Source organism: Pseudophryne corroboree, chromosome 6 (genome assembly GCF_028390025.1).
Source record: "Pseudophryne corroboree isolate aPseCor3 chromosome 6, aPseCor3.hap2, whole genome shotgun sequence".
NCBI classification, from domain to species: Eukaryota; Metazoa; Chordata; class Amphibia; order Anura; family Myobatrachidae; genus Pseudophryne; species Pseudophryne corroboree.
The window spans coordinates 50642726-50714814 of record NC_086449.1 but is presented as its reverse complement, the minus strand read 5'-3'; the positions used below and the strand labels follow the sequence as shown (position 1 = coordinate 50714814).

Genomic DNA, 72089 nt, shown 5'->3' with positions numbered 1-72089 from the left:
GATACCCTCCTCCGGGTCCCGTCAGTGCGCGGGGTCTTTGGAATCTTCCCTGACTGCGGGGTTGGTTCTGTCTGTCAAAGCGTCTGGAGTTCTGATAGTTATGAGTGGGTGCAGGTTTCTTTACATCAAAACACCCTGCAGCCTCTTTCTCATATAAATGTTTTTCTTTTTAAATCTATCGTACTATCAGAAATCCAGGAAGAGACGTTTTGCTTAACAGAAACTATGACAGAAGGTAGAAGGTTGTTAATGAAGGTGGAAATGAGTAAGCTTTCTGAGTTAAGCAAAGGTAAGCCAGCGTCATCTGTCCAGCAGTCCTTAAACCTTTTCCAAAACTCAGTAACAGACTCCGAAGGTTTCTGTTTACAAGCTACAGCGACAGGCAAAAAAGCACAGGCAAAGGAGCACGGGTTTTAAAGACTTCCTTCATATGTGTATAGCTGCGTCCTTTGCAAGCTTTGCGCAAATAAGATATACAGCCATCGAGGGTAATAGTGGGCTTGGGACAGTGTTTTACTATTATCTAAACTCTGGGTTACTGGTGCGTTAGGGATAGAGCTAGTGGACGCACCCTCCAGCAGTGGAGTTGGAGGCGATCCCATCTGGTGTGAAAGGGTTACTGCTGCCAAGAGATCTGTGTCCTCAAGCGCAGGATACATTGGAATGCAAGGGGGAGGCGAGAGGGATTTCAAAGATTTACAGTTTATCACTTCTTCGCTTCTGTGCTGTTGGGAACTGATATTTTTTTTTTTTTTTTAATCCTCCATATAGAAAGGGTAATTACTGCCTTCCCGTAGGAATGGGTCCTGTCCTGCTTTCTCTGTCCATCCCGCTAAATTATCCACCCATGGGTTAACTAAGTAATACTCTGAGGTAGAGTTGCGGGCGACATACATCTTGCATGTCTCACCAGGGAGGGGCGGGGGATATGTAGTTTTTTTTTTTTTTACTCTGACTAGAGCCCATTGTCAGACAGTAATATAAATCAACAGTACAACTTTAAAAGAAAATATCTAAAATTTACAACACTCTACTTACTATACATGCATCAGCTAACCAGTTAATTAGTCATTGACAATATCACAATATTATCTGTATAGTGAGAACATGAAATCTTTTGACGTGTACGATACTTACCATTCGTACAAGATGTCAGAAAAATACAGCGTTTTAAACAGGAAGCAGGAAAAGTGTTTGAGTAAAGATATCTGGCAGACGAGAACTTACCAGCCATCTGACCAAATATAAGAACTTATCTCACTACAAACATACAAGAATATATAGACGATCAAATCGAGGTATTCTCTACGTTACGTATAGACTCCCAGGTCTATTTTAAGTATCCCAGATACTAACGTCACGTTATGTATAGACTCCCAGGTCTATTTTAAGTATCCCAGATACTAACGTCTTTGGAGAATTGCGCTTGGACCCCTGGTCCCTTCTCAGACGTATCTTTAAGTCCCAGACATTAAAGATGTTTGGTCACGTGTTCCCAGAACACTGACACGGATTCAGCTTCAGTGTATGACCGCAATCCCGTATGGCAAAGACAGACAATAAATTCTCTATCTTACCATTCGAGGACGATCACTGAATCGCGGACGTAGCCCCCACTTGAAAGGATATGCCCCTATATTCTTTAACCCTCGATGTGATGGCCTCTCAGACGTCTGTGAGTGTAAACCTTTAGCCACAAGTTACATGCACAACACAAGCAGTAAAGATTCACACTGTTTATTGTTCGTTTAACATAAGTATATAAAAGAAAGGATTTAGGGCGTGTATATCCAAAGTCAATAACTAATTGGACAGAACACAAAAGGGGCTAACATAACATGATTGGCTAGGAACTGCCGCAGTGGAAGGATATGCATATATGGGCAAGTTTGTATTTCAAATAGGGAGGTTGTTCACACGGTATAAAAAAGATAAGAGACAAGGACAGTAGCAAGGAATGTGCTGGAACATTAAGTTCTATAACACAAGCAATTCTATGACATTGAAGCAGAGACGAGCTTTAACCCTTTCACACACACACCCAGAAAATGGCAGGTTTCCGCCCAGAATGCCGGCTTCCTGTCAGTGAAACAGCGTGTGCAATATGATCACGATGTGTACGCATTTTCTGTCACTATTATTACTCGGGGATCAGTACTAAATCCCGCCGGTCGGAATCCCGGCGGTCGAAATCCCGACGCCGGAATCCCAACCACACAATCCCGACAGGGGTGGCGAGCGGAACGCAGCCCCTTGCGGGCTCGCTTCGCTCGCCACGCTGCGGGCACACTTATATTCTCCCTCTATGGGTGTCGTGGACACCCACGGAGGGAGAATATGTCGGGATTGCGGCTGTCGGGATTGCGGCGTCGGTATTTCAACCGCCGGAATTCCGTCCGGCGGCATCTTGACCGCATCCCATTACTCGCACGTGCACAATGCAAACACTGCTCATGCGCAGCCGCTCCATAATAAGCCGTTGTGATTTGATCATTTTGCAATCCTTACTGAATAAGTTCCTTGGATGGAAGGTGGGCGAGCGGCAGATGGGGGATGGGGATGACCCTGCGGTGTAATACACAGTGCTCATTATATTTATACAGGTAGCATCATATACTAGCATATATATTGTGTATATTATATATACAGATGTAGCCATGCTCATCATTGTGTATCGCGGCAGCGATGTTGTGACAAGTGTGCACACTGCGTACGCATGTACACACCATGTTACCCTATGGAGCTAACACCCGCTGCAATCAGTATCACAGCGACGCGGTCACACTATGCAGCAATGCGTGCGCATGTGTGAATGCATCACGGTATAGATGAGCGTGGCTACATCTGTAGTATAGGTGTATATAGGGAGAGAAAGCTATATCTGTATCCTATCATGTGTATAACCTAGGACAGTATCCCTGCTGTATAATAACACTGCACATTATACATATACAGTATATATAGAGATAGATGTTATTGGTATATAGTCCCTAGCATATCATGTATATAACCTAGGGCAGAGTCCCTGCTGTATAATAACACTGCACATTATACATATACAGTCAGAGCCGGCCCTAACCAATATGATGCCCTAGGCAAGATTTTGGCTGGTGCCCCCTAGCACCACTGCTGGTTCTGCCTCTGACCTTGCACCTCTTTCCCAGCACCATCACCCCTCACCCAGAGCAGTCCTTGTACCCCCTATATTTTAAATAGGAACATCTCGCACATTTGACGCACAGCCCAAAAAGGGGCATCTTCTTGCTGGTAAGGGGCATGGCCACACAATAGTAACCCCAATTCCAATTACGCCACACAGTGCTGCAACTTTATTCACATTTTATCTTGCGATAGTGTCCATAATTGATATTACATCCCACAGTAGTATCACTTTACCTTATAAACGTTACTCCTCACAGGAGAGCCCCTTATTCACATTACATCACACTGAATTGCTCCTTATTCACATTACACCCCACCTTATTGCTCTTTATTCACATTAGATGACACAGTAGTGCCCTTTCTATATGCAACGCCACATAGTAGAGCACCTTATACACATAATGCCACACATTAGTAATATATTTATATACAATACCACACAGTAATGCCCCTTACACATATGAGACACATTAATGTCCTTATAAACATAATGCACCTTACACATTATGACAACCTTTATTAATGCCCTTTTACACATAATGTCCCTTACACATATGCCACACATTATTAATGCCCTTATACACATAATGACACACATAGTGCCCCCTACACATTTGCTGCACATTATTAGTGCCCCTATACACATAATGACACACATACAGTAGTACCCTGTTACACATATGCTGCACATTATTAATGCCTTTATACACATAATGACACACACAGTGGCCATTTACACACATGTTGAACATTATTAAAGCATTTTTACATGACACACATAATGCTCCTTACACATATTCTGAACACTACTGCTCAACCAACCTACTCACATGCACACAGCACTCACACTTCCACTAACTCTGTGACCTCTGCCTCTGCTTGGATACAGATGTGTCCTCACAATTCTTTCATCAATGCTAATGTCAGACACCTTTTTTATATGAAAATGCATCTTATTTGCATTGCTATGTGGCTAGGATGCACAAGCAGCTTCTGCTGATTAAACTGATATGCAGCATGCCTATATACTGTGTGAGACTGTGGCTGTATCTGTATATGAAATGCTGCATATCATTTTAATCAGCAGAAGCTGATGATGCCCCTAGGCATATCAAATGCCCTAGGCAATTGCCTAATTTGCCTATGCCTGGCACTGTATACAGTATATATAGAGATAGAGGTTATTGGTATATAGTCCATAGCATATCATGTGTATAACCTAGGAGAGTATCCCTGATGTATAATAACACTGCACATTATACATATACAGTATATATAGAGATAGATGTTATTGGTATATAGTCCCTAGTGTATCATGTATATAACCTAGGACACTATCCCTGCTGTATAATAACACTGCACATTATACATATACAGTATATAGAGAGAGAGATGTTATTGGTATATAGACCCCAGCTACCTCATATGTCACTCCTGCTAGCACACTCCTACAGTATGTCACTAGAGCCAGCTCCCCCATGAGTCACTCCTGCCAGCACTCTCCTGTGTCACTCCTGCCAGGACCCTCATGTGTTACTACAGCCCCTCTGAAAATACACCTCATGCCATTGCAGCAGCCCCTTATGTGTCCTCTATTTGCCAGTGGGTGTCTCGCCTCTGGTATCTGGCTCTCTCAGTTCTCAGTCTCCGTACTGCTGCTGCTGCCTGTCTGGCTGGAGTGCAGCAGTTTCCGGATCTGTTGTGGTCACATTACTTCAAGTGTCGGGAGCCACATTTGACTAAAGAAAGAGCCACATGAGGCTCAAGAGCCACAGGTTGGCCACCGCTGCCCTAGCGTATCATGTGTATAACCTAGGACAGAGTCCCTGCTGTATAATAACACTGCACATTATACATATACAGTATATATAGAGATAGATGTTATTGGTATATAGTCCCCAGCGTATCGTGTATATAACCTAGGACAGAGTCCCTGCTGTATAATAACACTGCACATTATACATATACAGTATATATAGAGAGAGATGTTATTGGTATATAGTCCCTAGTGTATCATGTGTATAACCTAGGACAGTATCCCTGCTGTAAAATAACACTGCACATTATACATATACAGTATATATAGAGAGAGATGTTATTGGTATATAGACCCTAGTGTATCATCTGTATAACCTAGTACAGTATCACTGCTGTATAATAACACTGCACATTATACATATACAGTATATAGAGAGAGAGATGTTATTGGTATATAGACCCTAGTGTATCATGTGTATAACCTAGTACAGTATCACTGCTGTATAATAACACTGCACATTATACATATACAGTATATATAGAGAGAGATGTTATTGGTATATAGTCCCTAGCGTATCGTGTATATAACCTAGGACAGAGTCCCTGCTGTATAATAACACTGCACAGAATACATATACAGTATATATAGAGATAGATGTTATTGGTATATAGTCCCTAGTGTATCATGTATATAACCTAGGGCAGCGTCCCTGCTGTATAATAACACTGCACATTATACATATACAGTATATATAGAGATAATGTTATTGGTATATAGTCCATAGCGTATCATGTGTATAACCTAGGACAGCGTCCCTGCTGTATAATAACACTGCACATTATACATATACAGTATATATAGAGAGTGATGTTATTGGTATATAGTCCCTAGCGTATCATGTGTATAACCTAGGACAGCGTCCCTGCTGTATAATAACACTGCACATTATACATATACAGTATATATAGAGATAGATGTTATTGGTATATAGTCCCTAGCATATCATGTGTATAACCTAGGACAGTATCCCTGCAGTATAATAACACTGCACATTATACATATACAGTATATATAGAGATAGATGTTATTGGTATATAGTCCCTAGCATATCATGTGTATAACCTAGGACAGTATCCCTGCTGTATAATAACACTGCACATTATACATATACAGTATATATAGAGATAATGTTATTGGTATATAGTCCGTAGCGTATCATGTGTATAACCTAGGGCAGAGTCCCTGCTGTATAATAACACTGCACATTATACATATACAGTATATATAGAGATAGATGTTATTGGTATATAGTCCCTAGCGTATTGTGTATATAACCTAGGACAGTATCCCTGCTGTATAATAACACTGCACATTATACATATACAGTATATATAGAGATAGATGTTATTGGTATATAGTCCCTAGCATATCATGTGTATAACCTAGGACAGTATCCCTGCTGTATAATAACACTGCACATTATACATATACAGTATATATAGAGATAATGTTATTGGTATATAGTCCATAGCGTATCATGTGTATAACCTAGGACAGCGTCCCTGCTGTATAATAACACTGCACATTATACATATACAGTATATATAGAGATAGATGTTATTGGTATATAGTCCCTAGCGTATTGTGTATATAACCTAGGACAGTATCCCTGCTGTATAATAACACTGCACATTATACATATACAGTATATATAGAGATAGATGTTATTGGTATATAGTCCCTAGCATATCATGTGTATAACCTAGGACAGTATCCCTGCTGTATAATAACACTGCACATTATACATATACAGTATATATAGAGATAATGTTATTGGTATATAGTCCATAGCGTATCATGTGTATAACCTAGGACAGCGTCCCTTCTGTATAATAACACTGCACATTATACATATACAGTATATATAGAGAGAGATGTTATTGGTATATAGTCCCTAGTGTATCATGTGTATAACCTAGGACAGCATCACTGCTGTATAATAACACTGCACAGAATACATATACAGTATATATAGAGATAGATGTTATTGGTATATAGTCCCTAGTGTATCATGTGTATAACCTAGGACAGCGTCACTGCTGTATAATAACACTGCACATTATACATATACAGTATATATAGAGATAATGTTATTGGTATATAGGGCCTAATTCAGATCTGCTTGCTAGTGTTTTTCGCTGCACAGTGATCGGGTAACTACTGCACATGCGTATGCACCGCAATGCGCAGGCGCGCCGTACGATTACAAAGTGGCTCGTTGTTGTGCACTGGTTCTAGCGAAGAATCCATTCGCACAGCTGTTCGCAAGGAGATTGACAGGAAGAGGGCGTTTATGGGTGGCAACAGATCATTTTCTGGGAGTGGTTGAAAAAATGCAGGCGTGTCAAAGCGTTTGCAGGGCGGGTGTCTGACGTCCATTCCGGGCTCGAATAGGCTGAAATGATCGCAGCGGCTGAGTAAGGTCAGAGATACTCAGAAACTGCACAAGCTGTTTTTGTACAGGGCGGCTGCACACGCGTTCGCACACTTGCAAAGCTAAAGTACACTTCCCTATAGGTGGCGTCTATCTGTTCACAGTGCTGCAAAAAATAGCTAGCGAGCGAACAGACCTGAATTCGGGCCATAATCCCTTGCGTATCGTGTATAACCTAGGACATCGTCCCTGCTGTATAATAACACTGCACATTATACATATACAGTATATATAGAGATTAGAGATGTGCACCCGAAATTTTTAGGGATTTGTGGTTTGGTTTTGGATTCGGTTCCGCGTCCGTGTTTTGGATTCGGACGCGTTTTCGCAAAACCTCCCTGAAAAGTTATTGTCTGATTCGGGTGTGTTTTGGATTCGGGTATTTTTTTAAAAAAAACAGCTTAAATCATTGAATTTGGGGGTCATTTTGATCCTATAGTATTATTAACCTCAATAACCATAATTTCCACTCATTTCCAGTCTATTCTGAACACCTCACAATATTATTTTTAGTCCTTAAATTTGCACCGAGGTCGCTGGATGACTAAGCTAAGCGACCCAAGTGGCCAGCACAAACACCTGGCCCATCTAGGAGTGGCACTGCAGTGTCAGACAGGATGGCACTTAAACAAATAGTCCCCAAACAGCACATGATGCAAAGAAAAGAGAGAAAGAGGTGCACTGTGGTCGCTGGATGGCTAAGCAACACAAATACCTCAATATCACAGGAATTATTCGTTCTAATCAATGGTATTATTGGTCTAAATCGCTGGAAGAAAATTACAAAATCACTGGAATTATTTGGCAAGATCACTGTGTAATTAATAATTATAAATCACTGATATTAATTGGTAAAATCTCGCTATCGCCTGCCTAGTGAAGTGGAATCTAGATGGTATTTTGTACTGGGGACACAATAACTTCATCAATTGTCTAAATCCCACTGCACTAATGGCAGAAAACAGGCGCACATCTAACAGCACACTGATTATACTGAGAACTGATTATACTGATCACTGATGATACTACGGAGAACTGACACTGAGCAGCGAGAACAGCACTGGACTATTGTACTGTAGTATACTGGTCACTACAATGCAGCACTGACTCTGAGCACAGATATTAAGCACTAGAAGTGACACAGAGCTGCAAGATACAGCAATGTCCTACTGTACTGTACTACTATATACTAGTGGTCACCACAATGCTGCACTGTACTACTATATACTGGTCACAACAATGCAGCAGATATTGAGCACTGATGTGAGTCTGACACGGAACTGCAAGATACAGCAATGGCCTACTGTACTGTACTACTATAATATACTGGTGGTCACCACAATGCAGCACACTGAGCACAGATATTACCAGGTGTATCTCGCACATCGCTCAGTACAGATTACAGGATGTATAATCACCAGGTGTATAAAACATGCCGCACAGTACAGTATACAGGGTGTATAATTAATTACCAGGTGTATCACACACATCGTACAGTATATAGGGTGTATAATCCCCAGGTGTATCTCGCACATCGCACAGTACAGTATATAGGGTGTATAATCTCCAGGTGCATCTCACACATCGCTCAGTACAGATTATAGGATGTATAAAATCACCAGGTGTATAACACATGTCGCACAGTACAGTATACATACTGGTCACAACAATACAGCAGATATTGAGCACTGATCAGGATACTATAAGTGACACAGAGCTTCAAGATACAGCAATGGCCTACTGTACTGTACTGTACTGTACTATATGTATACTGCTGGTCACCAAAATGCTGCATTATGCTGCTATATACTGCTCACAACAATGCAGCACAGATATGGATAGTATACTTGACACAGCTGCAAGATACAGCAATGGCCTACTGTACTGTACTAATGTATATGTATACTGTTGGTCACCAAAATGCTGCACTGTCCTACTATATACTGCTCACAATAATGCAGCACTGATATGGATAGTATACTTGACAAAGAGCTGCAAGATACAGCAATGGCCTACTGTACTGTACAACTATAATTATGTACTATTTGCAGCACACTGAGCACAGATATGGAGCTTTTTCAGGCAGAGAACATAGATATTTGCAGCACACTGAGCACAGATATTTGCAGCACACTGAGCACAGATATTTGCAGAACACAGAGCAGATACGGAGCTTTTCAGGGAGAGAACGCAGCCACGTCCTCTCCGTTCAATCTCCAATGCAGAGTGAAAATGGCGACGCGTGGCTCTTTACATAGAATAAGAATCTCGCGAGAATCCGACAGTGTGATGATGACGTTCGGGTTAACCGAGCAAGGCGGGAAGATCAGAGGCTGCCTCGGACACGTGTAAAATAGGTGAAGTTTGGGGGGGTTCGGATCTCAACGAATCGAACCCGCTCATCTCTAATAGGGATAGATGTTATTGGTATATAGCCCCCAGTGTATCATGTGTATAACCTAGGACATAGTCCCTGCTGTATAATAACACTGCAATTATACATATACAGTATATATAGATATAGATGTTATTGGTATGTAGTCCCTAGTGTATCATGTGTATAACCTAGGACAGTGTCACTGCTGTATAATAACACTGCACATTATACATATACAGTGTATGTGTGTATAGATATATATATAGATATATAGAATAACACTGCACATTATACATATACAGTGTATATTATTGGTATATAGTCCCTAGCGTATTATGTATATAACCTAGGACAGTGTCCCTGCTGTATAATAACACTGCACATTATACATATACAGTATATATAGAGATAGATGTTATTGGTATATAGTCCCTAGCGTATCATGTATATAACCTAGAGCAGAGTCCCTGCTGTATAATAACACTGTGCACATTATACATATACAGTATATATATAGATAGATGTTATTGGTATATAGTCCCTAGTGTATCATGTGTATAACCTAGGACAGCGTCCCTGCTGTATAATAACACTGCACATTATACATATACAGTATATATAGAGATAGATGTTATTGGTATATAGTCCCTAGTGTATCATGTGTATAACCTAGGACAGAGTCCCTGCTGTATAATAACACTGTGCATATTATACATATACAGTATATATAGAGAGAGATGTTATTGGTATATAGTCCCTAGTGTATCATGTGTATAACCTAGGACAGTATCCCTGCTGTATAATAACACTGCACATTATACATATACAGTATATAGAGATAGATGTTATTGGTATATAGTCCCTAGTGTATCATGTATATAACCTAGGACAGAGTCCCTGCTGTATAATAACACTGCACATTATACATATACAGTATATATATAGAGAGAGATGTTATTGGTATATAGTCCCTAGTGTATCATGTATATAACCTAGGGCAGAGTCCCTGCTGTATAATAACACTGCACATTATACATATACAGTATATAGAGATAGATGTTATTGGTATATAGTCCCTAGTGTATCATGTGTATAACCTAGTACAGCGTCCCTGCTGTATAATAACACTGTGCATATTATACATATACAATATATAGAGATAGATGTTATTGGTATATAGTCCCTAGTAGTGTATAATGTGTATAACCTGGGCAGTGGTCACCAACCTTAATTGGGGTGCGAACTACTTACAAAAAAATTAAACCTCCTGAAGAGCTAGTAATGTTTTTGAAAAAAATGCTATACTTGCATGGTTGCTGGGATTCTCTCAGTGTTGAGATCCGACTTGTGTGCAGTGATGTAGCTATAAATTTTGCTATCCCCTGCCAAAAACATTTCTGATGCCACCTCCCATTGCCATATGAAAATTTGTGGCCTCACAGTAAGGGACGTGGCATTGTAGGAAAAGACTACCTTATACCCCAGTTCTGCAACCTGCACCCCCAGACGTTGGCCACCACAAGAAAAAAAAAATCCTGATTCATGCCCATTACATTATTTGTAATTTCTCCTCCTCATAGTAATGCCCCTCACACATTATGCCACACACCGCAATGCCCCTCACACATTATGCCACACACCGCAATGTCCCTCACACATTACGCCACACACTGTACTCCCCTTAACACATTATGCCCCACAGTAAGGCTACAAATTACTTTTAATTTGCTCATTGTCTGGGGTCTCCTGCTCATTTCCAGGGGCTGAATGTTCATTGCCAGGGGTTTCATGCTCTGGGTGTCGTGTTCATTGCCAGGGGGGTGTAATGCTCTGGGTGTAATGGTCATTGCAGGGGTGTAATGCTTGTTGCCAGGGGTGTAATGCTCTGGGTGTCATGGAAGATGCAGATTTGTAGAAAGATGCATTCTCTCTGGTTGATGCCAGTGCTGAGTGCTCCCGGCACTTCTGGGTAGCTATAGCGCTGTGCTGCTTTTCAGACACTAGAGGTCAAGTATGACCTGTAGCGTCTGTCTCCTCCAAGGCAGTGGGGATGAGGGTTTTGCACACTTCTCCTCGTAGTAAGGTAGGGGCAGCAACCAGCAGGGTTCAAATTACCCAGATTGCAGCTGTCAGCTACCTGTCACTCGCGAGCGATGGGTTGCAACCGCTGACCTAGGACATCATACCTCCTGTATAATAACACTTCACATTATGTATATAGAGAGAGATGTTATATATAGTCCCTAGCATTTCAGGTGTATAACCTAGAGAGTCCTCGCTGTATAATAACACTGTTCACATTCTACATCTACAGTGTATATGTGTGTGTATGTATGCGTGTATATGTATGTGTGTATATATATATATATATATATATATATATTATATTATAGATAGATGTTATTGGTATATAGAGGCAGATGTATTAAGCTGGAGAAGGCATAAGGAAGTGATAAACCAGTGAAATGTGCAAGGTGATAAAGGCACCAGCCAATCAGATCCGAACTGTTCATTTACATATTGGAGCTGATTGGCTGGTGCCTTTATCACCTTGCACATTTCACTGGTTTATCACTTCCTTATGCCTTCTCCAGGTTAATACATCTGCCCCATAGTCCCTAATGTATTATCAGAGGCGGCCCAACCCTATTTTTTTTTTCTTTTTTAAGTGAGCAAACACAATTTTTGGCGCCCTTTGAAGAGTAAAATTCTCAAAGGGCTACAAAAAGGCGTGTGGTCTCACAAAAAAGGGGCAGGCCAGACAATTTTACTCCAGTCTACAGTGCAAGATATACATGAGCGTTGCCAGTGACGGATACACACATGCCCCCAGCAGTGCTATATATGCATATGCCCCCACAGTGCCAGATATGCATATGCCCCCACAGTGCCAGATACACATATGTCCCCAGTGCCAAATACTCATATGTCCCCAGCACCACATACACCTATGTCCCCAGTGCCATATACTCGTATGCCCCCAGTGCCAGATACAGATATGCCCCAAGCACCAGAAACACATTTTCCCCCAGCAGTGCTACTTACCGTGGCTCACCACCACCCACCGGGCTCCACCGCAGCTGAAAGGGTTCCGTCTTTGGCATCAGGGAAGGGTTCCCGCTACCTGGTGCTCTCCTCAGTGTGGCATCTTACTCAGCCGCGTACCCCGCATGTGCATGTGGCCGGTTCTGCGTATCATGTGTATAACCTAGGGCAGCGTCCCTGTTGTATAATAACACTGTGCACATTATACATATACAGTATATAGAGGTCAGACCTCCATGGGTCAGACTTTTTTTTTTTTTTTTTTTAAATGCCCATTCCACAGACCTCAATTGGATTGAGAGCTGGGGAAATCTGAGGCCAAGTTAACACCTTGAACTCCTCTGTCACGTTCCTCAAACCATTCCTGAACACTTTTGCAGTGCGGCAGGGTGCATTATCCTCCGTGAAGATGCCACTGCCATCAGAGAATACAATTACCATGAATGGGTGTACGTGGTCTGCAACAATGTCTAGGTAGTTGGTACCAGTCAAAGTAAAATCTGCATGAATGGCAGGACCCAAGGTTTGTCCGCAGAACATTGCCCAGAGCATCACACTGCCTCTGCCAGCTTTTCTTCTTCTTCCCATAGTGCATTCTGGTGCCATCTCTTCCCCAGGTTAATGAAGCACATGCACACAGCCATCCACATGATTTACAAGAAAATGTGATTCATCAAACCAGGACATCTTCCATTGCTGGTCGGTGGTGGCCAGAGATCAGCATGGGCACTCTGACCGGTGTGCGCTATGCAGCCCCACAGCCCCATACACATCAAGCTGTGATGCCCTGTGTATACTTACACTTTTCTATCATAGCCAGTATTACCTTATTTAACATTTTATTCCACAGGACCAGATGGGCTAGTCTTTGCTCTCCTTGCACATCAGTGAGCCTTATGCATCAATGACCAAAGGGCTGGATTAAGGGTGGGGTGACAGGGGCGGTCATCCTGGGGCCCTCACACATATACCCCTTTCATACTGCCAATGCTGGATCCCACCCAGGAATTGGAAATGGATCCTTCCCGTGTGGGATCTAGCATTGAACCCTAAGAGCTGGGTTACCGACCCCGCAAATTGCCAGGTTGGTTGCCATAGCGGCGGAGGTAGCCACGGGAGATGAGCTCATCTTCACACCAACTCTCCCTATTATAGTGAACAAATCCTGGGTCGCATCAACCCGTGAACCCGTTCACGCTGCCACTGGCCCGGTATTCAACCCAGGAAAACACTGCTTTATTCCTGGGTTGAATTTCCAGTTCAGGTAACCGGGGAATTCGACCATGGGCCTTTCACACCGCACACCAAGCCTGCAAGATGTCGGGTTGATACCGAGTTATATGTGAGGTGTGAAAGGGGTAATAGAGAGCCCCCACACACAGCCACTACTACTAAATAAGGACCGGAGAACAGCATCTAGCTGTCTCTGCTCATTTAGCTCTGTTTTTCAGAGACGGAGACAGTCTTGTCTCCATCTCTGCACCCAACATGAGCCACCTGCTCCGCTCACATGTCCACCTAGCCAAGCTCCTTCTGTGTGTCAGTAATATGCTCTCCACTCTGTTGGGCTCATCATCCATTGTTCTGTGTTGCAGCACCCTGGGGATGTGTGTTCCCGGTGAGACTTGTGCACACTCCTCCTCTCCTTCAGATGTGCGCGGGCTTCCGGTAACTCCATCACCAGAAGCAACGTGTCCACCACCCAATCCCCTGTGTGATGCATCCACTCCAAATACTACTTCTTTATCTATACCAGCAGAAACCAGTCCTCATTGTTTCCCAAGGCTGTGGTGGTTCTGTAATGCTGGTTATTGAGAACAGAGTAACACGGGCTTATGTCTGGAGACTGGACAGGCATGTTGGTCACCGTCCCACCACATACACAAATATATAAAAAATATGCATGCATCACAAGCTTGGTGGAAACAAATTGAGGCTTTCTCTCTCTCTATACTGTGTGTATATATACTGGGATGTGGTCAGGATGCCAACAGTCAGATTCCCAGTGCCGAAATCCTGACATATGGCCACAATGCCGATGACAGAACTCCGACATCGGATGAAATTTCAGTACCGGAATCCTGATCGTAAGGATGTGGGGCATTGTGAGTGTTATAGGCCCTACACACTGGCCGATTTTTGGAAAGATATGAACGATCTCGTTCATAAATGAACGAGAACTTGTTCATATCTTTCAGTGTGGAGGCTCCAGCGATGAACGATGCGCGTCCCCGCGCTCGTTCATCGCTGGTCTCCCGTCGGCTGTGCATGCAGGCCAATAGGGACGATCTCGTCCATATTTGCCTGCACTTCAATGCAACCGCGTGACGGGGGGAGTGAAGAAACTTCACTCCCCGCGTCACTGCCCCCCCGCCACTGGGTCGCTCGTCTGCCGTATCCGCCGCTGGCCAGCTCGGCGGCGGATCGGCTAGTGTATAGGGCCCCTTAGACCACGGGGGTGGGGGAGTTAGGATTAACATAATTCTGCAGGGAAGGGAGGGTCATGGTTAGGCTGCAAGTAGTAAGGTTAGGTTTAGGCAAGTCCGAAGACGATTAGGGTTAGGCTGGGGGGGAGAGAGAAGGTTAGGTTTAGGCACCCCCAGGAAGGTATATATGTATGTATGTATGTATGTATGTATCTCCTATATATTTGCCCAGATCTGTGACTCATTTCCTAATGCTGGGCATAGCTAGGAGCTCTCATTGGGTTAGCAGCAGGTCTATCACACCCAGGCCATAGCTGATTGGGCAAGAAATGCCCTCCCACACAGGTTACATCCAATGGGAGGCTCTGCCCTTTGGCTGCTGTGTGTTACCTGGACCTCACTCGGCTGCAGCAGGGCCGGATTATGATTTTGGGGGGCCCAGGGCACTTGAAACAGGGGATTCCTATCTCATTGCTGTGGCAGCTGTGGGTTTGGGGGCATGGCCTAATTATGGGATACGTGGCCACGCACCGTTATGCAAATTACGGGGATCTGTATTTTTTTATGAGATTTTGGCCCCTCAGCTAGTGGTAAATCCAGAAGGTGGAGTGATTAGTGTGATCGCTCCCCCCTACACACCCGCACAAGCAGAAGAAGTCTCCCTGCAACACCACAGAGCAGCCAGCACACAGCAGCGTCTGCTGACTGTAGCACAATGCTGCTGCAGTTTATGGCAGGACGTGGAGAGCTACAAAGCTGCTCCAGCCGGGGAGCCCCCTAAAACTGTGGGTCCCGGAGTACGTACCCCCATGGGCACCCCTCTTTATCTGGCTCTGGGCTGCAGAGAGACTCGCCGACGTGGGGAACTTGTGGTGCCTGGTCCGGGCACAGGAGCCTTCACTGCCTGCTGCAGGGAGCACCAACAAATGTAAGAAGCTTTGCTACTTCCGGGAGAAGAAGCATTACCTGCACCTCCCCCACTCACAGCACCTCCGGCACCCTCCCCAATTCGCAGCACCCCTGCAGCAACCCCTCCCCCACCCATGGTGGCTCCAGAACCCCTCCCCAACCTGTGGCACCCCCGCAACCGCCTCCCCCCACACATGATGGCTCCAGAGCCTCTCCCCCCACCTGCAGAAATCACAAGTCTCACAGGGGTGGGATTGGGGGTGTGGGAGGCTTCCTATTCAAGCAATAGGGAGGCCCAGGAAGAAGTACAGTAAACTCAGTCTCATAAATATAAGACTCTCTTGTAATTTGCAAAGTCACACTTGTATATTTGTGAAAAAAGTAGCACCTCCAGTTTTTTCTCATTTTGACTGTATATCTGTGCGCATGTCTGACTCTGTATACAAAGTATGACAGAACTTTTTTAATACATTTTTTTTAAAAACCTGTGGATGCTAATTTTTACACATACAATACAAGTGTGTCCTTTGTGGGAATTGGACTATAGATCATGGGCATGGAAACCACCAGCAACACCACTATGCTAAGAGAACCTTGGAGATAGGTGATTGACACCTGCAGTGACAGTGATGTTGCTCATTATAATTTTTCTGTGTTCATATTTTATACAGCACACCAGGGGAACTTTCAGTTGTATGGCATGTTGTCACTGGGCGCCTGCTGTTCTGGTGATTTCAAACTCCACCCTGCAGTAATTATGTATTCAAACAGAACTACTACATTTAATGTGCACTGTCCCGCTTGTCAGGGCTTGCTACAATGTTCAGTATTCTGTAGTGACATGTCCATCTGCTGCTATTCAGCACTGTACTGTAATTTTCATTAGTGGAACAATCACCACCCAGTGGTGAAACTGTGTATTGCATGCTGTGAATCCAATTGTGCCTTATCACGCCTTACTTCTCCAACCTGCGCTATTTGTATGGTGCTACTAGGACTCCTGTATGGGGCAGCAGCAGCAACGATGAGCATGGCTACATCCGTACATCTCTGCCAAATCATCATAGAGAGGCTAATAGGATGATAGTGGGCTCCTAGGCCCCACCAAGGGTGGGATGCTGAAGTATAGACATCCTAAGCCATAGTCACTTACCAGCCCATAAAAAAGAGCTATCCAGGTACTGCAGGGAGGCAAAGGTTCATCTGAAATAAGTAAAGCAGAATGGGGAGAAGGTTTATTTTAATGGCCACTATGTGAAAAGTCCATGAAATAAATGGTTTATTCCAGGATGGAATGGGATGTAATAAGCTTTTAGAAAGAGTAGAACAGTGTTTAATAACAAAAATGCCTAAATAGTGAAATTGGGAGGACTGCCAGGTAAATTGGAAACTAAGGGCAAGAAATTTCTTTGTAAACAGAGAGAGAAAAATAAATGTGAAACATTGGTTTTATCAGGGTTGATTTGAATCTAGAGTAGGAGCCAAATAGATGAAGTTCATTAAATATATTTCAGGAGATATGTCAGGGGATTAGAGATGGACATTAAAACCTCATTGGCATAAAGGGCAATTTTATGTTCCCGGGTGCAAGAACCCTGATATTCATGGTGTTCTAGCACAAATAGGCAACCAAGGGTTCCGTAATAAGGGCAAACATTAGAGGGGAAAGAGGGCAACCTTGACATTTGCCATAAGAGAGGGTTCGGACAAGGAGCCTTCAACTTGGACAAATGCTAAGGAATTGTGATAGTCAGCAGAGATGCAAGTCAGATATTCCCCACAAAGAGCAAAGGATCCCAGGACATAAATCTATGAACGTGACCATACATTTACAGCATCTCAGGCTATATTAGAGAAGGGAACTTAAATGATTTTGATGAATCGGGACCATCACTCCTGGGACAAAACCCATCTTATCGAGGTGAATAAATTGAGGCAAACAGGTAATCTGGTGGCATTCACCTTTGCAGATATCTGGAGGTCAACATTAAGGATAGAGATTGGTATGTAACTGCTGCATAAAGTCAGATTCTTACCTTGTATGAGTATGGTGGCCTACCCAAAATAAGCAGCATCCCTAAATGCATTAAAGAGATCAGCTAGCCTAGCAGCGAGGATTCTACTAAATGTCTTTTAGAGACTGGAAAACACATTGTGATCTGGATCCTTAGATGGTGACTTGCACAGAGTGACTGGTAGCCTGAACCATAAGGACTATCACAGCATTTTGCAACTCAATGCAATACCCTCTGGTCTACAACTAGTTGGTCATGGGTTCATCCTACAGCAAGATAATGCCCCAATATATGCCTCCAGGTTATTTCAGAACTAACTCATGGAAAAGAACATTGCAGTTGTAGGTTTGAAATCAGGTAAAAGCCAACACAGTCTCCAGACTTAAACCCCATTGAGCTGGTTTGTGATAAACAGGACAAAGGGTGAAAGAAAAGCAATCTGCAAGTGCAACACATTTGAGGGGAATTTTGCAACAGTGTTGGGAAGAACAAAACTTGATTTTAATTGTGGAGTGAATGTCATGAGCTGGTCCAGTGGTTATATATGCAAACGACTATTTTTTTTCTTTTTAAATAATGTTTTTATTAAGTTCCAGATACACAGGAACCAAGAATAAAAGTACTTACATAAATTGTACATAAGATAACAGAATTGAGTAAACAGCGGAAATGTACATAACACAATAGCACTGGAGCAGAGTGCTCAATTCGCCAACTGTGTACTCATAACCTTGGCATCAAACAAAAAAACAAAACAGAAAAACAAAAATGAAAGAACAGCAAATAATGCAAATAGTCGGATCAGAAGAAAAAGTACTATACAGTGACACAGAAGGGGAAACAAATAGAGGTAAAATACTACAATATATGTGTCCATGGGAACGGCATATCCAGGTATTGGTACATAGGGGTAGAAGAGAAATAACTGTTACAATTGGTTAGTATCAGATTGTGGGGACTTTAAAAGTGACGAATCTGTGGAGTCACTAATAGTCATAGCATGTCCCTGCCTTACCCGGAATTCCCTCCATTTCAACCGATTCCTATGAATTGAGGGAGGCGATATAGAGTACACCCCCTGCTGTTTCGAATAAGAAATGCTTGTGGGTATTATTAATGATAGTCTGGATGGTGGGTATTGACTGCGATTTCCACAATTGACCTATTGTTGCCTTAGTGGATAGTAAGATGTGACCAGCAGTTCAGTAGGGTATATGTTGAATAGTGAAATAAGGCAAACACTGGGTCCAATGGCACCTCCACACGCAGCACTTCCCACAAAAGAGAGAACACTTCCGTCCACAACGGTCCCAGGATCAAGCATTCCCAAAAAATGTGTAAGATAGTGCCCACATGTCCACAATTTCTCCAGCAGGGTTGGGATATCGAGGGCCAAATACTATGAAGCCGCTGTGGAGTGAAGAACGCCCTGTGGCATAATTTATAAAACATTTCGGAATGTTGGTAGAAATCTTGAAACACATTAAGGAAATAGTGTCCCACTCCTCCTCTCGGAGAACTATAGAGAGGTCTGTTTCCCATTTAATCTGCGAAGGTATATTACTCGTTTTAGTCAGAAGGACAATGTACTGATACCATCTAGACATCCCACCCCTATGTCCAGGGGAAGACAACCTAGAATATAAAGGAGCAGGGAGGGGAGAGGGACTTCCAAACTTACAAATACGGCACTGGCTCCATTCTTGTATTAGTAAGTACTTAAAGAAATCATGTTTCGGTATATCAAAATGGGATTGTAGGCGAGAGAAAGGTACTAAACCTGCTTCAGAGCAGAGATCCTTCAAATTCACAATTCCAGCATCTATCCAAGCGTCCAGCGTGAGATTGGGAATAGTACAGGCAATAGTTCTAACAGAAAGATCAGCTGCTGGCAGCAAAATAGTTGGGTCAGACGTTACCACTAAATGCCAGAGCTTTAAAGTACATCTAACCGCTTCTCCAGGGCCTTGCCATTTTAGAACGCCGTGGATAGGCAGCAGGAAGAGATCTATTATGTTAATCAATCTAAAAAAAAAATCATTCAATAAGTACCCAAGGTTTGGGGTGGTGCATAGCAAACCAGTCCCTAGCCTGGTCTAGAAGACAGGTGGAGTGGTATGCCTCCAAGCCAGGGTAGGCTACACCACCAAAATTCTTGGGTAAAGTCAAAACCTGCCTAGCTATGCAGGGTTTAGACCCCTTCCAAATAAAGTGAGACAATTTTTTATTAGCTATGACACTGAGAGGTTTGGGGAAGCTACGGGGGATAGCCCGAAACAAGTAGAGGAGTTTAGGTAGCAATACCATCTTAGTTGCAGAAATATGCCCTAGCCAAGAGATTTCATGGAGGGACCATTCTTTAATTAATTTTTCAAAGGTGCATAATTGCAATCATACAAATCCGTGTCTAGTGAAAGATGAATACCCAAATACTTAATGAATCTCACTTGCCAAGCATATCTGTATCTGTCCTTGAGTAAAGCCAGTGTATGCGGCGGGGTATGGAGCGGTAGAGCTTCCGTTGTGGAAGTATTTAATTTATAGTAAGATATTCTGGAATATATATCCAGTATAGTATGGAGGGCGGGAAGGGAGGAGTCAGGGAGGGTTAAACAGAGCAAGATGTCATCTGCGAAAAGGTTGATCTTGTGATTCAATCCTCTTATCTCGGGACCTGTAACTGTCGCATCAGTTCTAATGGTCTCGGCCAGGGGCTCAATAGCTAGAGCAAAAATGAGGGGTGACTAGGGGCAACCTTGTCTAGTGCCGTTCAATATATCAAACCTACCCGACAGACACCCATTAACAAACACCCTTGCAGAAGGAGTGGGGTACAAGGCAAAAATAGTCCAAAAACCTTCCAAAGATTCCAAATTTATGTAGAACAGATCTCTGATAACCCCAATGGAGTCTGTCGAATGCCTTTTCGGCATCCAACGAAAGGATCAATAGGGGCGTTTTATGAGCATTACAATACTCCATGACGTTGTAAACTTTCCGAGTGTTGTCTGGGGCCTGCCTGCCTGGGACAAAACCAACCTGATCAGCTATGAGGGAAGGTAATAAGGGACAGGGGCGATTAGCGATAAGCTTTGCAAAAAGCTTTGTCTGTGTTTAACAGAGCTATAGGATGGTAATTTTGGACAGATGTGGGAGGTAAACCTGGCTTAGGAAGAGCAACTATTTGTGCTTCAAGCATCTCCCTCGGGAACGTCCCAACATCGGATGCCTCGTTAAAGATGGTCAATAGCACTGGTGCCAAATCCGCTTTATAAGTTTTATAGAAATTGGATGGAAATCCATCGGGCCAGGTGCTTTATCTCGCAGGAGATCACCAATAGCTGCATCTAGTTCAGTTATAGTCCAAGGGGAGCTGAGTGACAGGCAGGCCGCGGAGTCCAGCATCGGGAGGGAAAGTTTATTCAAAAAGGACTGAATTTAAGCCTCCATGGGCTGAGGAGTAGCCGGATCCAACTATAAATTGTAAAGTTGGGAGTAATACTCTGCAAAGGTGTTTGCTATATCCTAAGGGTCACATACTCTGGAGCCTGTAGAGCAAGCATTCCCAACCGCGGTCCTCAAGACACACCAACAGTGCAGGTTTTAGTGATATCCAGACTTCAGCACAGATGATTAAATCAAAATAACTGAGGTACTAATTAAGTCACCTGTGTTCAAGCCTGGCCTTCACTAAAACCAGGACTGTTAGTGTACCTTGAGGACCGAGGTTGGGAAACACTGCCGTAGAGGAACAAATATAATGAATTCTGGCCTTAGCTCGCCTACCTTGTAATTTCCGGGCCAAAAGTCGACCCGCCTTATTTCCAAATACATAAAATCTTTGGTACAGTCATGCAAAATTGCGTTGCACGTCCCGAAGAGAGAAAACATTCACCTTCTCCCTAGCGGCAAGCAAAAGCTTAAAAACATTTCTATTTTGGGGAGTAGCCTTTTGCGTCATTTCAAGTTTGGCAGCTTCACTTTCAGCCAACAATCGTTCAGCATTTTGAGAATGTTTAAGCCGTGAAGCTGCCTGAATGGCTGACCCCCGTACTACCGCTTTAAAGGAGGACCAGTTATTAAAGATCGAGGTATCCTCCGGCTTGTTAGTATCTAGATATATCTGTATAGAATGTTGTATGGCAAGAAAGGCTTCTGGATGACTTAGTAAGAAATTCCCTAGCCTCCAGGGACCTGGAGATAATTTACGAGCTCCTAGGTCCCATACTACCAATAGTGAAGAGTGGTCGGACCAGGTCATCGGCAATATGATTATTTTCCTAATCGTCGATAACGACTCCTTACCAGTCAAGACAAGGTCAATTCTAGAGTACGAGGAGTGGACATGTGAGTAAAAAGAATAGTCCCTAACCGTAGGATGTTTAGTCCTCCACGCATCATAGAGATCATACTCTCCAAGTAAATGGCGAAATCCAGAGTTCTTTTCTGAGGTGATCCTAGTCCTAGTTAAAGTACTTCTAGTGGGGCGAGATCTACCCATATATAGGTCAACAACCAAGTTGAAATCTCCCAATATTATAATGGCCCCTTTAGCATGGTTCTGTATTAAGGAGCATAATTTCCTGCAAAACGGAAGTTGATCAGAATTTGGTGCATAGCGAGAGACCAAGGTGACCATAGTGTTTTCAAGTTGTCCTAATAATATGAGGTACCAACCTTCGGGGTCTACTATTTGGGATTCTAGGTTGAAAGAACAGCTTAGGGAAATTAGTATCGCAACGTCTGCCTTTTTTGTGGGTTGTTTCTGTATGAGCGGTCTTCTAAATCTGCCACTTTATCCCGCAAAGCTGGCACTTCTCCCTCAAGGGTATCATGAGAGTCGATAAGGTTATTATGAGATCCCACTACCTTACCCATCTTTTTTTCCAGGTGTCCGGTCCTCTTGCCTAAATCCTCAATAGAGCTTAGGCAAGACTGCAACAAAGTACTAAATTCAGATGCCACTTTGTCTTTAAACTGGTGTAACAAAAGCTTCACGTTGCCCACCGTTAAGGCTTCTCTGTCCTCCAGACTTGGCAAGGAGGGGAGGAGGGGGGGGGGTTATGAGGTGAGGATAAGGCTGTCAGGGGTGAGGAAAGCTTAGGCAAAGGGCCCGATTCGGTGGCAGGGACTCCAGTCCCCTGAGACGTGTTACGATAAGGAGAAGGCTTAAAAAAGGCCACTTGAGAAATTGATTTGGAGGCTTTATGCTTTTTTGGAGGCATAATGTAGTACCGTCAAAAGAAAAAATAACACTAGTAGAAAGGTGAGTTCAGTGGGGGCCTCAGAATGGCAGATAGCTTCTATGCCACGTGTGTAGATGTGTCGGCTAAAATGATTGCAGGGAGACACGGTGAGGGCACATTTTTAAAGGTGATTACATCCTGTCAGAGCAACAGCGGAGATGACTTCAAGGATTGAATGGCATCCACTTCTCAACAGAGAGGGCCCAATGGGTAAGGTGAAGAAACAGCAGTGAGGGCAGGGGATTCCAACCTCAAAACTATATAGGAGGAAGTTCACAGCGGAGTGAGCTATGGCACAGAGGACAGATGTATAGGAGGCCCAGGCAGGAGTGTGGAGATGGCATAAACAGGGCAGGCTGCCCTATAAATGCACTGGCACTATGCAGGATAGGGCAACTGTATGATGCTGGTGTAAATGTAAGATGTCTGCTACAGAATTCACCTGACAGTCCTGGGTGTAGAGAGAGGGTTGTATCATAGTCCTGTGATGTCAGGGGGACACGGGGCGAGAGACCACTGCAAAATGGGTGAGGCAGGTGTCTGCAGGCTATTCCGCGGGTTCCACTGTGGCCGCACTCCGCTCCTGGAGCTCACGGCCGGGTCTCCTCTAAACTCTAGCCCCTGGTCTCAGCACTGGATGGATGGAGGTCACATTCGCCGGGTGATGGAGGGAGCTGCCTGACCCGCTGGTGCTGCTCAATATGCTGCCACAGTTGTGGGTAGGTCCCAGGAGGGGTAGATGTGCTGTGCTTGTTGCAGGCTCTCTGAGCCCCAAGTATCAGACAGGCGGGAGGGAGAACTCACCAGCTGTCCAGAGCTGCCACGGCCGCCGCCCAGCGCGGAGTGCACCAACTTCTGCCGCCGGGACTCAGGGAAAGATGTCACAGGCACTGCTGCAGCTCCCGTTGCAAGTGTGGACGCCACTGCTCCTGATCTCCGTGGTGAGGGTGTTCCGCTATGCCGAGAACCGAATCTGGGACATAGGGCCAACTGCAGCCCCCAGCTGCACTGTGAAGTGAAAGCCACAACCCGCAAGGACCCTAATAAGAGTCCTCCGGCTCCATGGCTGCATCCCCCTCTATCACACAAGCTGGGGAGTGGTATCAGGAGACAGTGGTGGTAGAGGGAGCCCCCAATAATGAATAAAACCCGTAGTATGTCTGGGTCTAGCAGGACCTTCTGGAGTCAATGTCTGTTTGGTTAGCTTGCTAGGCCACGCCCCCACAAACAGCTATTTTAAGGAGTAAAATATTTAAATTCTATGATTTATATTTAGGTGGTTCTTAGGTCTTTGCTAACAGAACCACCTGTGCATCTTCCTCTGTGAATACACCCTCCTAGGAAAGTTTCCTTACCGTGGTTTGAGTCACACTGCTTTGATAGGATGACACTTGAAGCCATGATCATTAAGTGGTCTTTTTTGTTCAATCATTTAGACTATGCTTAGAGCTTGAAAGCCTACAAAGGCTGGGATCTATCACTCAGTGTGGAAGACATACACTATCTGGTGTGACTACAGCGGAGTCTCTAAGCCCCAGATCAGGATGGCTTTGATGAGGGGCTTATTATGTGTCAATTCACAGCCCATTTTATCCCCTTTCACTGGAAACTGGCCTCCATTTTGGAGTTTCAGACCTTTATCCAGGGTTTTTCTTCATATGCAACCATGTTATATTACCCTTTAAGACTTAAATTTGGACTCTCCAGTAGAATTAGGGGGTAATTAAGACTGTATCGCTACAGCGGCAGCGATCGCAGTCTGAATTACTTTGTGGAGTGCGCATGCACAATGGCCGTACTGCGCGTGCACACCCCGGGAGCCCAGTGAGATGCTATCGCATCTGCCTGATTGACAGGCAGAGGCATTCGCGGGAGGGGGTGAATATATTTTTGTTATTTATTTTTATATCTTTAATCTTTCTTATATGCCTCTTATGATATTCAATTGCTGCTATACAATATAAATTATGATGACTTCCAGAAAGTGGTCGATAAATGTATATAAGTCATGGAGACTGACCATATGGAGCGCACTTGACCCGCAAATTAGTATTACAACACACAGCGACTTGGTGGAAATTCATTGATATAGCGACCCACATGACCGGAAGTTACGATTATCTATATGGAACGCATTTGAGCCGCAAGCGGGAAGTGCAGTGTGTGAGAGCTTGATGGGAGTTCCTGTGAAGACGCAGACCACATGACCGGAAGTGACGATAATGGAAGAGCGATGTTTTGAATGTTCTAACGAACTGTTCCACAGCTGACTTTGTTTTTTATGAATTGTGGGGGTATATAAGGGAGGTCTATTACTACATGGGCACTATCTGCTTTTGAAAAAGGTTAAATCCGTAACGCGTTAAGCGGGATCACGTCCTCTGTATCCTGATGGATTCCTGCACACCGTTTGTACACTGCCTGGAAGGCTGAGCTGTGGGTAACTGGGACTCGTACTTACCTTGCTGTAAACTACCATCCCAGCAATCCAGTGTGGTGTCCTCTTGGGAATTGCAGGATAAAGACATATGATATGCTTGTTATTCTACTTTACCATGTGAGTGCATTTATGTAAAAATTAAAAACCTGTTTGTATAAGGGAATATTGCACTATCTCTCTCTCTCTCTGCTGTATGTGTATCGGAGGCAACTCTGACACATATCCTACAGGTTGAAAGCACAAAGAAAGCTGGGTCCATTTTGGATTTCTTGTGGAGTCTATTTGAGGAAATCTTGAACATAAAGATACCTTGATATGCCTGAAATTTCTGGGAACTTTGTGAGTGAGATGAGTTAAACATATTGGATATTCTATGAAAAGGATTTCTACACTTTTGTGTTTTTCTCTCTCTTTACATGAGTGGTATTTGATGTTTTTACCTGATGGTGAACACAAACACACAGTTTATAGGTTGTGAAATACAAGTATAAGATTGAAGAGAACAAGCATTAGTAATATGACTTGTTACATTTGGAAGGCGCCTTAGTGGAGAATATTATACCCTAGAACTGTGAAAATGTTTTGCAGTAGGTGAAACTTCTTTATACCTTTGCTGGGCTGACTTCTGGACCTTGTTGCGCACTCTGTAAACCACTTATTTTCCTTGAGTTGGTGGGGTGTGGTCTGGACAACGGAGACGTGTCCGGACCATTTGGGGGGGCGGTCCGTGGTGGCTGCGTGATGTCACACGCAGCTGCTACGACCCAAAGCGTGGTGGGTAGCTCCCTGTCACTGCCAGGAGCTATGCTGGCAGGGAGCTACTAGTCAGGTACATAAGCATCACCGCTGTGCGATGCTTTTATACCTGTGCGGGGTGGGTTGACCCTGACATGCACGGCAGACTTGCCCTGTGCTGGGCATCCCCCCCGCATGTCAGAGGAAATGATCGTACAAGTGCTAAATTTAGCACATCTTCGTTCAACTTTGAATTCCCCCCTTAGTGTGTATGTTTCATTTAAATCAGGAACTTATCCTGCTGGCTTCTCAGCATCCCAGTTCTTCTAGTTCTGCGAGCCCATTTCATCTCCTGCATGTGATACACCCCTTAGCAATCTATATTGATCAGACTGCTTAGCAAGGCAGCGAGCTGGTCTTCCCTGCACATGTTTATGACATTTTACACATTCTCAAAACCTTTTGTGTCTTGGGATGCCCGTTTTGGGTGTTGAGTGTTGCTCATGGTAATTCCAAAAGCATTCACACCCTTTATGAGCTCGCTGTGGGAAATCCTAGTGTATGCAGTTGCCCCCTGAATGGAGGTAGAGAAATCAGGATTTTTTGTGTAAGCAGTTGCCCCTCTGATTGAATGTAGGGTTTTTGTGTAATGAAGGTTACAACTGTTTCTCATAGTCCATCTGGGTAATCTGCCTTCCCTCCCTTATGATATATGTTGTTGTCTTGTTTCTGGTTTCTGTTTTTTTAGTTTGAATGTGGTGACTCCATTAGGGCTTTGTTAGTGAAACAACTGGTGTCCTACTTGATGTAGATGGGGTATATAGGGGAGAGAGCATCAATTAGGTTTAAGTAATTGATTTCTCCAAGTGCCCAACTCTATGCCCAGTGTAAGCCATGTCCCCAGTTTGACAATGAGAAACAGATTTTCTGGAAAGTACATAAGAAAATTCGGATTTTCTTTGTCGTGAACACAAGCACCAAACCTACCTGTGTCTCTTACATAGACATCTATGTGCTCTTATATATACTGGTTGCTCAGGTTACAGATCCTGGAATGCTGCTGTTTCCTCTACACACGCTGCTCAGAATGATTGTAGTGTGTCACATTATCCCCATTTCCATGACTTGTGCAGAGAAAGTGGCAGCATCCTGGTGCATCAGCTGACGGGAGGTATGGCCAGATTTGTAGCATATATCACCTATCTATGCTTTTTACAGGAGGTCAGAATATCATTACATGGATTTGGTATGAAACCCTTTCTCCACACCTCTCCTCCCTTCCCCACTGTCCGCTCACTCCTGTGCATCTCTGACACTGGGGGGAGGGATCAGAGTTCTTACCAAGGGGGGTATCCAATTAGCCTTGATAACACGATCTGAGATCACAGCTAATGTTATCACACCTACCTCCCAAAATATCAGGTTATCGCAGCCTGCGCGCTCCCCTTTATTACACCTATACTATTCCAAAATGGCAATAACAGGAATCGCGTGATAATTCTAGCTGGCATTGGAGAAAGTGAGGAATTCTGCCTGTACCCCAAAAAAATCAAACTAACTTAGGAAAACATTGTAGACGTCTATTAGTGGCCATAATAAAAATATTTACTGTCATTAAATTAGGTCAAATTTCTGTTATATGCATTTTTTTTTTAAAATGCATTAAGATTATATAAAGCAAATTTTTTTCAGCAAAATAAGTGCTCTCATTAAATTTGGGGTACATAAAAATGGGTATAAGTATATATTTGGGTAATTTTAGGGAACTTTAAAAAAAAAGAGGAAACCTAATAAAAATAATTAAAAACTTCTAAGTGCCTCATTAGTCATTCAGGGGGATGTACCAGGGATTCAGAACCAAATGGTAACATTTTTAATAGGGGTTTTTCATTACTTACCACCAGCTCAAAGATGGTGAAGAGAAATGCACGATAAACCCTATGGAGACTTATCAATAATAACTTATCGCCACTAACACGATACCAAATGATTGCATTTGTGATAAGTTATCAATATACTGCAGCTAATTGGATACTGCCTAATTGTCATTTCATTCCAAATTGATAACATAATTTATTATAATTTGATTTGTTTTATATACATAAGTTGTATCTGTGGCAGGAGGAATGTGGTCTCTGTACTGCAAAGCTGACTGGAAATGGGAGCCCAGCAATTAGGCAACATACATAAAGATACATCATGTTCCTTATACAATATAACACTGCAACTGATTACAATGGTGATCTTCAGGCTATTAAATAACAGATTTTATTTATATATTTTTTTACAGGTAACTTAAGGAGCTGGAGTCCCACTAAGAATAGAAGACAGGGCTGCAGAAAGAGACGGGAAAGGCTCCTTGTTCCCTGATCTAGAAAACTAAAGATATAATTTCTTCTTTAGCTTCTGAATGGTTCAAAGAAACGATTTTCATTTTATGGATAGAAGTTTTTATCCATTACATGATGAGTCTCACAGGAGAGAGACCACATCTGTGTTCTGAGTGTGACAGAAGCTTTACACATAAATCACATCTTATCAGACATCAGAGGAGTCACACAGGAGAGAGACCATTTATATGTTCTGAATGCAGCAAGTGTTTTTCCCAGAAGTCATCTCTTGTTATACATCAGAGGAGTCACACAGAAGAGAAACCATTTATTTGTTCTGAATGTAGCACGTGTTTTTCCCATAAGTCATTTCTTATTCGACATCAGATGAGTCACACAGGAGAGAAATCATTTATATGTTCTGAGTGCAGCAAATGTTTTTCCCATAAGTCGCATCTTGTTATACATCAGAGGAGTCACACAGGAGAGAAACCATTTATTTGTTCTGAATGCAGCAAGTGTTTCTCCCAGAAGTCGCATCTTGTTATACATCAGAGGAGTCACACAGGAGAGAAACCACATCTGTGCTCGGAGTGTGACAGAAGCTTTACATGCAAATCAAATCTTAGCAGACATCAGAAGAGTCACACAGGAGAGAGACCACATCTGTGTTCTGAGTGTGACAGAAGCTTCACATGCAAATCAAAACTTATCATACATCAGAGGAGTCACACAGGAGAGAGACCATTTATATGTTCTGAATGTAGCAAGTGTTTTTCCCATAAGTCATTTCTTATTCGACATCAGATGAGTCACACAGGAGAGAAATCATTTATATGTTCTGAGTGCAGCAAATGTTTTTCCCATAAGTCACATCTTGTTATACATCAGAGAAGTCACACAGGAGAGAAACCATTTATATGTTCTGAGTGCAGCAAGCGTTTTTCCCGGAAGTCACATCTTGTTATACATCAGAGGAGTCACACAGGAGAGAAACCATTTACATGTTCTGAATGTAAGAAGTGTTTTCCCCAGAAGTCAGAGCTTGTTATACATCAGAGGAGTCACACAGGAGAGAAACCATTTGAATGTTCTGAATGTAGGAAGTGTTTTTCCCAGAAGTCGCATCTTGTTATACATCTGAGGAGTCACACAGGAGAGAAACCATTTACATGTTCTGAATGCAGCAAATGTTTTTCCAGGAAATCACTTCTTATTATACATCAGAGGAGTCACACAGAAGAGAAACCATTTACATGTTCTGAATGTAGCAAGTGTTTTACTAGAAAGAAAACACTCAGTAATCACATGCAGAGTCACTCTGAGGGCCTGAATGCAGCTTGTGTATCATAACTAATGTAACTTATCACAACTGTATGAATTCAATGGAACCAATATTTATTTTCTGAATGTGACAAGTGTTTTATATAAATCTGTCTTGATAAAGACAGGAGAGGTCAGACAAGTGGACCTGGAGGTACTTTTCCCCTTGGGAAGGTCTCTGTGTTAGGAACTAGAGCTGCAGTATAACAATAGCCAATGACCGTGGGACTGCCATTACTGAGCTCTGTAATATACAGCGTTCTGATCATGCAGGTGCTGGGACTAGTAGAGAGTTCCAGCAGCTCCTCTCAGTACTGGGATTCCTTCTCTGACCAGCAGGGCTATGAGTGCTGGGTATTTCTACAGGAACAATGTATGCTGCTTTGTTTCACCGTATGGGTTATTGTACGGGGTGTTATTTTTAACCACTTTTAGATGCCATTTTGTCCATGTTTAACTCAATTTTGTATGTGCATGACCTCATTGCTTTATATACTGTACATACTTTTTATTAGTATTAGTGCTTTGCAGACATATAGGCACCAGTTAGAAATAAAGTCTCACGTTAAGTTACAAGTTTTCTTTCACCTTTGACATAGTGTGAAAGACATAGTGAGTGGGAAGTGTATACAGCTTTTAGGGTGGTTGATTATAATAAATAAATGTTCCTGTTATCAGTATCTCAGATGGAAACTGTCTAGTAAGATGTTTGGGGTATTGTGTACATAAGTAGGGGAAAGGGTACAGTTGTCTAGAATAACATAAATTATGTTATCCTGAATGACTACTGCACCCAGCGTCACAGACCCTGAATGTAATATCTGGTAAGACAATGTTAGTGTATCCTTGCAGGGTTATAAAGCCTAGAGACTTACACATAGCATGTAGTTCTGATGGAAGCTAGGTCTGGCTGCAGCGGACCTAGACTTCTACAAACCCCCTCCAGCTTTTAACTTGCAACAAAGTTATTAGGCGGGACCCAAGAGAATGACTGAACTACATTAAACTATTATTTCCAAATACATAAAATCTCTGGTACAGTCCTGCAAAATTGCGTTGCACGTCCCGAAGAGAGAAAACATTCACCTTCTCCCTAGCGGCAAGCAAAAGCTTAAAAACATTTCTATTTTGGGGATTAGCCTTTTGCGTCATTTCAAGTTTGGCAGCTTCACTTTCAGCCAACAATCGTTCAGCATTTTGAGAATGTTTAAGCTGTGAAGCTGCCTGAATGGCTGACCCCCGTACTACCGCTTTAAAGGAGGACCAGTTATAAAAGATCGAGGTATCCTCCGGCTTGTTAGTATCTAGATATATCTGTATAGAATGTTGTATGGCAAGAAAGGCTTCTGGATGACTTAGTAAGAAATTCCCTAGCTTCCAGGGACCTGGAGATACTTTACGAGCTCCTAGGTCCCATACTACCAATAGTGGGGAGTGGTCGGACCAGGTCATCGGCAATATGATTATTTTCCTAATCGTCGATAACGACTCCTTACCAGTCAAGACAAGGTCAATTCTAGAGTACGAGGAGTGGACATGTGAGTAAAAAGAATAGTCCCTAACCGTAGGATGTTTAGTCCTCCACGCATCATAGAGATCATACTCTCCAAGTAAATGGCGAATCCAGAGTTCTTTTCTGAGGTGATCTTAGTCCTAGTTAAAGTACTTCTAGTGGGGCGAGATCTACCCATATAGGGGTCAACAACCAAGTTGAAATCTCCCAATATTATAATGGCCCCTTTAGCATGGTTCTATATTAAGGAGCATAATTTCCTGCAAAACGGAAGTTGATCAGAATTTGGTGCATAGCGAGAGACCAAGGTGACCATAGTGTTTTCAAGTTGTCCTAATAATATGAGGTACCAACCTTCGGGGTCTACTATTTGGGATTCCAGGTTGAAAGAACAGCTTAGGGAAATTAGTATCGCAACGTCTGCCTTTTTTGTGGGGCCGTTAGCCATGTAACAAGTAGGGAAGCAATTATCATAAAATCAAGGGGGGGGTCTAGTTTCCTAAAGTGAGTTTCTTGATTAGCGACAACATTCGCTTTCATTTTATAGAAGCAGGATAGAGCCAATTTACGTTTCTGTGGGGAATTCAATCCCTTAACATTCAGTGACACCAATTTAACCATAACTGAATTACCGGGAAGCGGGCTGACTGCTTGAACCAAGAGGTGCAATTAAAGAAACTACCGTATCCTGAACACGGTGACCTATCAGAACAATGAACATAGGGGAGACAAGACACAAGAGGGAAACATACAAGGGGAGAAAAGATGAAAATAGAAAAAGATAGAAAGAGTGGATTCCGTAAAGATACAGAGTCATAGTAAGGTGCCAAAACATCCAGCGCCTCACACTACAAAGTAGAGAGTTTAGTGGCCAACCTCTTCACAATCAAATAACCAGAAAATAAGAAAATGGTAACCACTTGGTCACATGTCTTAAAGAACAGATAAAGTCAAGTCTGCATAGACATGCTATTTTGAAAAGGTCACTGAGTCCTAGAACTAACAAAATAGCTCAGTGATTGCAACAGGGAGACAAAAATGAAACATAGTACGTAAATCCAGCATCTGAAAAGCAACAATAAACAGTAAATAAATGATTATAGCCAGATAATAACTCAATGATGGTAATTAGTTAAGTCAATGTTCGTAACAAACTCTTGTAGCAAGACTTTATGAAAAACAGCACTAGCCCAGTGAGGGCCGTTCTTGGCAAGCAAGATACATCAGAGGCTAGGCCCTACTTCCCAACCGTCGACCAGTCCTGCTGAAGTCTGGGGTCAGGAGAGCCGGTCTTGTGATCGCCATTTAAATTGCATTTGTGAAGAAGTCTCATACTGTCTTCCACAGAAGACACGACAATAGTGGAGCTCTCTCAAGAAAATAGTAAATGCCTGGGGAAGCCCCACCTATATACTATACTAGCTTTCCAAAGGTCCATGGTGTCGGGCTGAAAAGAGTGTCTCTTGATGAGGGTGTACTGTGATAGGTCTCCAAAAAGTTGAAGCGGGCCAAAAGCTTCCACCATGTCAGAAGAAGGTCTAGCTGCCTTGAGCAAGGATTCTTTAATGTGGAAAAAATGGACTCTCATTAAGAAATCACTCGACGACCCTTCAGGAGCACTGTGGGCCTTCGGAACCCTATGAATATGGTCCAATATCAGATCCGATGAGATAGCGGTAGGTAGCAGCTTCTTAAAGATCTCGATATTATAGTCATGTAGGCTGCTATCAGAGATGGATTCAGGAACCCTCTGAGCTTGAGGTTGTTTCTGCATGAGCGGTCTTCTAAATCTGCAACTTTATCCCGCAAAGCTGGCACTTCTCCCTCAAGGGTATCATGAGAGTCGATAAGGGTATTATGAGATCTCACTACCTTACCCATCTTTGTTTCCAGGTGTCCGGTCCTCTTGCCTAAATCCTCAATAGAGCTTTGGCAAGAATGCAACAAAGTACAAAATTCAGATGCCACTTTGTCTTTAAACTGGTGTAACAAAAGCTTCATGTTGCCCAGCGTTAAGGCTTCTCTGTCCTCCAGACTTGGCGAGGAGGGGGGTTATGAGGTGAGGATAAGGCTGTCATGGGTGAGGAAAGCTTAGGCAAAGGGCCTGATTCTGTGGCAGGGACTCCAGTCCCCTGAGACGTGTTACGATAAGGAGAAGGCTAAAAAAAGGCGACTTGAGAAATTGATTTGGAGGCTTTATGCTTTTTTGGAGGCATAATGTAGTACCGTCAAAAGAAAAAATAACACTAGTAGAAAGGTGAGTTCAGTGGGGGCCTCAGAACGGCAGATAGCTTCTATGCCACGTGTGTAGATGTGTCGGCTAAAATGATTGCAGGGAGACACGGTGAGGACACATTTTTAAAGGTGATTACATCCTGTCAGAGCAACAGCGGAGATGACTTCAAGGAGTGAATGGCATCCACTTCTCAATAGAGAAACAGCAGTGAGGGCAGGGGATTCCAACCTCAAAGCTATATAGGAGGAAGTTCACAGCGGAGTGAGCTATGGCACAGAGGACAGATGTATATGAGGCCCAGGCAGGAGGGTGGAGATGGCATAAACAGGGCAGGCTGCCCTATAAATGCACTGGCACTATGCAGGATAGGGCAACTGTATGATGCTGGTGTAAATGTAAAATGGCTGCTACAGAATTCACCTGACAGTCCTGGGTGTAGAGAGAGGGTTGTATCATAGTCCTGTGATGTCAGGGGGACCCGGGGCGAGAGACCACTGCAAAATGGGTGAGGCAGGTGTCTGCAGGCTATTCCGCGGGTTCCACTGTGGCCGCACTCTGCTCCTGGAGCTCACGGCCGGGTCTCCTCTAAACTCTAGCCCCTGGTCTCAGCACTGGATGGATGGAGGTCACATTCGCCGGGTGATGGAGGGAGCTGCCTGACCCGCTGGTGCTGCTCAGTATGCTGCCACAGTTGTGGGTAGGTCCCAGGAGGGGCAGAAGTGCTGTGCTTGTTGCAGGCTCTCTGAGCCCCAAGTATCAGACAGGCGGGAGGGAGAACTCACCAGCTGTCCAGAGCTGCCACGGCCGCCGCCCAGCGCGGAGGGCACCAACTTCTGCCGTCGGGACTCGGGGAAAGATGTCACAGGCACTGCCGCAGCTCCTGTTGCAAGTGTGGATGCCACTGCTCCCGATCTCCGTGGTGAGGGTGTTCCGCTATGCCGAGAACCGAATCTGGGACATAGGGCCAACTGCAGCCCCCAGCTGCACTGTGAAGGGAAGGCCACAACCCGCAAGGACCCTAATAAGAGTCCTCCGGCTCCATGGCTGCATCCCCCTCTATCACACAAGCTGGGGGGTGGTATCAGGAGACAGTGGTGGCAGAGGGAGCCCCCAATTATGAATAAAACCCGTAGTATGTCTGGGTCTAGCAGGAGCTCCTGGAGTCAATGTCCGTTTGCTTAGCTTGCTAGGCCACGCCCCCACAAACAGCTATTTTAAGGAGTAAAATATTTAAATTCTATGATTTATTTTTGGGTGGTTCTTAGGTCTTTGCTAACAGAACCACCTGTGCATCTTCCTCTGTGAATACTCCCTCCCAGGAAAATTTCCTTACCCTGGTTTGAGTCGCACTGCTTTGATAGGATGACACTTGAAGCCATGATCATTAAGTGGTCTTTTTTGTTCAATCATTTAGACTATGCTTAGAGCATGAAAGCCTACAAAGGCTGGGATATATCACTCAGTGTGGAAGACGTACACTATCTGGTGTGACTACAGCGGAGTCTCTGAGCCCCAGATCAGGATGGCTTTGATGAGGGGCTTATTATGTGTCAATTCACAGCCCATTTTATCCCCTTTCACTAGAAACTGGCCTCCATTTTGGAGTTTCAGACCTTTTATCCAGGGTTTTTTTTCATATGCAACCATGTTATATTACCCTTTAAGACTTAAATTTGGACTCTCCGGTAGAATTAGGGGGTAATTAAGACTGTATCGCTACAGCGGCAGTGATCGCAGTCTGAATTACTTTGTGGCGTGTGCATGCACAATGGCCGTACTGCGCGTGCACACCCCGGGAGCCCAGTGAGATGCTATCGCATCTGCCTGATTGACAGGCAGAGGCATTCGCGGGAGGGGGTGAATATATTTTTTTATATTTTTATTGTTATTTATTTTTATATCTTTTATCTTTCTTATATGCCTCTTATGATATTCAATTGCTGCTATACAATATAAATTATGATGACTTCCGGAAAGTGGTCGATAAATGTATATAAGTCATGGAGACTGACCATATGGAACGCACTTGACCCGCAAAGAAGTATTACAACACACAGCGACTTGGTGGAAATTCATTGATATAGCGACCCACATGACCGGAAGTTACGATTATCTATATGGAACGCATTTGAGACGCAAGCGGGAAGGGCAGTGTGTGAGAGCTTGATGGGAGTTCCTGTGAAGACGCAGACCACATGACCGGAAGTGACGATAACGGAAGAGCGATGTTTTGAATGTTCTAACGAACTGTTCCACAGCTGACTTTGTTTTTTATGAATTGTGGGGGTATATTATAGGGAGGTCTATTGCTACATGGGCACTATCCACTTTTGAAAGAGGTTAAATTCGAGACGCGTTAAGCGGGATCATGTCCTCTGTATCCTGATGGATTCCTGCACACCGTTTGTACACTGCCTGGAAGGGTGAGCTGTGGGTAACTGGGACTCGTACTTACCTTGCTGTAAACTACCATCCCAGCAATCCAGTGTGGTGTCCTCTTGGGAATTGCAGGATAAAGACATATGATATGCTTGTTATTCTACTTTACCATGTGAGTGCATTTATGTAAAAATAAATAACCTATTTGTATAAGGGAATATTGCACTATCGGTCTCTCTTTCTGCTGTATGTGTATCGGAGGCAACTCTGACACATATCCTACAGGTTGAAAGCACAAAGAAGGCTGGGTCCATTTTGGATTTCTTGTGGAGTCTATTTGAGGAAATCTTAAACATAAAGATACCTTGATATGCCTGAAATTTCTGGGAACTTTGTGAGTGAGATGTGTTAAACATATTGGATATTCTATGAAAAGGATTTCTACACTATTGTGTTTTTTTCTCTCTTTACATGAGTGGTATTTGATGTTTTTACCTGATGGTGAACACACACACACAGTCTATAGGTTGTGAAATACAAGTATAAGATTGAAGAGAACAAGCATTAGTAATATGACTTGTTACATTTGGAAGGCGCCTTAGTGGAGAATATTATACCCTAGAACTGTGAAAATGTTTTGCAGTAGGTGAAACTTCTTTATATCTTTGCTGGGCTGGCTTCTGGATCTTGTTGCGCACTCTGTAAACCACTTATTTTCCTTGAGTTGGTGGGGTGTGGTCTGGACAACGGAGGCGTGTCCGGACCATTTGGGGGGGCGGGCCGTGGTGGCTGCGTGATGTCATACGCAGCTGCTGCGACCCAAAGCGTGGTGGGTAGCTCCCTGTCACTGCACAGGAGCTATGCTGGCAGGGAGCTACTAGTCAGGTACATAAGCATCACCGCTGTGCGATGCTTTTATACCTGTGTGGGGTGGGTTGACCCTGACATGCTCGGCAGACTTGCCCTGTGCTGGGCATCCCCCCCGCATGTCAGAGTAAATTATCGTAGAAGTGCAAAATTTAGCACATCTACGTTCAACTTTGAATTCCCCCCTTAGTGTCTATGTTTAATTTAAATCAGGAACTTATCCTGCTGGCTTCTCAGCATTCCAGTTCTTCTAGTTCTGCGAGCCCATTTCATCTCCTGCATGTGATACACCCCTTAGCAATCTATATTGATCAGACTGCTTAGCAAGGCAGCGAGCTGGTCTTCCCTGCACACGTTTATGACATTTTACAGATTCTCAATACCTTTTGTGTCTTGGGATGCCCGTTTTGGGTGTTGAGTGTTGCTCATGGTAATTCCAAAAGCATTCACACCCTTTATGAGCTCGCTGTGGGAAATCCTAGTGTATGCAGTTGCCCCCTGAATGGAGGTAGAGAAATCAGGATATTTGTGTAAGCAGTTGCCCCTCTGATTGGATGTAGGGCTTTTGTGTAATGAAGGTTACAACTGTTTCTCATAGTCCATCTGGGTAATCTGCCTTCCCTCCCTTATAATATATGTTGTCTTGTTTCTGGTTTCTGTTTTTTTAGTTTGAATGTGGTGACTCCATTAGGGCTTTGTTAGTGAAACAACTGGTGTCCTACTTGATGTAGGAGGGGTATACAGGGGAGAGAGCATCAATTAGGTTTAAGTAATTGATTTCTCCAAGTGCCCAACTCTATACCCAGTGTAAGCCATGTCCCCCAGTTTGACAATGAGAAACAGATTTTCTGGAAAGTACATAAGAAAATTCGGATTTTCTTTTGTCGTGAACACAAGCACCAAACCTACCTGTGTCTCTTACATAGACATCTATGTGCTCTTATATATACTGGTTGCTCAGGTTACAGATCCTGGAATTCTGCTGTTTCCTCTACACACGCTGCTCAGAATGATTGTAGTGTGTCACATTATCCCCATTTCCATGACTTGTGCAGAGAAAGTGGCAGCATCCTGGTGCATCAGCTAACGGGAGGTATGGCCAGATTTGTAGCATATATCACCTATCTATGCTTTTTACAGATGGTCAGAATATCATTAAATAGATTTTGTATGAAACCCTTTCTACACACCTCTCCTCCCTTCCCCACTGTCCGCTCACTCCTGTGCATCTCTGACACTGGGGGGAGGGATCAGAGTTCTTACCAAGGGGGGTATCCAATTAGCCTTGATAAACCGATCTGAGATCGCAGCTAATGTTATCACACCTACCTCCCAAAATATCAGGTTATCGCAGCCTGCACGCTCCCCTTTATTACACCTATACTATTCCAAAATGGCAATAACAGGAAACGCGTGATAATTCTAGCTGGCATTGGAGAAAGTGAGGCATTCTGCCTGTACCCCAAAAAAATCAAACTAACTTAGGAAAACATTGTAGACGTCTATTAGTGGCCATAATAAAAATATTTACTGTCATTAAATTAGGTCAAATTTCTGTTATATGCATTTTTTTTTTAAAATGCATTAAGATTATATAAAGCAATTTTTTTCAGCAAAATAAGTGCTCTCATTAAATTTGGGGTACATAAAAATGGGTATAAGTATATATTTGGGTAATTTTAGGGAACTTTAAAAAAAAAAGAGGAAACCTAATAAAAATAATTAAAAACTTCTAAGTGCCTCATTAGTCATTCAGGGGGATGTACCAGGGATTCAGAACCAAATGGTAACATTTTTAATAGGGGTTTTTCATTACTTACCACCAGCTCAAAGATGGTGAAGAGAAATGCACGATAAACCCTATGGAGACTTATCAATAATAACTTATCGCCACTAACACGATACCAAATGATTGCATTTGTGATAAGTTATCAATATACTGCAGCTAATTGGATACTGCCTAACTGTCATTTCATTCCAATTTGATAACATCATTTATTATAATTTGATTTGTTTTATATACATAAGTTGTATCTGTGGCAGGAGGAATGTGGTCTCTGTACTGCAAAGCTGACTGGAAATGGGAGTCCAGCAATTAGGCAACATACATAAAGATACATCATGTTCCTTATACAATATAACACTGCAACTGATTACAATGGTGATCTTCAGGCTATTAAATAACAGATTTTATTTTTCTATTTTTTTACAGGTAACTAAAGGAGCTGGAGTCCCACTAAGAATAGAAGACAGGGCTGCAGAAAGAGACGGGAAAGGCTCCTTGTTCCCTGATCTAGAAAACTAAAGATATAATTTCTTCTTTAGCTTCTGAATGGTTCAAAGAAACGATTTTCATTTTATGGATAGAAGTTTTTATCCATTACATGATGAGTCTCACAGGAGAGAGACCACATCTGTGTTCTGAGTGTGACAGAAGCTTTACACATAAATCACATCTTATCAGACATCAGAGGAGTCACACAGGAGAGAAACATTTTATATGTTCTGAATGCAGCAAGTGTTTTTCCCAGAAGTCATCTCTTGTTATACATCAGAGGAGTCACACAGAAGAGAAACCATTTATTTGTTCTGAATGCAGCAAGTGTTTCTCCCAGAAGTCGCATCTTGTTATACATCAGAGGAGTCACACAGGAGAGAAACCATTTATATGTTCTGAATGCAGCAAGTGTTTTTCCCAGAAGTTATGTCTTCTTATACATCAGAGGAGTCACACAGAAGAGAAACCATTTATTTGTTCTGAATGCAGCAAGTGTTTCTCCCAGAAGTCGCATCTTGTTATACATCAGAGGAGTCACACAGGAGAGAAACCACATCTGTGCTCGGAGTGTGACAGACGCTTTACATGTAAATCAAATCTTAGCAGACATCAGAAGAGTCACACAGGAGAGAGACCACATCTGTGTTCTGAGTGTGACAGAAGCTTTACATGCAAATCAAAACTTGTCATACATCAGAGGAGTCACACAAGAGAGAGACCATTTATATGTTCTGAATGTAGCAAGTGTTTTTCCCATAAGTCATTTCTTATTCGACATCAGATGAGTCACACAGGAGAGAAATCATTTATATGTTCTGAGTGCAGCAAATGTTTTTCCCATAAGTCACATCTTGTTATACATCAGAGGAGTCACACAGGAGAGAAACCATTTATATGTTCTGAGTGCAGCAAGCGTTTTTCCCGGAAGTCACATCTTGTTATACATCAGAGGAGTCACACAGGAGAGAAACCATTTACATGTTCTGAATGTAAGAAGTGTTTTCCCCAGAAGTCAGAGCTTGTTATACATCAGAGGAGTCACACAGGAGAGAAACCATTTGAATGTTCTGAATGTAGTAAGTGTTTTTCCCAGAAGTCGCATCTTGTTATACATCTGAGGAGTCACACAGGAGAGAAACCATTTACATGTTCTGAATGCAGCAAATGTTTTTCCAGGAAATCACTTCTTATTATACATCAGAGGAGTCACACAGAAGAGAAACCATTTACATGTTCTGAATGTAGCAAGTGTTTTACTAGAAAGAAAACACTCAGTAATCACATGCAGAGTCACTCTGAGGGCCTGAATGCAGCTTGTGTATCATAACTAATGTAACTTATCACAACTGTATGAATTCAATGGAACCAATATTTATTTTTTGAATGTGACAAGTGTTTTATATAAATCTGTCTTGATAAAGATAGGAGAGGTCAGACAAGTGGACCTGGAGGTACTTTTCCCCTTGGGAAGGTCTCTGTGTTAGGAACTAGAGCTGCAGTATAACAATAGCCAATGACCGTGGGACTGCCATTACTGAGCTCTGTAATATACAGCGTTCTGATCATGCAGGTGCTGGGACTAGTAGAGAGTTCCAGCAGCTCCTCTCAGTACTGGGATTCCTTCTCTGACCAGCAGGGCTATGAGTGCTGGGTATTTCTACAGGAACAATGTATGCTGCTTTGTTTCACCGTATGGGTTATTGTACGGGGTGTTATTTTTAACCACTTTTAGATGCCATTTTGTCCATATTTAACTCCATTTTGTATGTGTATGACCTCATTGCTTTATATACTGTACATACTTTTTATTAGGATTAGTGCTTTGCAGACATATAGGCACCAGTTAGAAATAAAGTCTCACGTTAAGTTACAAGTTTTCTTTCACCTTTGACATAGTGTGAAAGACATAGTGAGTGGGAAGTGTATACAGCTTTTAGGATGGCTGATTATAATAAATATATGTTCCTGTTATCAGTATCTCAGATGGAAACGGTCTAGTAAGATGTTTGGGGTATTGTGTACATAAGTAGGGGAAAGGGTACAGTTGTCTAGAATAACATAAATTATGTTATCCTGAATGACTACTGCACCCAGCGTCACAGACCCTGAATGTAATATCTGGTAAGACAATGTTAGTGTATCCTTGCAGGGTTATAAAGCCTAGAGACTTACACATAGCAAGTAGTTCTGATGGAAGCTAGGTATGGCTGCAGCGGACCTAGACTTCTACAAACCCCCTCCAGCTTTTAACTTGCAACAAAGTTATTAGGCAGGACCCAAGAGAATGACTGAACTACATTAAACTACTTAGTTAATCGATGACCATCATCTGGGACAGATCTTATAACATCTGGGATAAGAGCAGAGTGTATCTGATTTCATTATTTTTGGCTCTTCACAAGATATCTCCCATGATAAGAGATGTGAATAAAGAAAAGAGAGTGGAACAGGCACGGCGATGGATTGAGAGTGGTGAAACATTTCATGATGTCATTTTCACAGATGAATCGTCTGTTGCCCTTGAGCGGTTCTCCAGAATGTCATTCCGGAAACGTAACCATATCATTAAAACCATGCCCACAGCATCCATTGAAAGTCCATGTATGGGGAGGCATATCACGATTAGAAGCTGGTCCCCTATTATTTTTCGAAGGTACAGTACTATACTTTATTCTGTGCCTGTGTTCTGTAAAAATACATGCTGTACTGTAGAGTATATGTAACTGCACAATAAAATAAGTTGCTTATTAATGAACAACATTTTTTTTTATTTCTGTAGGGATCATGGATAAGACATTTTTCCAAGAAACAATAGTAGAGGGATGTATGGTGCCATTTGTGAATAAATATTACCCAACTCACCATAGGATATTCCAAGACAATGATCCTAAACACTCCGCCTCAGCCAAATTTATGGAAGAGAAAGGTATGAATTGGGAACGCACACCACCAGAGTGAGTATTCTTTCAACAGTGTACAAGTAAAATTTTGGATAGCACTCTAGTACTGTAAATCTATTTTTTTATTTAATAAACAGTACAATATTGTATGTTTAATTTTCTCTATTTACTGTAATGTCATTAATTTTTTCTATACGCTTTTTTTTATTTTTTTTATATAGATCACCAGACATGAACCCAATCGAATTAGTGTGGGCTCAATTGAAGAGGTACATTAGGAGTGTTGCGAAGCCAACAACAAAACAGCAGCTGTTGGATGGGATAAAGAAATTTTGTCTAGAAGTACTCACACCTGAACATTGTAATAATTATATAAATCACCTGTATAAAGTATTACCTGTTATAGTCGAAAGAAATGGTCAAGCCACAAATATGTAGTTCTGTACTGTATTTTCTGCTTAAAATTTTAAATTGGTGCATTATTAAAAATGTTTATAAAATTGCCTTTGTCTGATTATTGCATAAGCTAATGTAGAATATTATACAGTAGTAATGTTATTGATGTGTATGAACAGTTATTTTCAGTTTTATAAGTCCTGAATAAGAGTACTCTACATTTTGATAAGTACAGTACATGGAATCAGATGTTGTAATAAATACTTTTTTGTACATTAATATTGATGCTTTTCCAATAAATATTCCATTATACAGTATGGTACAGTACATGGGGGTAACTATAGTATGATGTGACGTTATGGGGGAGAAATACTGTATACACTAAATGTACAGTAAAATGTTTTTTACTTATTACAAACACACAAATCCCAGATGGAAATCTGTTATACACAGCAGACAGCTTATGGTGACAGAATTTACCTATTGTATCCCCACCCATAGTCGTGGTATATTTTAGATTGCCTAATGAGACACTTCTGCAGCATTGCCAAGGATTAATGTAAAACCTGTGTGCAAACAGTATCTCTATTGAATGCAAAGTACAGTAACAGTACAGTATACAGTATTACCAGAGCCGTACCTGACCAACATGATGCCCTAGGCTACATTTTGGCTGATGCCCCCTTGCACAGATGCTAGTTCTGCCTCTAACCCTGCACCCCTTTCCCAGCACCATTACCCATTTTGGCACTCCTACCCCTATATTTTAAATAGGAAAAATGTGCACATTTAGAGCCAGCCCAAAACAGTGCATGTTCTTGCTGGGAAGGGGCATGGTAACACAATAATTCCCCCAGTTGAAATGACACAACACAGTACTGCAACTTTATTCACATTATATCATGCAATAGTGTCTCTTATTCTCGTTACATCATATGATAGTACCACATTACTCCTAACAGTATTGCCCCTTATTCACATTACACCCCACCACATTGATCTTTATTTACATTAGACCACAGGTTCTCAAACTCGGTCCTCAGGACCCCACACAGTGCATGTTTTGCAGGTCTCCTCCCAGAATCACAAGTGAAATAATTAGCTCCACCTACTGTATGGACCTTTTAAAATGTGTCAGTGAGTAATTAATACACCTGTGCACTTGCTGGTTTACCTGAAAAACATGCACTGTGTGGGGTCCTGAGGACCGAGTTTAAGAACCACTGCATTAGACCATGCAGTAGTGCCCTTTCTTTATGTTACGCCAGAAAATATTGTAGTACACCTTATACACATAATGCCGCACATTAGTAATGCATTTCATATTTAAATTTTCATATTTCATTTCATAGAGCCGCAGTCACACACAGAATATAGGCGTGTAGCATCTCATTTTATTCAGCAGAAGCTGATTATTCCCCGTTTGGCTAGTTTGCCGGCTCTGTATATTACAATAGAAAAAAATAATAGTGTCAGTGAAAAAAAACACCTCATGACAGATACTGTACAGAAGCTCATGTCTAAATGTACAGTAAGCAGTGATACCTTGCCATTGGCTTTATATTAAGCCTTAATGGCAAGGGGACTTGGCCGCAGACTTACTGTACTGTACCACATCCCTAACTTTAATAGACCACACTGTTGCTTAAACTCCTTGTTTTGTGTCTGTATACTGTACATTATACAGCATTTATTATTTGATCATTCTACGGGACCTCATTGCCTCTGTGTACTGTTATTTTAGCTAGGGGATTGTGATGCTCCTTCAGCATTGCACCGTAGCCTGCAAAACTTATGCCATCTCTCACTCCATATCCGAGCGCTGCCTGCCACGTGGTGGAGGTTCAGGGGCGGGGGCCATTTTGCCAGTGTGCTATGAGATAGAGTCCGGTGTATCGTAATATGCATAGACCTCGCTTATGCCTATCGCCCCTGTGTATTTTAGCTAGGGGATTGTGATGCTCCTTCAGCATTGCCCCGTAGCCTGCAAAACTTATGCTATTTCTCACTCCATATCCGAGCGCTGCCTGCCACGTGGTGGGGGTTCAGGGGCGGGGGCCATTTTGCCAGTGTGCTATGCGATCAAGTCCGGTGTACCATAATGTGCATAGACCTCGCTTATCCCTATTTCCCCTGTTAGCTAGGGGATTCTGATGCTCCTTCAGCACTTCCCCGTTGCCTGCAAAATCTATGCCGTCACTCGCTCCATAGCTGAGGGTCTTCATGGGGCAAGGAGTCACAGGCGGTAGCCATTTCAATTGAGTCTGCCCTGCTACAAAATTGTATGTGTACCGTATGGTGCATAGAACCTTAACAGTACATCTGCTCCTGCAGCTTTGCCCTGGTTTATGTGAATAAAAATAATAATAAAGTGTCTGGAAAAAACTAACATTCATTCGTACTTTAGGAATCGAACACGGGACTCTGAGTATAGGAAGTGGAACACTTCACCACTTTGCCGCAGACAGATGAATAAAGCCATTGGTTTTGATTATGCAATAATGGCTACGGAATTAGGATGCTAACATACTGTACAATATTCCTAATATCATTAGGCAATAATTAACTTCTAACAAGTCCATTTGCGTCAGTGTACACTACTGGTTTTATGTTGCTTTGTCTGTGGGACTTGGACGCTTACATATTCCTAAAGTACTGTAAATGGACCATATATGCTGTACTATTTGCGTCTGTACTGTATATACTATATTAAATAATGCAGAATGAGACGCTGTACATACTGTATGCAGCGTAACGAGACACACTAGTAAAGTAGTCCTTACTATATATTTCAGTATTTTTATTTTATGGGAGACCACACGCATTCGCAGTGGTGATTGTAAAAAGCGACATCTGGTGGATGATCGCAGGTATTACATGTAAAGGTAACGCCCAACGCCCTGTCTGCCTCCGTGCGATAAGATACGCCTCTCTGTGACTAGGCGCGCCTCCCTACGCCCCAGTACGCTGCGTATGCTCGATCGGGACAAACGCCTCAGCCAATCAAGATAAAGGTGGCTACATCTGTATGTGGGTGGTCAGTTTACTTTAAATGTGACACAGGTTTTAAGTCTACTTCCTAGGGCCTCATTCACACTTCTATGCAATGCTGATGTTCCTGCAACTGAGCGATTATCAGTAGACTGCACACGTCCCAAGCTACTCTTGCAATGCCAATCGCAACCAGGAACAAAAATATAGTGCTATGAATTGTGTGAGGGAGGGGAGGTGAGGGGGAGGGGGGGGGCAAAATCAATATCTTGCCTAGGGCCCCATGAGGTCTAAATCCAACTCTGATGAGTGGAGGATAATATGAAGAAGCAAAGAGTGTTTAAGTATGTTCTATAGAACTCAATAGGACACTCCAAGCAACAAAAAGATTGTGTTTAATGAGGGATGTTGGAGGAACCTATTTTAATCTTGGGGGATCTATCCATACTGGAACTATATTACAGTATCCTCCAATAATGAGTCTTCCCTTTGTCAGCTTAGTCAGGTAGGTACAGAAGGAAGCCAGAAAGGTAATTAAGCCCACATTAGGGGTATAAACTGAGGCAGTAGTATGACCTAGAAGAATGTGATAGAATTATTTGAAATTACCTTGAGGGTCTGTTATGAGTCACCAGCATGACTCATCACTTCAACGGGTTATGGCTGTTGCTAAGCAGCTGGGATGCTGCGTAACTCTGCTGCATGGGCCACTGGTCCGAACCGGTTTATTTAAGAAGCTTTGGGTTATAAAACCGCCACTTATGATCATGTTTATGACTATGCCCAAAATTTAAAAGGGCAATGCTTTTATTACCCATCTCTAGCTAGTAAAAGCATTGCCTTTTTAAATATTGGGTATAAACACAAACAGTAGTGCTGGTTTTTACAACCCAATGTTTCCTAAATTAACCACCAAGTGTAGTGGAGGAGCATATTGAGAAGAGCGCTAAGAGACCAGGGGCAAGGTGAGCAGCACATGGATACTAAAAATGACCAAATTGCAGTAGAATTGGAGGACAACTGGAATATTGCCAATGTGAGAGCGGAGTAAGGGTGAAAAAAACCCATAACAGTAAAATCATGGCAAGTGAGGGGTATTGCCGAGGGGTTGATGCCTCGATGAATGACCAAAGCCACAAAGATCCCTAAGGAGAGAACCTAGGGCGAGGTCATGGAAATGACAGGACACACCAGGGAATGTGTAAAAACCATACTAACAAGTAGGGATGATGAGTAAGTGGAGAGAGAGGAAAAGCAAAAAGAAAATGAGGTAAGGAGGGAGCAGGAACAGCTGCTATGAGAGGGGGAAGGGAAGCAAATTTACCAGAGAAGGGCATAGGGCCTAGAATAAATACTGTAATAATACAGAAGGGATCATCTGATCCCATCACCAAGATCATATAATCATTTAAAAATCTCTCCTGAAGAGGACCACACCAGTTACATATACACATCCCAGTGCAGGGAGTCCAATGGATAATGGACTGGGAGAGGAGGATTTTGAAAATGTAAAGTCAAATGTGGAAATCCCATAGATAGTGACCCTGATCCTTTGTTGTATGCTATGCCACTGTGGCAGGGAAAACGCGCAATTTGTGATTACGCTCAGTGAGTATTCAATCGCAAGTGAATGACAGGAAGTGGCCGTTTCGTGGGAGGTAATGGGGAGTGGTGGCAAAAACACCCATCTCCAGCGTGTCAATGAGTCTGTATTAAAAGATCTACAGTAATTAAACTGACAGCCAATAGGTATAAGGTCAACATGGTCAAAAGGTCAACAGGTTAAAGGCAGACAGTATATAAGTTCAACAGGTACAAAAGGTGGACACAGAAATGCTTGACACGTTTTATTTTCATTGTTTAACCATATGTGACCACCATTAGTAGAAACGCTTCACTCGCCATGCTTCCGGCTTACTACAGGTAATCCTTTGTGACATGGATTGTAAATTAAGCAAAAGTTGAAAAAAAACTGAATCCCCCCCAAATTTTTAACTATTGTCATGTCGACCCTTTGAACCCATCAAACAGAGGCCTGTTGACCTATCATCCTAATACCGTCTCAGTTGTAGCATCTATTCTGAGTGACCACAGACCCATTGCTTTCTGAGTAGGGGGAGAATTGGGCAGATGACCGCTCTGGGAAGAGAATGGTGTGATAAGAAACATACATAATATGGGACTGTCAGTCTCTACTGATTCCCTGAATTAATATCTGATCAAATAACTCACAATACATGACCGTTGTCAGTTTCTGGCTACCTACACCTGTTACAGACCGCACTCTGCTCACCTGTGACTGGGAATTTTACTGTAAGGGGAACCTCAAGATTCCACCACTCAATTTTGCACTCCCCTACCTCAGGCTCCTGCTTCAGTCATAAATCTACTGCTGCCCTGCTTTGTAGGTCAAATCTCCCAGATTGTTTAGCTTATGTCAGGGGTGATAGTGACACTAAGGAGTTTGTTTGCAAAAACTGATTTGCTGTAGCTGCTGAGTAGTCACTGCTGACAACTCTCATTATCCTCCCTTGTGGGAACCCCTGACAGGAGAGAGAGACAGCAGCACATGATCACACACAGCAGGGTCCTCTTATCTGTACTGGTGTGTACTCATCCATAGTATGCTGCTGCTGCTGCTGTTGCTGTTAAAGGTAAGAATCGTTAGTAATCTTTCTGTAGTTAAACACATTTCTTTAATTAGACTATCTGATGTTAGTAATGAGTCTGTTAATGCTGTAATGGTATGGAAAACAACACATACAATAAATATAGGTAGTGTCTACAAGATAGGAAAAAACGGATAATTCGAGACAACAGTCTCAAATTTCACAAACCGGCACTGATTAGTTATGTTTCATTAAAACCAGTGTCTCTTTAAAGCTGCTGAGTAAAACAGCTTGCTAAACTGCACAACAAAAGCAATTAGAACAAAGAAAAATAACTCTGCGCTTAGAAACACTTTATGGATTTATATACGTGTGGTCTGTCATGTAGAATAAATAACTCAGTGAGACTTTGTATATTGATACATATTAACAATCTTTGATAAAAAGTAACATTTATCACAACATACAAGTATTAGTAATTTAGTAGCTATTATACATAAAAGATCTAGTAAATAGTAAATGAGTGATTAAAAGCTTGTAAATCAGCACTAAAAGTTACACTTTGTATAAAGGTGTAATTTAATATTTATAGACACATCATAAGAAGGTGTAAAACGTTACTCTCCTATTTGGTATTTATATATAGTTGCACTGGCGTCCCAGTGTATTACTAAAATGAATGTCCCGCAACAGATTCACACTAATTACAGTCTCATGAAGACAGCACTTGAATATAATTACCCCTTGTTGGTTCCTGACGGTTCCGTTTAGCAATATTACACGGGGTATACTTGATGCTTAATAGCGCTGTACAGAACAGCCCCGCTGGGAGATGAATGTGTCCCCACTCTCCCGTCGATGCTGCCCGCTGTTACACTCTACGGCTTGTTAATTGTGTAATGATATGCGGTCCTCGCGGCGGAGGTCAGCCCAGAATCACCCGGCATACAGCAACAAGTCCCAGTGGTGGTTAATGCTGATGCTGTTTGGTGGGATCTTGTGCATTCACCCGTGATGTTACTCAGTGATCCGGACCTTTGTAGCAGAGGACGCAGGGTTCAGCTGAGAATAGCCGGGTGTAATTACAGTGGTGTGCGGGAGCTGTTCGAAGTGGCGGTGAATACCAGTTGGAGAGTAACTTCAAAAAAGTGGGCGTCAACGCGTTTCATCTCCTAGCAACCGGAGACTTCCTCAAGATCCGTCTCCGGTTGCTAGGAGACGAAACGCATTGACGCCCACTTTTTTGAAGTTACTCTCCAACTGGTATTCACCGCCACTTCGAACAGCTCCCGCACACCACTGTAATTACACCCGGCTATTCTCAGCTGAACCCTGCGTCCTCTGCTACAAAGGTCCGGATCACTGAGTAACATCACGGGTGAATGCACAAGATCCCACCAAACAGCATCAGCATTAACCACCACAGGGACTTGTTGCTGTAGGCCGGGTGAGTCTGGGCTGACCTCCGCCGTGAGTACCGCATATCATTACACAATTAACAAGCCAGAAGAAAGAAGGGATTGGTGCCGCACAGGATGGTATAAAATTATTTGGAATGGGCTCTTAAATAATTTGTCCCTTGTAGACCAACAGTGCAAATATATTGAACTTGCCTGTATAGGTAAATAAGGTAATTGTTGGTGGTGCACCCAGAGTCAATGGTATATGGTGAGGTTGCGAAGAGAAAGAGAGACTCTTTGTTGGGGCACGCTTGAAAGACTAAAACTTAACTTTTAATACAAAATAGATTATAATATGGTACACCAAAACAAACACACATATAAAAATTAGCTAATAAAAATGACAGTGACACCTGAGGTGAAAATATTAGAGAGTAAGTTTGATTGTCACAGGATGATGGATAATCTGTTAGGTATTAAATGCATAAATGTTGCATATGTTGCAAACATGTTGAGATTTATAATCCTTGTATAGTTACCTGTGAGAAAAATATATCCAACCTGGTAATGGTTTAATCTGCTACTTAGAAATTAGTGTCAAGGGAATACCATAGATGGGAAAGCTAGTGCTTAAGACAAAAATGGACAAAAAATCAACAAAGCTCAATGGCTAGGAGAGAAGAAATATAAGGTGTGAAGATTGGTAATGATCAAAGGTTACTCCAAAACCTCCGTTTGTCACAAATACTGAGATATTTGTTACTACACCTGATATTCCCTAGCAGTCTCCCAAATAGGTACTAATCAGGCTATTCACTGCTTAGCTTCCAAGATCAGGCGAGGTTGGGCGTACCCAGTGAAATATGGTAGTAAAAACCCCTTGATTGTGAATACAATGGTATATGGTTATTGATGTATACCAAAGAAGTACTTCTATAGTTCACTATTGTGCCCAGTCCTTTTGTTGCTTTAGAATTAACAAATGGACAAGATAACTGGCATCAAATTGTGAAAAGTACTGTAGAATAGTAGAGTCTAGGAAACTTGTAGGTACAGGTCCCGTCTTCTATTCTCTATTGTCAACCACATATCTCACATGGTAGAGAAGGGATCAAAGAGACGGGTTTCCTGTGCCCAGAAAGAATAGGAGTGAAATTACACAGATATCTTAAGCCCTGACGACAGTAAATGATAAAGAATTTAAGGTTCTTCACTGAGTGATTAATATTACTCAGATGGAATAGACAAATAGCAGATTACGCAAGGATTACACAGTCAATTGAAAAGGATTTCACATTATACGATACCAGTGGATGAGTGGGCTGAGCCGTGCACTGCTCAGCTCCACAGGACACAGACGGCCGTTTCACCGGATGGTGGCTTGTTCACTGTGTGAAGAAGTGGTGGAAGGCAGGGTATTTAAGTCAATAGTGGGAGTGGTCTAATTGGATGGACCAATAATAAGACAGGGGAAGGGGTGGAGGTAATGTTATATAACCTCCTCCATGTCAGTTCCTGTTTCAGGACCCGGAAGTGATATTATGTGACCTCAGTAAGCAGTCTCTAGATATCTTTATCTATTAGGACTTTATTTTGAGAAAAGTTTAATACAAATAAAGTTAAAAAATTGCTGAGGTCAGTTATAATATAGTAGGTAGAGAATAGGAGGGTTATTAGAGTGATAATTTTAATGTGGACGCATCGTCAGACAAGTATGCGTCACTTCCGGTCACGGAGGCCGGAGGTCGTGTAATGCCGTGATGAGGAGAGTTTGAATAGGTTAGTATATAAGTCTAACAAAACCCACAATCGCAGGGTGGGCCTTGCCTAGAGGGAAGATAAACGAATAGTTATAGTATCATTGCCCATACCGGAATATGCCCCGCATGAATTGGCGTGGACACGTCGTCCGGCAGATATACGTCACTTCCGGTCATGAAGACCGGAAGTCGTGTGGAGCCGTAATTTGAATAGTTAAATAAAGTTAGTTATAAGGCTCGCTATTACAGAGTGGGCCGGGTCAAAGGAGTAAGTAACGGGGTGGCTGTGATGGCATAGCCTAATGCGGAAAGAGACCTAATTGTTTGGAAGTGATGTAGACGTAAAGTTACATCACTTCCTGTTGGGAAAATGTGCCGTGGAATTCGGCTTTGTGACCGGATATGACGAGGACGATGTCCTGCAAAGAAAGTGTCCGTATATATCAGTTCATGTTTAAAATAAGACCGGATATACCGTGTGTACCATGAGTATGGGGGAATTAAAGGGTTATATAAATGGCTGGTAAATAGGTAAAAATAAACATAAATGAAATTCATTAGGTGACAAGAAATAGAATTAAAATTAAAAGGAAAGAAAATCATAGTGGAAATAAATAATATATGAATTAATCTTTAAATCATAGATACCCTGTGTGTATATATTAGGTATATAGGTTATAAAGTAAAATGGTAATGAGAAACGTGACAGCTTGCAATTATTAACAAAGAGTGACAGGGATGAAATTGAGCCAAATAAAAGTAAGGAGTTTATTAAAAAGATTGTATTGGTAATTTTAATTGGACTAATGATAATAGTGGGTTAAAACTGAATTGGAAGTGTGGGTGTAAAGTGAGGGACAATATGTTGAAGATGAAAAAGTTGGGTTAAATTTGGTATACCAGATTAGAGAGAGACCTAAGGCTTTATGTAAATAAATGTGTGTGAGGTAAGTATAAGGGTGGGATTGATTGGAGGTGCCAAAAGGGGTGGTGTAGAGATGGTGTGGAAGTGTGATGGTTCTGGGTATGGAAGGAGGGAAATAAGGGGAATGAATAGGTGTGTTAATGTGTAGGTGATATGATGCTATAAGCTAAAGAGAGGGGTGACAATAGTGGTATGGGGATGAAGAGAAAAAGTGTAGTGTAGGTAAATGATTATTGTGAAGGTGACTGGTTGAAATTTTAGGAAAATATGGTTTATAGGAAATTTTTTGATAGAGGATGATTATTGTGTGGAAGTGGAAGGTACAAGGATTCAAATAAAGACTCCATAATTAATATATTCATTCATGCCCATTGGAGCAAGGCAATTGAGTTTAAAGGTCCATTCTGATTCATGTTTTAAAAGTTCTTGCATCAGGTCTCCTCCCCGTATTCCTAGGCTCACTTTTTCCAAGCCAAAGGCTTTAAGTTCTTTGGGATTGGCCTGATGATGGTTAAGGAAATGGCGTGCCACTGATGTTACTTTTTTCATTTTTTGAAGATCGGATGTTGCATTTCTCACTGAGCCTACATGTTCCAAGATGCGTTGTTTCAAGGCTCTAGTGGTAATGCCAACATATTTCATATTGCAACTGCATGATATACAGTACACCACCCCAACTGCATTGCAGTTGATAAATTGGTTGATGAATTTTTCTTCACCATATCGGTCCAATACTGATGATGTCTTGACCATATGTGGACATGCTTTGCAGGTTCCGCATGGGAAGGACCCCTTAATAGTTGACTGTTTTTTGGGGTTTTTGGAAAAATGACTGCTTGTGAGTTTATCTTTAAGATTTCTAGATCTTCTCCAACTCATGGAGGGTTTAGGTCCTATACTTTCTGCCAGATCTTTGTCTAAAAGTAAGACTGGCCAGTGTTTGTTGATGGATTCCTGTATCTCCCTCCACTCTCTGCAGAAGGTGCCCACGAATCTGAGCTTGTTGTTTTGTTCCAAGTGTTTTTTGGTTGTGGTATGTGGAAAGATCAATGTGTCCCTTGATACCTGGCTGACATGCCATTTAGCTTTTTTAATTGATCTGTGACTATAGCCACGTTCCCGTAATCTTACTGTTAATTCCCTACTTTTCTGTAGGAAGGTTGAAGAGTCTGAGCAGTTGCGTTTTAAGCGTAGAAACTCCCCCTTGGGGATATTTTCTACTGTAGGGGGGAAGTGCGCACTAGTCTGGTGTAGGAGACTATTGGTAGATGTCTCTTTGCGATACAGTTCAGTTTCTATCTGGTCATTGGGTGCTCTGGAAATTAAAAGATCCAGAAAGCACACCGAATCTTTACTGATGTGATGAGTAAGTTTCAGATTGTACTCATTGGTATTGAGTTCCTCAATGAATGTCAGTAGCAGTTTTTTATCACCTTCCCATATTAGGATGATGTCATCGATGTAGCGCCACCACGCAACTACATGTCGAGTGAATCTCTCATTCTTTGGATGCATCACAATTTCTCTCTCCCACCAACCTAGATATAGGTTTGCGTATGTTGGTGCGCAAGCTGCCCCCATCGCTGTGCCGCGAGTTTGAAGGTAAAACTTGTCGTTGAAAGTAAAGTAGTTCCTTGTTAATATGAATTCCAAAAGTTCAATTAACAAGTTATGAAAATCGTTGGTACCAGCCATTTCAAGAAAATATCTGACTGCTTTTAATCCAATCGCATGTTTTATACTAGTGTAAAGCGATTCCACATCGAGTGTGACCAACAGATGGTTGTCATCCAGTTGTACATCATGTAATTTTTGGAGTACATCTGTTGTGTCTCGTAGGTATGAGGGCAAGTTGAGTACATGCTGACGTAAATGTAAGTCCAGGAAGATACTTGGCTTTTCCAGTATTCCATTTTGTCCGGATACGATTGGTCGCCCTGGTGGTACAGAAAGATTTTTATGAACCTTCGGTAGAAGGTACAGAGTTGGTGTTTTGGGTTTGGCGGTCATAAGATACTCAGTTTCCTCTTTGGTTAATATGCCTTGAGAGTATGCCCGGTCTAAAATCCTGTTAAGGGCGATCCTAAAGTTGTCTGTTGGGTCAAAGGTTATTTGTTTATAACACTCTGTATCTCCTAATTGTCGCATTGCCTCAATGATATACATTGTTTTTGGCCATAGGACAATGTTGCCCCCCTTATCAGAGGGCTTAATCACTATGTCAGACCAAGACTGTATTTCTCGCAATGTTTTCCTTTCTATTTTGCTTAAGTTGTCATCATAAAGTGGTTTGGATTGGGACTTAGTATGGATTTTATCCAGGTCACGGGCTACTAATTCTTGGAATACTCTGGTTTCGGGTGAGATGTGTTCTGGAGGGAAGAAAGTAGATTTTTTCTTACATCTAGGTCTTGAAGTTGTGTCCATGGTTGACAGATCACCAGTTTGAAGTTCTTCAAGTGCGGCTAAGGCCTCTATTTCTTCTGTGGTGAAGGATTCATCAAACGTATTCGGTTCCATGTCATTCGACCGAGAGGATTCCTGACGTGATGCGAAGAATTTTCTGAGAAGTAGTTTCCGCCCAAAGAGTTTTAGATCTTTTTCCCAATGGAAGCGATTTAGTGGTTGTGTGGGCGTGAAGGATAGTCCTTTCGAGAGGAGGGTGATGTGATCGACAGTGAGGGTTTTGTCTGAGAGATTAATGACTCTGAGATTAGCCTCCTGTGTTACTTCCTCCTGTTGTTCCTTACTGGGTATCTGGGTTCCCAGTTGGTTTGATCTCGTTGATTTCTTAGTCCCCCTCCTCGTCTTCCTCTTTGTCGAAGTCTTGGTCTTCCTCCCCTCCTGTCTGATCCTAAAAAATGAGTCGATGTATAATTGTTGGAATCATCCCTGTAGTTGTAGGTTGCACTTTCCATATTGCTAGAGTCAGAGTATTCCTCTCCTCCTGATGATTCTGCCTCAGAAGAGGTGTATCTATCTTGCGACTGATTGTATTCCCTACGTGTGGGTGTTTTGCTCCAACGAAATATGTTGCCTGTCTTAAAGTCCCGCATGTCTCTCGCAAATTTGCTTTTCTTTCTTTCGATAATTTTTTGTTCATAGGGTTCAAGTTCTTTCTTAATTTTTTCAAAAGTTTGTTGGAATTTGGTGTTGGTCTCCCATTCTTCAAGACTTTTTCCCAGGTCTTCTATTTCTTTTTCACATGCATTCAGCACTAGATGATTGTGCTTAATTAGAATGGCCATGAGATCTTGGGAGCATTTTAAAAGTACTCCTTCCCATTCCGTGGTTAGGCTGTCCGTGGTTAATTGAAAGGTTGGAAAGATTTTAGGTCTCAGACCTCGTGGTGTAATTTTATTTTTTGCATAACTTTCCAAAGTTTTGACATCCCATGTAGATCGCATCCTCTTCTGTAGACAGGATCTTAGTTTGTTTAAATCCGAGTCCCACCCTGAGTTGCCTGGGGGCAAATCTGTTCCACTATTGAAAATGTCTTCCACACTTTGTAGTGACGCATGTCTACTACTCAATTCATTGCGGAGGCTAAAAGAAGCCATATTGTTCTTGTTTTGTTTTTTTTTTTTAAAAAATTCTATATATTTTTTATTGTAGGATGAGATATTGTGCCAAAATATGGGACAGATATACGTCTTTATATTGGTGTGTGTGGTCAGAGAGTGTACTACAACAAATTATGCCAGTAATTGGCCTAAATGAACAAAAATGTTCTGTCCGTGCTGGCGCCTGAAGCTGAAGATCAAATCAGCATAGGTAGACAGAAGAAAGAAGGGATTGGTGCCGCACAGGATGGTATAAAATTATTTGGAATGGGCTCTTAAATAATTTGTCCCTTGTAGACCAACAGTGCAAATATATTGAACTTGCCTGTATAGGTAAATAAGGTAATTGTTGGTGGTGCACCCAGAGTCAATGGTATATGGTGAGGTTGCGAAGAGAAAGAGAGACTCTTTGTTGGGGCACGCTTGAAAGACTAAAACTTAACTTTTAATACAAAATAGATTATAATATGGTACACCAAAACAAACACACATATAAAAATTAGCTAATAAAAATGACAGTGACACCTGAGGTGAAAATATTAGAGAGTAAGTTTGATTGTCACAGGATGATGGATAATCTGTTAGGTATTAAATGCATAAATGTTGCATATGTTGCAAACATGTTGAGATTTATAATCCTTGTATAGTTACCTGTGAGAAAAATATATCCAACCTGGTAATGGTTTAATCTGCTACTTAGAAATTAGTGTCAAGGGAATACCAGAGATGGGAAAGCTAGTGCTTAAGACAAAAATGGACAAAAAATCAACAAAGCTCAATGGCTAGGAGAGAAGAAATATAAGGTGTGAAGATTGGTAATGATCAAAGGTTACTCCAAAACCTCCGTTTGTCACAAATACTGAGATATTTGTTACTACACCTGATATTCCCTAGCAGTCTCCCAAATAGGTACTAATCAGGCTATTCACTGCTTAGCTTCCAAGATCAGGCGAGGTTGGGCGTACCCAGTGAAATATGGTAGTAAAAACCCCTTGATTGTGAATACAATGGTATATGGTTATTGATGTATACCAAAGAAGTACTTCTATAGTTCACTATTGTGCCCAGTCCTTTTGTTGCTTTAGAATTAACAAATGGACAAGATAACTGGCATCAAATTGTGAAAAGTACTGTAGAATAGTAGAGTCTAGGAAACTTGTAGGTACAGGTCCCGTCTTCTATTCTCTATTGTCAACCACATATCTCACATGGTAGAGAAGGGATCAAAGAGACGGGTTTCCTGTGCCCAGAAAGAATAGGAGTGAAATTACACAGATATCTTAAGCCCTGACGACAGTAAATGATAAAGAATTTAAGGTTCTTCACTGAGTGATTAATATTACTCAGATGGAATAGACAAATAGCAGATTACGCAAGGATTACACAGTCAATTGAAAAGGATTTCACATTATACGATACCAGTGGATGAGTGGGCTGAGCCGTGCACTGCTCAGCTCCACAGGACACAGACGGCCGTTTCACCGGATGGTGGCTTGTTCACTGTGTGAAGAAGTGGTGGAAGGCAGGGTATTTAAGTCAATAGTGGGAGTGGTCTAATTGGATGGACCAATAATAAGACAGGGGAAGGGGTGGAGGTAATGTTATATAACCTCCTCCATGTCAGTTCCTGTTTCAGGACCCGGAAGTGATATTATGTGACCTCAGTAAGCAGTCTCTAGATATCTTTATCTATTAGGACTTTATTTTGAGAAAAGTTTAATACAAATAAAGTAAAAAAATTGCTGAGGTCAGTTATAATATAGTAGGTAGAGAATAGGAGGGTTATTAGAGTGATAATTTTAATGTGGACGCATCGTCAGACAAGTATGCGTCACTTCCGGTCACGGAGGCCGGAGGTCGTGTAATGCCGTGATGAGGAGAGTTTGAATAGGTTAGTATATAAGTCTAACAAAACCCACAATCGCAGGGTGGCTAAATGGCATGTCAGCCAGGTATCAAGGGACACATTGATCTTTCCACATACCACAACCAAAAAACACTTGGAACAAAACAACAAGCTCAGATTCGTGGGCACCTTCTGTAGAGAGTGGAGGGAGATACAGGAATCCATCAACAAACACTGGCCAGTCTTACTTTTAGACAAAGATCTGGCAGAAAGTATAGGACCTAAACCCTCCATGAGTTGGAGAAGATCTAGAAATCTTAAAGATAAACTCACAAGCAGTCATTTTTCCAAAAACCCCAAAAAACAGTCAACTATTAAGGGGTCCTTCCCATGCGGAACCTGCAAAGCATGTCCACATATGGTCAAGACATCATCAGTATTGGACCGATATGGTGAAGAAAAATTCATCAACCAATTTATCAACTGCAATGCAGTTGGGGTGGTGTACTGTATATCATGCAGTTGCAATATGAAATATGTTGGCATTACCACTAGAGCCTTGAAACAACGCATCTTGGAACATGTAGGCTCAGTGAGAAATGCAACATCCGATCTTCAAAAAATGAAAAAATTAACATCAGTGGCACGCCATTTCCTTAACCATCATCAGGCCAATCCCAAAGAACTTAAAGCCTTTGGCTTGGAAAAAGTGAGCCTAGGAATACGGGGAGGAGACCTGATGCAAGAACTTTTAAAACATGAATCAGAATGGACCTTTAAACTCAATTGCCTTGCTCCAATGGGCATGAATGAATATATTAATTATGGAGTCTTTATTTGAATCCTTGTACCTTCCACTTCCACACAATAATCATCCTCTATCAAAAAATTTCCTATAAACCATATTTTCCTAAAATTTCAACCAGTCACCTTCACAATAATCATTTACCTACACTACACTTTTTCTCTTCATCCCCATACCACTATTGTCACCCCTCTCTTTAGCTTATAGCATCATATCACCTACACATTAACACACCTATTCATTCCCCTTATTTCCCTCCTTCCATACCCAGAACCATCACACTTCCACACCATCTCTACACCACCCCTTTTGGCACCTCCAATCAATCCCACCCTTATACTTACCTCACACACATTTATTTACATAAAGCCTTAGGTCTCTCTCTAATCTGGTATACCAAATTTAACCCAACTTTTTCATCTTCAACATATTGTCCCTCACTTTACACCCACACTTCCAATTCAGTTTTAACCCACTATTATCATTAGTCCAATTAAAATTACCAATACAATCTTTTTAATAAACTCCTTACTTTTATTTGGCTCAATTTCATCCCTGTCACTCTTTGTTAATAATTGCAAGCTGTCACGTTTCTCATTACCATTTTACTTTATAACCTATATACCTAATATATACACACAGGGTATCTATGATTTAAAGATTAATTCATATATTATTTATTTCCACTATGATTTTCTTTCCTTTTAATTTTAATTCTATTTCTTGTCACCTAATGAATTTCATTTATGTTTATTTTTACCTATTTACCAGCCATTTATATAACCCTTTAATTCCCCCATACTCATGGTACACACGGTATATCCGGTCTTATTTTAAACATGAACTGATATATACGGACACTTTCTTTGCAGGACATCGTCCTCGTCATATCCGGTCGCAAAGCCGAATTCCACGGCACATTTTCCCAACAGGAAGTGATGTAACTTTACGTCTACATCACTTCCAAACAATTAGGTCTCTTTCCGCATTAGGCTATGCCATCACAGCCACCCCGTTACTTACTCCTTTGACCCGGCCCACTCTGTAATAGCGAGCCTTATAACTAACTTTATTTAACTATTCAAATTACGGCTCCACACGACTTCCGGTCTTCATGACCGGAAGTGACGTATATCTGCCGGACGACGTGTCCACGCCAATTCATGCGGGGCATATTCCGGTATGGGCAATGATACTATAACTATTCGTTTATCTTCCCTCTAGGCAAGGCCCACCCTGCGATTGTGGGTTTTGTTAGACTTATATACTAACCTATTCAAACTCTCCTCATCACGGCATTACACGACCTCCGGCCTCCGTGACCGGAAGTGACGCATACTTGTCTGACGATGCGTCCACATTAAAATTATCACTCTAATAACCCTCCTATTCTCTACCTACTATATTATAACTGACCTCAGCAATTTTTTAACTTTATTTGTATTAAACTTTTCTCAAAATAAAGTCCTAATAGATAAAGATATCTAGAGACTGCTTACTGAGGTCACATAATATCACTTCCGGGTCCTGAAACAGGAACTGACATGGAGGAGGTTATATAACATTACCTCCACCCCTTCCCCTGTCTTATTATTGGTCCATCCAATTAGACCACTCCCACTATTGACTTAAATACCCTGCCTTCCACCACTTCTTCACACAGTGAACAAGCCACCATCCGGTGAAACGGCCGTCTGTGTCCTGTGGAGCTGAGCAGTGCACGGCTCAGCCCACTCATCCACTGGTATCGTATAATGTGAAATCCTTTTCAATTGACTGTGTAATCCTTGCGTAATCTGCTATTTGTCTATTCCATCTGAGTAATATTAATCACTCAGTGAAGAACCTTAAATTCTTTATCATTTACTGTCGTCAGGGCTTAAGATATCTGTGTAATTTCACTCCTATTCTTTCTGGGCACAGGAAACCCGTCTCTTTGATCCCTTCTCTACCATGTGAGATATGTGGTTGACAATAGAGAATAGAAGACGGGACCTGTACCTACAAGTTTCCTAGACTCTACTATTCTACAGTACTTTTCACAATTTGATGCCAGTTATCTTGTCCATTTGTTAATTCTAAAGCAACAAAAGGACTGGGCACAATAGTGAACTATAGAAGTACTTCTTTGGTATACATCAATAACCATATACCATTGTATTCACAATCAAGGGGTTTTTACTACCATATTTCACTGGGTACGCCCAACCTCGCCTGATCTTGGAAGCTAAGCAGTGAATAGCCTGATTAGTACCTATTTGGGAGACTGCTAGGGAATATCAGGTGTAGTAACAAATATCTCAGTATTTGTGACAAACGGAGGTTTTGGAGTAACCTTTGATCATTACCAATCTTCACACCTTATATTTCTTCTCTCCTAGCCATTGAGCTTTGTTGATTTTTTGTCCATTTTTGTCTTAAGCACTAGCTTTCCCATCTCTGGTATTCCCTTGACACTAATTTCTAAGTAGCAGATTAAACCATTACCAGGTTGGATATATTTTTCTCACAGGTAACTATACAAGGATTATAAATCTCAACATGTTTGCAACATATGCAACATTTATGCATTTAATACCTAACAGATTATCCATCATCCTGTGACAATCAAACTTACTCTCTAATATTTTCACCTCAGGTGTCACTGTCATTTTTATTAGCTAATTTTTATATGTGTGTTTGTTTTGGTGTACCATATTATAATCTATTTTGTATTAAAAGTTAAGTTTTAGTCTTTCAAGCGTGCCCCAACAAAGAGTCTCTCTTTCTCTTCGCAACCTCACAATTAACAAGCCGTAAAGTGTAACAGCGGACAGCATCGACGGGAGAGTGGGGACACATTCATCTCCCAGCGGGGCTGTTCTGTACAGCGCTATTAAGCATCAAGTATACCCCGTGTAATATTGCTAAACGGAACCGTCAGGAACCAACAAGGGGTAATTATATTCAAGTGCTGTCTTCATGAGACTGTAATTAGTGTGAATCTGTTGCAGGACATTCATTTTAGTAATACACTGGGACGCCAGTGCAACTATATATCAATACCAAATAGGAGAGTAACGTTTTACACCTTGTTATGATGTGTCTATAAATATTAAATTACACCTTTATACAAAGTGTAACTTTTAGTGCTGATTTACAAGCTTTTAATCACTCATTTACCATTAACTAGATCTTTTATGTATAATAGCTACTAAATTACTAATACTTGTATGTTGTGATAAATGTTACATGTTAACAGTCTTAGATAAAAAGTATCAATATACAAAGTCTCACTAAGTTATTTATTCTACATGACAGACCACACGTATATAAATCCATAAAGTGTTTCTAAGCGCAGTTATTTTTCATTGTTCTAAATGCCTACAAGATGCAGACAACCCAGGGTTCACAATAAAATAACATTTAATACACCAAAATCATAATTTAGGGATGAATTCATACAAGGTTGAATTGCATTTGGAATTTATTGCATATTGTATTTATCGTTAATATTGTGTGAGAAGAAAAGAAATATCACAGTGAATATATATTTCAAACAAGAAACCCCGTATTGCAGACAGCAATGTTAGTTTCAATACTTGCAAAACTTCCCAAAAGATATTACTCAGAGGCGTAGCTAGGGTTTTGGAGCCCAGGGCAAGATCAAAAATGGCGCCCCCCCCTCCCCTCCCCAAAAACAAAACTAAAAAGGAAAGTATGTGCCCACACCACCGGTGTCACTGTATATAAAGATGAGGGTGTGTATGTACAGATGTAGGTGCAGTGGTCGAAGAGGAATTTTTGAAGAGGGAATGAAATAGTGAAGGTTGCAATTATGCGCGCGCCTAAGGCGCGCTCCGGAAAAGGGGGTGTGGCCACTCAAAAGGGGCGTGGCCTTCAATGTAGTAGGTCTCCTTATACTATCTAGTACTGGTGCCCCTTTCACATTACAGCACACGGTATGAGCCAAAATTCCCATAATGGGGTATATTCAAATGAAATCAGATCCATTCCAACATGCATTTGTCGGAATGAATCTGACAACCCCTATTCAAATCTCATCTCAATTCGACTTTTTCAAGTGGAATTGAGATGAGTGACCCTGGAGGAGGAGATGAGGGAGGTGTGGGGGGGGGGGGGGAGCCACGGGGGACAGCCAGAGGATGTCAGTGCTACAGTAGTGCTGCAGAAGGATGTCACACAGCCGCCCAACCTCACGGCAGTGTCCACCCGGCTCCAGCAAGCTTGCTGGAGTTGGGTGGACGCTGCTGTGAGCGGCACGGCTGTGTGACATCCTGCTGCAGCGCTGGGCTGTAGCGCTGATCTCCTCTGGCTGTCCGTGGCAGTCCCCCGTCTCCCTGCGGCTCTCCCCCCTTTCCTCCTCTGGGTCCGCATCTCAGTCCAACATCTTTTGATGTCGGACTGAGATGGTTGAAAAGGGGGCTGTAAGCACGTGGATCGGCAGCTATTCTGCCGAACCACGTGCTTTTTGACAAGTCAAATTCACCGAATTGGCGAACATATTGAATAGGTCTTATCACGATTCGACCTTAAAAAGTAAAAAACTACTGTCTTTTCTACAGACGGCAGTTTTCGACTTCAATTGAATATACCCCTAAAGCACACGGTATGAGCCAAATTCACATTATAGCACACGGTATGAGCCGAAATTCACATTATAGAGTGAGGGGATCCTACCCCGCTCAATTAACTAATCCTGTGGGGCCCTTAATTAACTAATCCTGTGGGGCACTGTGGTGAGGGGAGCCTACCCCCTTAATTTACTATTTGCAGAGTTTAGCAGCGGAAGGGTTGCAGCGGTTTCTCACCCCAAGCTGCGGCGCTTCTGCCACCTCCGACACTCAATGTCTTTGGTGCCACCCGGGATGCAGAGCACCGCACCGGGGATGCACCCTTTTCAGTGTGGTCTGCTGCGCTATGTAGGGGGATCTTCTCTCCTGCTGCAGGATCCTGAAGTGCGCCGTCCTCCCCGTTGTTCTGCACCATCTTCTTTAAGCCAGCCAGGGTCTTCTGTGGGTCCTTGCTCCGGTAAGCGGGTGTCCTCCGCGATGCCGGTGATCCCGTTGCTGGTCAGTCTCCTCCTTTGCTGCAGGGTCCCGCTCCACTGAAGGTTGGATGTCCTTCCCCGGTCCTGCGGCTGGCTGGACTCCTCCTCTTCCACGGTGTCTTCTCCACTCAGCGCGGACGGCTCTGGTTGCTCTGGTGACAGGCATAGGCAGCTCCTCCCTGGCGTTGGTCCTCTCCTGGTCCTGCGGCTTGCTCCCTTGCATCTCTTCAGCTTGTGCGCATGTCTCGGCTCCTCCTCCTCCAGTCTTCGTGAATCCTCCAGGGCTCCTTCCTACATGCTGCTGTCTGCCAATTAAAAAATATATATACTTCCGGGTCTGTGGAGAAGTGCCGCTACTTCGACCTACATACAATAAATTATATATATATATATATATATAGATATAGATATAGATATATATATATATATATATATACATACATACACACACACACACACACACACACACATGTATATATATATATAAAATTCCATGAAAAGAGCCGCAGCACACTTCCAAGTCAATATGTAGGTGCCAGGTCAGATAAATAATACAGTACTGTCCATAAACTAAAGAATCCCACAGGAACCAAGTTCAGGATAGACCAGCACACTGTTCAAATCATGAGAAAGACTTTCTGTAATTTAATAAAGTGCAAAATATGCAAACATGCAGCACAAGTAATTAAGCAGCAAAGTGTCATATGCAATGATATACTCAACATCCCATTTTGGTATGTTGAATATATCATTGCATATGACACTTTGCTGCTTAATTACTTGTGCTGCATGTTTTCTTTTTTTTGCACTTTATTAAATTACAGAAAGTTTTTCTCATGAATTGAACAGTGTGCTGGTCTATCCTGAACTTGGTTCCTGTGGGATTCTTTAGTTTATGGACAGTACTGTGTATATATATATATATATATTAGAGATGAGCGGGTTCGGTTCCTCGGAATCCGAACCCGCCCGAACTTCATGTTTTTTTTCACGGGTCCGAGCGACTCGGATCTTCCCGCCTTGCTCGGTTAACCCGAGCGCGCCCGAACGTCATCATGACGCTGTCGGATTCTCGCGAGGCTCGGATTCTATCGCGAGACTCGGATTCTATATAAGGAGCCGCGCGTCGCCGCCATTTTCACTCGTGCATTGAGATTGATAGGGAGAGGACGTGTCTGGCGTCCTCTCCATTAGAATAGAGATAGATTAGATAGAGAGAGAGAGATTGTGCAGAGTCGCAGACAGAGTTAGTTTACCACAGTCAGTGACCAGTGCAGTTGCTAGTTAACTTTTATTTAATATAATATATCCGTTCACTTCTCTCTGCTATATCCGTTCTCTGCCTGAAAAAAAAAACGATACACAGCACAGTCAGTCACACAGTGTGACTCAGTCTGTGTGCACTCAGCTCAGCCCAGTGTGCTGCACAGTCATCAATGTATAAATTAAAAGCTTATAATTAATTGTGGGGGAGACTGGGGAGCACTGCAGGTTGTTAGCAGGAGCCAGGAGTACAATTATATTAATTAACAGTGCACACTTTTGCTGCAGGAGTGGTGACCAGTGCCTGACCACCAGTATAGTATTGTTGTATACTACTAATATCTCTTTAAATATCAACCAGTCTATATTAGCAGCAGACACAGTACAGTGCGGTAGTTCACGGCTGTGGCTACCTCTGTGTCGGCACACGGCAGGCAGTCCGTCCGACCAGAATTGTATTATTTATTATTATATACCTACCACCTAACCGTGGTTTTTTTTTCATTCTTTATACCGTCATAGTGTCATCCTAATTGTTACGAGTATACTACTATCTCTTTATCAACCAGTGTACAGTGCGGTAGTTCACGGCTGTGGCTACCTCTGTGTCGGCACACGGCAGGCAGTCCGTCCGACCAGAATTGTATTATTTATTATTATATACCTACCACCTAACCGTGGTTTTTTTTTTCATTCTTTATACCGTCATAGTGTCATCCTAATTGTTACGAGTATACTACTATCTCTTTATCAACCAGTGTACAGTGCGGTAGTTCACGGCTGTGGCTACCTCTGTGTCGGCACACGGCAGGCAGTCCGTCCGACCAGAATTGTATTATTTATTATTATATACCTACCACCTAACCGTGGTTTTTTTTTTCATTCTTTATACCGTCATAGTGTCATCCTAATTGTTACGAGTATACTACTATCTCTTTATCAACCAGTGTACAGTGCGGTAGTTCACGGCTGTGGCTACCTCTGTGTCGGCACACGGCAGGCAGTCCGTCCGACCAGAATTGTATTATTTATTATTATATACCTACCACCTAACCGTGGTTTTTTTTTCATTCTTTATACCGTCATAGTGTCATCCTAATTGTTACGAGTATACTACTATCTCTTTATCAACCAGTGTACAGTGCGGTAGTTCACGGCTGTGGCTACCTCTGTGTCGGCACACGGCAGGCAGTCCGTCCGACCAGAATTGTATTATTTATTATTATATACCTACCACCTAACCGTGGTTTTTTTTTCATTCTTTATACCGTCATAGTGTCATCCTAATTGTTACGAGTATACTACTATCTCTTTATCAACCAGTGTACAGTGCGGTAGTTCACGGCTGTGGCTACCTCTGTGTCGGCACACGGCAGGCAGTCCGTCCGACCAGAATTGTATTATTTATTATTATATACCTACCACCTAACCGTGGTTTTTTTTTTCATTCTTTATACCGTCATAGTGTCATCCTAATTGTTACGAGTATACTACTATCTCTTTATCAACCAGTGTACAGTGCGGTAGTTCACGGCTGTGGCTACCTCTGTGTCGGCACACGGCAGGCAGTCCGTCCGACCAGAATTGTATTATTTATTATTATATACCTACCACCTAACCGTGGTTTTTTTTTTCATTCTTTATACCGTCATAGTGTCATCCTAATTGTTACGAGTATACTACTATCTCTTTATCAACCAGTGTACAGTGCGGTAGTTCACGGCTGTGGCTACCTCTGTGTCGGCACACGGCAGGCAGTCCGTCCGACCAGAATTGTATTATTTATTATTATATACCTACCACCTAACCGTGTTTTTTTTTTTCATTCTTTATACCGTCATAGTGTCATCCTAATTGTTACGAGTATACTACTATCTCTTTATCAACCAGTGTACAGTGCGGTAGTTCACGGCTGTGGCTACCTCTGTGTCGGCACACGGCAGGCAGTCCGTCCGACCAGAATTGTATTATTTATTATTATATACCTACCACCTAACCGTGGTTTTTTTTTTCATTCTTTATACCGTCATAGTGTCATCCTAATTGTTACGAGTATACTACTATCTCTTTATCAACCAGTGTACAGTGCGGTAGTTCACGGCTGTGGCTACCTCTGTGTCGGCAGTCGGCAGGCAGTCCGTCCATCCATAATTGTATTATTATTATAATATATACCACCTAACCGTGGTTTTTTTTTCATTCTTTATACCGTCGTCATAGTGTCATACTAGTTGTTACGAGTATACTACTATCTCTTTATCAACCAGTGTACAGTGCGGTAGTTCACGGCTGTGGCTACCTCTGTGTCGGCAGTCGGCAGGCAGTCCGTCCATCCATAATTGTATTATTATTATAATATATACCACCTAACCGTGGTTTTTTTTTTCATTCTTTATACCGTCGTCATAGTGTCATACTAGTTGTTACGAGTATACTACTATCTCTTTATCAACCAGTGTACAGTGCGGTAGTTCACGGCTGTGGCTACCTCTGTGTCGGCAGTCGGCAGGCAGTCCGTCCATCCATAATTGTATTATTATTATAATATATACCACCTAACCGTGGTTTTTTTTCCATTCTTTATACCGTCGTCATAGTGTCATACTAGTTGTTACGAGTATACTACTATCTCTTTATCAACCAGTGTACAGTGCGGTAGTTCACGGCTGTGGCTACCTCTGTGTCGGCAGTCGGCAGGCAGTCCGTCCATCCATAATTGTATTATTATTATAATATATACCACCTAACCGTGGTTTTTTTATACCACCTAACCGTGGCAGTCCGTCCATAATTGTATACTAGTATCCAATCCATCCATCTCCATTGTTTACCTGAGGTGCCTTTTAGTTCTGCCTATAAAATATGGAGAACAAAAAAGTTGAGGTTCCAAAATTAGGGAAAGATCAAGATCCACTTCCACCTCGTGCTGAAGCTGCTGCCACTAGTCATGGCCGAGACGATGAAATGCCAGCAACGTCGTCTGCCAAGGCCGATGCCCAATGTCATAGTACAGAGCATGTCAAATCCAAAACACCAAATATCAGAAAAAAAAGGACTCCAAAACCTAAAATAAAATTGTCGGAGGAGAAGCGTAAACTTGCCAATATGCCATTTACCACACGGAGTGGCAAGGAACGGCTGAGGCCCTGGCCTATGTTCATGGCTAGTGGTTCAGCTTCACATGAGGATGGAAGCACTCAGCCTCTCGCTAGAAAACTGAAAAGACTCAAGCTGGCAAAAGCACCGCAAAGAACTGTGCGTTCTTTGAAATCCCAAATCCACAAGGAGAGTCCAATTGTGTCGTTTGCGATGCCTGACCTTCCCAACACTGGACGTGAAGAGCATGCGCCTTCCACTATTTGCATGCCCCCTGCAAGTGCTGGAAGGAGCACCCGCAGTCCAGTTCCTGATAGTCAGATTGAAGATGTCAGTGTTGAAGTACACCAGGATGAGGAGGATATGGGTGTTGCTGGCGCTGGGGAGGAAATTGACCAGGAGGATTCTGATGGTGAGGTGGTTTGTTTAAGTCAGGCACCCGGGGAGACACCTGTTGTCCGTGGGAGGAATATGGCCGTTGACATGCCAGGTGAAAATACCAAAAAAATCAGCTCTTCGGTGTGGAGGTATTTCACCAGAAATGCGGACAACAGGTGTCAAGCCGTGTGTTCCCTTTGTCAAGCTGTAATAAGTAGGGGTAAGGACGTTAACCACCTCGGAACATCCTCCCTTATACGTCACCTGCAGCGCATTCATAATAAGTCAGTGACAAGTTCAAAAACTTTGGGTGACAGCGGAAGCAGTCCACTGACCAGTAAATCCCTTCCTCTTGTAACCAAGCTCACGCAAACCACCCCACCAACTCCCTCAGTGTCAATTTCCTCCTTCCCCAGGAATGCCAATAGTCCTGCAGGCCATGTCACTGGCAAGTCTGACGAGTCCTTTCCTGCCTGGGATTCCTCCGATGCATCCTTGCGTGTAACGCCTACTGCTGCTGGCGCTGCTGTTGTTGCCGCTGGGAGTCGATGGTCATCCCAGAGGGGAAGTCGTAAGCCCACTTGTACTACTTCCAGTAAGCAATTGACTGTTCAACAGTCCTTTGCGAGGAAGATGAAATATCACAGCAGTCATCCTACTGCAAAGCGGATAACTGAGTCCTTGACAACTATGTTGGTGTTAGACGTGCGTCCGGTATCCGCCGTTAGTTCACAGGGAACTAGACAATTTATTGAGGCAGTGTGCCCCCGTTACCAAATACCATCTAGGTTCCACTTCTCTAGGCAGGCGATACCGAGAATGTACACGGACGTCAGAAAAAGACTCACCAGTGTCCTAAAAAATGCAGTTGTACCCAATGTCCACTTAACCACGGACATGTGGACAAGTGGAGCAGGGCAGGGTCAGGACTATATGACTGTGACAGCCCACTGGGTAGATGTATGGACTCCCGCCGCAAGAACAGCAGCGGCGGCACCAGTAGCAGCATCTCGCAAACGCCAACTCTTTCCTAGGCAGGCTACGCTTTGTATCACCGCTTTCCAGAATACGCACACAGCTGAAAACCTCTTACGGCAACTGAGGAAGATCATCGCGGAATGGCTTACCCCAATTGGACTCTCCTGTGGATTTGTGGCATCGGACAACGCCAGCAATATTGTGTGTGCATTAAATATGGGCAAATTCCAGCACGTCCCATGTTTTGCACATACCTTGAATTTGGTGGTGCAGAATTTTTTAAAAAACGACAGGGGCGTGCAAGAGATGCTGTCGGTGGCCAGAAAAATTGCGGGACACTTTCGGCGTACAGGCACCACGTACAGAAGACTGGAGCACCACCAAAAACTACTGAACCTGCCCTGCCATCATCTGAAGCAAGAAGTGGTAACGAGGTGGAATTCAACCCTCTATATGCTTCAGAGGTTGGAGGAGCAGCAAAAGGCCATTCAAGCCTATACAATTGAGCACGATATAGGAGATGGAATGCACCTGTCTCAAGTGCAGTGGAGAATGATTTCAACGTTGTGCAAGGTTCTGATGCCCTTTGAACTTGCCACACGTGAAGTCAGTTCAGACACTGCCAGCCTGAGTCAGGTCATTCCCCTCATCAGGCTTTTGCAGAAGAAGCTGGAGGCATTGAAGAAGGAGCTAACACGGAGCGATTCCGCTAGGCATGTGGGACTTGTGGATGCAGCCCTTAATTCGCTTAACAAGGATTCACGGGTGGTCAATCTGTTGAAATCAGAGCACTACATTTTGGCCACCGTGCTCGATCCTAGATTTAAAGCCTACCTTGGATCTCTCTTTCCGGCAGACACAGGTCTGCTGGGGTTGAAAGACCTGCTGGTGACAAAATTGTCAAGTCAAGCGGAACGCGACCTGTCAACATCTCCTCCTTCACATTCTCCCGCAACTGGGGGTGCGAGGAAAAGGCTCAGAATTCCGAGCCCACCCGCTGGCGGTGATGCAGGGCAGTCTGGAGCGACTGCTGATGCTGACATCTGGTCCGGACTGAAGGACCTGACAACGATTACGGACATGTCGTCTACTGTCACTGCATATGATTCTCTCAACATTGATAGAATGGTGGAGGATTATATGAGTGACCGCATCCAAGTAGGCACGTCACACAGTCCGTACTTATACTGGCAGGAAAAAGAGGCAATTTGGAGGCCCTTGCACAAACTGGCTTTATTCTACCTAAGTTGCCCTCCCACAAGTGTGTACTCCGAAAGAGTGTTTAGTGCCGCCGCTCACCTTGTCAGCAATCGGCGTACGAGGTTACATCCAGAAAATGTGGAGAAGATGATGTTCATTAAAATGAATTATAATCAATTCCTCCGCGGAGACATTGACCAGCAGCAATTGCCTCCACAAAGTACACAGGGAGCTGAGATGGTGGATTCCAGTGGGGACGAATTGATAATCTGTGAGGAGGGGGATGTACACGGTGATATATCGGAGGGTGAAGATGAGGTGGACATCTTGCCTCTGTAGAGCCAGTTTGTGCAAGGAGAGATTAATTGCTTCTTTTTTGGGGGGGGTCCAAACCAACCCGTCATATCAGTCACAGTCGTGTGGCAGACCCTGTCACTGAAATGATGGGTTGGTTAAAGTGTGCATGTCCTGTTTTGTTTATACAACATAAGGGTGGGTGGGAGGGCCCAAGGATAATTCCATCTTGCACCTCTTTTTTCTTTTCTTTTTCTTTGCATCATGTGCTGATTGGGGAGGGTTTTTTGGAAGGGACATCCTGCGTGACACTGCAGTGCCACTCCTAGATGGGCCCGGTGTTTGTGTCGGCCACTAGGGTCGCTAATCTTACTCACACAGTCAGCTACCTCATTGCGCCTCTTTTTTTCTTTGCGTCATGTGCTGTTTGGGGAGGGTTTTTTGGAAGGGACATCCTGCGTGACACTGCAGTGCCACTCCTAGATGGGCCCGGTGTTTGTGTCGGCCACTAGGGTCGCTAATCTTACTCACACAGTCAGCTACCTCATTGCGCCTCTTTTTTTCTTTGCGTCATGTGCTGTTTGGGGAGGGTTTTTTGGAAGGGACATCCTGCGTGACACTGCAGTGCCACTCCTAGATGTGCCCGGTGTTTGTGTCGGCCACTAGGGTCGCTAATCTTACTCACACAGCTACCTCATTGCGCCTCTTTTTTTCTTTGCGTCATGTGCTGTTTGGGGAGGGTTTTTTGGAAGGGCCATCCTGCGTGACACTGCAGTGCCACTCCTAGATGGGCCCGGTGTTTGTGTCGGCCACTAGGGTCGCTTATCTTACTCACACAGCGACCTCGGTGCAAATTTTAGGACTAAAAATAATATTGTGAGGTGTGATGTGTTCAGAATAGGCTGAAAATGAGTGTAAATTATGTTTTTTGAGGTTAATAATACTTTGGGATCAAAATTACCCCCAAATTCTATGATTTAAGCTGTTTTTTAGGGTTTTTTGAAAAAAACACCCGAATCCAAAACACACCCGAATCCGACAAAAAAAATTCGGTGAGGTTTTGCCAAAACGCGGTCGAACCCAAAACACGGCCGCGGAACC

At 42.6% G+C, this 72089-nt stretch overlaps 3 pseudogenes; 1 reads left to right on the top strand and 2 right to left on the bottom strand.

The window, feature by feature from the left end:
- Nucleotides 1-50586: 50586 nt before the first annotated feature.
- Nucleotides 50587-50705, bottom strand: LOC134937508 (5S ribosomal RNA; annotated as a pseudogene).
- A 6241-nt stretch (nucleotides 50706-56946) lies between these two features.
- On the bottom strand, nucleotides 56947-57065 carry LOC134937506 (5S ribosomal RNA; annotated as a pseudogene).
- Nucleotides 57066-60905: 3840 nt separating this feature from the next.
- Nucleotides 60906-61024, top strand: LOC134937504 (5S ribosomal RNA; annotated as a pseudogene).
- The last annotated feature ends 11065 nt before the right edge of the window (nucleotides 61025-72089 follow it).